The following is a 72089-nucleotide window of genomic DNA, read 5'->3' as shown; positions in this document are numbered from 1 at the left end:
CAGTCTCTTGTGCCACCTGGGTTTCGAGCCCAGGTCATTCGACTACACAAGCCTTTGCGCGCAAGGCTCTGACCAATTGCACTACACATACTTTTCATTATATATTTAAAATATCTAATATATGTAGTATATATTTAATAGCAATTAAAGTTGAATCGAACATCATTTTGATTATTTAAACATTAAAATTAGCAATTTTGATAAACATGAAAATTGTAGCCTTTTGTGTTATTGTTCAAACCCAATTTGAATTACCCCCAATTAGAGTTGATTTATTTAGTATTTCAAACATAACTCTTTACTCATAATTGTGATTAAGGTAATTCAAATTGGGTTTGAACAATAACACAAAAGGCTAACAACTTTCATGCTTATCAAAATTCAAATTGGGTGATATAATTCAAGTATTTTGGACTGAAAAATGACTGGGTCTTCTCGAAACGACGTTGTTTTATGTTATTGTATTTTAATAATTTTCTTTTTGTGATTGTTAATTTCTTCTACTCTTCCGTCCCAATTTAAATGTCTACTATGGATTTTCGTACATTTTCAAATCGAAAAAAAAATATGTATTATTTTTTTGTTTTCTTACACCAAATTCAAGTTAAAATGCACAAAAATTCGTAGGGAACATTTAAATTAGGACGGAGCAATCTATGTATTAATTTCACGGGTTCACTAGATTTTTTAAAATATCTTATCATTACATACTTGATCAGACATAAAATTCCATTCTAATAAAGAATCTACGTCCCGAATGCCTTTCAAAATCGGATAGACCAAAAAATTTACAAGAATGATTAAAATATCAAGCACAACAAAATAAACGATACCGATCATTGTAATTGTGTTGTAGTCGTTTGGGTACTGTACATTAGACTATAGCACAATACCTTGGTTCAGAAACAAATAAATTCAATGTATACATTTTAAAGGTTGTGGTCGGCTATTTTTTTAAATGATCGATCTAAACCTTTAACATTTAACATTTTATCAATTATATCATTCTTGCCAAAATTGGCGATAATTAGATGCCAGCAACTATATGATCGTAACACATTCGGTGGTTCCTGAAGCATTAAAGTCCTACAGTTCGCAACTTGAGGGCCGCTTGAACTATATTTTTTTTAAAATTGGAACAGTCTATCTTATAAGGAAGAAGGATTAAACCATTTCTACTAAGAATGAAGTAAATCTCTTTTCATTACATACTCGATCGGACGTAAAATATCATTCTAATAACGAACCTATGTGCCGATGAAGGGGCTTTCAGAACCCGATAGACCTAAAAATTTACGAGAATGATTAAAACACCAACCACAACAAAATGAACGGTATCGATCTTCGTGATTGTGTTGCAGTCGTTTGGCTACTGTACATTAGACTATAGCATAAGACATTGGTTTAGAAACAACTAAATTGAATGTATAGATTCTAAAGGTAGTTGCTGGCTCATTTTTTCAAATGGTCAATCTAAACCGTTAGGATTTAATGTCTTATCAATTTTATCAGTCTTGCCAAAATCGGTGATAATCTGATCTTAGCAACTTCATGATCGTAACATATTTGGTAGTTCCAAAGGCATTAAAATCCTATAGTGCACAACTCGAGGGCCACTTGAGCTATTTTTTATAATCGGAACCGTTTATCTTTTACATAAGAGGGATCAAATCATTCCTGCCAGAAATGAAGTAAATCTCTTATCGTTACATACTTGATCGAACGTAATATATCATTCTAATAATGAATTTTTGTACCGATGAAAATTTTTATATCCAACGGCGATGCACTTTTGCATTGCCAATTGTGAAGACTGTTGGCGCCAAATATCCTGCCAAAAAATTTTCCCTTTGCCAACGCGATTCGCGTCGCCGAATGTGAAGATTGTTGGCGACATCAAAGTGTGTCGCCAATATATACCCAACGGCGACGCGCCTCACGTCGCCAAATGTGAAGACTTTTGGCGACATCAAAATGTTTTGCCAATACATATCCAGCGGCGACCTATTTTTGTTGTGTCGCCAATCCTTGTCATTGAATGTGAAAATTATTGGCGACATCAAAGTGTGTCGCCAATATATATACCCAATGGCGACGTATTTTTGGTTGTGTTGCCAATTCTTGTCGCCAAAAGCCAGATTTGTTGTAGTATGTTGTAACAAACGCTATGAATGCAAGCTAAGAACGAGAAATTGAAAACTAAACAAGAAATCACAAAAACACAAGATATACGTGGTTCCCCAAGATGGGTACATCCACGAGCGAGGATAGAGAGGATTCACTAACCAACGTGAAGAAGAGATACAAAGAGCCGGCTATAATCCGTAACTCTTAAAAGACCACAATATGAGAGCCTAAAAAGATACTTTAGAAGTTCCCCAAAATTCTTATTTATAATAGGCTACAAAAACAGGAACAACATAATTAACCAATGTGGGACTAACGAATACAAGGCATTTCCAACAATTCTCCACCTTGACTTGAATTCCACTTAACCAAATCACCAAATATAGCTCTCCCCTTCTAACCGTTCACTCACCAAATGCCCCCGACGGGCGATCAACTGCAAATACCAAGCAAGCCCAAGCAATGCTTGAACTTGCCAACCGGAACCAATTTAGTCAACATATCTGTTGGGTTATTTGCTGTACCCACTTTCTTCACCTCAACTTGCTTTTGTGAGATGATATCCCAAATGAAGTGATACCAGACATCAATATGCTTGGTCCTCTCATGATACATTAGATTTTTAGTCAAATGTATAGCACTCTGCGAATCACAAAATACTGAACTCACACCTTGTGCAAGACCAAACTCATAAAGCAAACCTCTCATCCACAATGCCTCCTTCGCAGCTTCAGCAATGGCCATATACTTAGCTTCTATTGTAGACAGCGCGACTGTAGCCTGTAAAGTAGCTTTCCAACTAATGGCACTTCAGGACAGAGTAAAAACATAACCTGTCAAAGACCTCCTCTTATCATGGTCACCGGCAAAATATGAATCAACATAACCAATAGCATGATCACTAGAATTGGCAACCTTAAATAATAGACCAACACCTGCAGTTCCGCATAAATACCGTAGTATCCATTTCACAGCCTCCGAATGTGCCTTTCCTGGACGCCCCATATAACGACTAACGACACTAACTGCATGTGAAATATCAAGACGAGTATATACCATGGCGTACATAAGGCTCCCAACTGCGCACGAATACGAAACTTGAGACATATACTTCTCCTCATCCTCTGACTATGGTGACAACTCAGCTGAAAGTCGAAAGTGTGCTGCCAAAGGGGTACTGACTGGCTTCGAGTTCTGCATGGCAAAGCGCTTAAGCACTTTAAAAACATAAGACTTCTGATTCAAAAATAATATGCGAGCTACTCGATCTCTGCAAATCTCCATACCCAAAATACGTTTCGTCGCACCCAAATCTTTCATCTCAAATTCACCACCTAACTGTTGTTTCAACCTGTTGATTTCTGATACACTCTTGGCAGCAATAAGCATATCATCAACATACAACAATAGATAAACAAATGAACCATCTGGAAGTTTTTAAAAATACACAAAACTGTCATACTCACTTCTAAAATATGATTGGTTTATTATAAATGTATTAAACCGCTTAGACAACTGCCTAGGGGATTGTTTGAGGCCATACAAAGACTTACAAAGTAAACAAACGTGATCCTCCTTACCAGAAACAACAAATCCCTTAGGCTGACACATATAAATCTGCTCCTTAAGCTCACCATGCACAAACGCAGTTTTGACATCAAGCTGCTCGAACTCAAGATTATAACATGCAACAATAGCAAGTAAAGTGCGAATGGAACTATGTTTTACAACTGGTGAAAGTACCTCATTGTAGTCAACACCCTCCTTCTGGCTGTATCCTTTTGCCACTAGCCGAGCTTTGAACCGAGCATCTTCTACCCCTGGAATACCTAGTTTGCGCTTGAAGACCCACTTGCACCCAACAATCCACTTCCCTTTCAGCGGTTCTACTAACTCCCATGTCTAATTCTTCTAAAGAGATTCAATCTTCTCATTCATAGCAACAAACCACTGTGCAGACTCAGCACTCAAAACAACTTTCGTATAGCTTGAAGGTTCCTCATACTTAACTGTTTCAACAACTGATAAAGCATAGGCCACCATCTCATAATAAGCTGAATACCTTTCAGGAGGCCGAATCTCCCTCCTTGGCCTATCTTTAGCAATAGTGCGTGGTTGCTCAATTAACGCATTAACCTCTGTGTCTGAACTCTTGAACTCCTCTTCAATTGGCTTCTCAATGTGCTTCTTCCTTGAGTCGGAAGATTCACTCAAAAACTCCACCTGCTTAGACCTCTTAATCAAATAATTTTCATCAAAAGTCACATCCCTACTGATCAAAAACTTCAAATCATCAGAGCACGATAACCTGTACCCTTTGACACCTGCTGCATAACCCAAGAAAATACACTTCTTGGCTCATGGCTCCAATTTACCCTTATTCACATAAGCATAAGCAGGACACCCAAAAACATGCAACACAGAATAATCAGCTGGATGACCTGACCATACCTCAAATGGAGTCTTACACTCAATCGCAGTCGACGGAGACATGTTCACCAAATAGTAAGTTATGGAAATGGCTTCAGCCCAAAATTCTTTGCCCAATCCAGAATTGGACAACATACAACGTGCCTTCTCCAAAATAGTCTTGTTCATACGTTTAGCCACACCATTCTGCTGAGGGTTTTTCTCACTGTGTGATGCCTCACAATGCCGTCATCACTACAGAACCTATCAAACTCGCCAAGACAAAACTCTATACCATTGTCAGTTCTCAAACATTTTATTTTCTTACCAGTTTGATTCTCAATCAAAATTTTAAACTATTTGAATGTATTAAAGGCGTCACTCTTATGTTTCAACATATACACCCAAACCTTACGAGAGAAATCATCGATAATACTCATAACATAGCGAAAGCCACCTTCAGAAGTTACCTCTGCGGGACCCCAAAGACCCGAGTGAAAATAATCCACCGTGCCTTTGGTGCGATGAATAGCTGTACTGAATTTTACCCTGCAATGCTTGCCATAGACACAGTGCTCACAAAAATCCAGCTTCTTAGTTTTCTCGCCACATAGCAAACCATGTTTGCCCAAAACTGTCATCCCCCTCTCACTCATATGCCCAAGGCGCATATGCCACAAACGAGTCAAGTATGAATCTGAAACCTTGGATGAAGCAACCGTTGCTTCAACACTTATAACTGTACTGTCGTGGAGTGTATAGAGGTTACCACGTTTTTGACCATTCATCAGTACTAATGCACCCCTTGAGACTTTCAAAACTCCACCTTCACTGAGGAATTTGTAACCATGAGAATCAAGAGCACCGAGGGAGATAATATTTTTCTTCAAATCTGGAACATGTCAAACCTCAGATAAAGTCCTAACAATACCATCATGCATTCTAAGCTGAATCATTCCTGAACCAACAGTCTTACAGGCCATGTTGTTGCCCATCAAAACTGTACCACCATTGACCGCCTCATAAGTAGAAAACCACTCTCTATGTAGACACATATGGTATGAACATCCACAATCCATAATCCACTCGGTATTAGAGCAAGAATCGCCCTCTGTAACTGATAACATGTTATCTGACTCATCTGAACTTTTAGCAATTCTAGCAATTACTTTACCCCCTTTCTGGTCTTCTTTTTGCTTATCTTTGAATTTTAAACAGTCACTTTTCCAGTGCCCAGGTTTCTTGCAATAATTGCACTTTCCCTTCTTCTTACCTAATGACCTGGATCTTCCCCTATTACTCAACTCCTCCCTTTCTGTTGTTCTTCCCTAACAAACAAACCCTTCGCATGTGCATCACCCTCACCTGACACTTTTTTTCTCAATTCTTTCGAATATAGGCTAGCCATAACATCCTCCATGGATATCGTGTCTTTGCCATACAATAGGGTTGTAACAAAGTGCTCATACGAAAGTGGTAAAGAACATAGCAAAATTAGGGCTTGGTCCTCATCCTCAATTTTACTATCAATATTTTTCAGATCCATAATAATACGATTGAACTCGTCTAAATGATCCTTAACAGGTATACCTTCTCGCATACGAAAAATATAAAGACGTTGTTTGAGATATAACCTGTTGGTGAGCGACTTCGTCATATATATGCCTTCCAACTTCAGCCAAATTCTTGCTATTGAAGTTTCTTCTTTCACCTAGCGAAGAACGTCATCTGCCAGACTCAACTGAATAGAACTCAGAGCTTTGGCATCCGTATCATCCCAATCTTCCTTTTTGATTCCAGAACTAGTCTTGCCTAACAAAGCCTTGTGCAATCCTTGTTGGGTTAACAGAGCCTTCATCTTTACTCTCCAAAGACTAAAATTGCTGCTCTGCCCATCAAACTTTGCAATCTCAAATTTAGCCGCCATAGCCACAATCGAAAACGAAACCCTAGTTTTTATAACTTAAGGCTTTGATACCGGTTTGTTCTAAGGAACGGTATGAATGCAAGCTAAGAACAAGAAATTGAAAACTAAACAAGAAATCACAAAACACAAGATATATATACATGGTTCCCCAAGATGGGTACGTCCACGGGCGAGGAGAGAGAGGATTCACTAATCAACATGAAGAAGAGATACAAAGAGCCAACTATAATCCGTAACCCTAGAAAGGCCACAATATGAGAGCCCAAAAGATACTTTAGAAGTTCTCCAAAAGCCTTATTTATAATAGGCTACAAAAACGGGAACAACATGATTAACCAATGTGGGACTAAAGAATACAAGGCATTCCCAATAGTGTACCCTCCATCCCAACATGGTGGTGGGAGCATGCATTGAACGAAGCTACTGGATGGGCTACTAGTTATGGAACACATATGCAATTGTGGTACGAAGTAATAGGTACAAGCGTGGCGGGAGCAGAATTTGGAGGAAATATTGATTAAAATTTGTGTTTTTATGTATTTTCATGTATTGACAATATGTTGTAACACCCCGAATTTTGGGAATGTTAAATAAACATTTTCATTGAAATACTAAATAGAGTCTAGCTCATTATTACATCACAACCTCCATAAGAGGACTTTCATTACAAAAGGAAGGGAAACTAGGGTTCCTAACTACAGCTCCGCCAGCTCCTCCATCCTAGCCAGCTCCTTAGCTCCAAAGGCCTCCAAGGTGTACAGCTCACCTTGATCATCTACAAAGTCTGACACATTATACCAGCGTCGCCACCAGTATAATATGTCAGGGTCACCAAAGGTAACACCGTGAGCTCAATAGAATAATCCATACCCACTAACCCTTTAACTTACACACATAAGATCATAATATTAACGATTTCCACGAAGTACATGCATATCTGACAAAAACAGTTAGCAATGACACATCCACAGTCACTATTCAAACTAACGTTGGTGTCCATGATTTTTGAGTTTCTCCTACGCAACATTTCGTAGACCGTGTCACTGGTTTCACCTTTCATTTACCAAATCAATACTTCCAAAATCATTTTAACACACCCAACCTTGGTTTCACCGCGCCGGTCTCCCGAGTATCCTCACAATGGTTCCGTAGCGCTGGGTTCCCATTGGCACACAAAATCTGCATTGGCTCCTCTCCGCAGATAATCAAGCCATATTACCAATGAGGCTACCACGTCCGGCCCCATTGGTAATCTTCACAATGGGCTACCAAGTCCGGCCACATTGTGGTTTTCACAATCCACGCAATGGGCTACCAAGTCCAGCCACATTGCGAGTTTTCCTTCACGCAACGGGCTACCAAGTCCGGCCACGTTGCGGTTTCCACAAATCCACACAATGGGCTACCAAGTCCGGCCACATTGCGGGTTTATCTTACACACAATGGGCTACCACGTCCGGCCACATTGCGGTTTCAAACATACCTTGTCATTAACACACCTTAGGTGCCATGTTTCTACTTCCACGATTTCTGTGTCTCATTTTCATGCAACGACTCCGCGGTAGGACTTTTCACATACATAATCATAAATCATTCATTGTAATCTTGAAACTAAACTAGTAAGATCATCCAACTCTATATTAATCATCATGCTCAAACCACAACTTAAAGCATAATGCCAAATGTACGGACGCCTTTGGAGTAAAAATCACTTATGCTTTACAACAAGACAAGTAATGCAAACAATTCATAACACATGCTCATAACCATCTAAAGATCAAAATACGAATACTTCTATCAACGAAAAAGTCTTATCTTTAAAAAATCGTTCTTTCTTCCTTTGTGGGAAGTTCAAAACAACTTATGTTTAGTAAAAGTTGATTATTCCAACATGCTCATACTTCCATTAGCAAAAACAAGTTTGTTAATTATCATGCATTCCAAACCTTATAGGTGATAGATAACCTTATATACTTAAAGAAAACGGTTACAGACATTCTATGTATACTTAGAGATAGGGGATAAGGATAATCTACCATTCTTCTTGGCGGTAGGGCGGCTACGGAAAGGTAAGTCGGCGGTTGAACGAAGTAACTTCCTACAGTAGCTTCGAAAGAGAAAGGTTTCTCTCGAAACTTGTTCTTGACTAAACTACTTAAACTTTTTGGATCGAAAGGGTGGTCGAGTGGTGGTTTAGTGGCGGCCTAGGATGAGTTTCTTGAAGAACACAAGAAGAACTCAAGAACAACTCAAAAACAAGAAGACAATTGCAAGGATTCTAGAGAGAGAAGTTGAATGGGTGGAGGTGTGTGTTGAATGGCAAAGATGGGGTGCTATTTATAGCCAAACTAACTTCTATTACCCAATGAATAAAATTTTCCCTAGCAAATATTGTCCAATGGTTACAAAGGCAAATCATGCTTGAAAGCCTTCCATGACTTTTCAAATCCAAATCTTTAGGCATAAGGCTATAAAATCAAGTATGATCTTAGGCTTTCTAGGTGAATCCAGGTGATTATAACCTAGGTCTTACAAGTCTAGGGTAGGGTTTGATTAGGCTAAGGTATAGCCTTCCATGTATGGTCAATCCTAGTCTAGGTCTTGTAGTCAAAATCTAGGTTATTAAGAGCTAGGCCTAGGATGATTAAAGGCTAGGATTCTATGCTAGAATTTGACTAGAAATGGGTTGGCAAATAGGAAATAGGCTTATGGCTACATAGGACTAAAGAGGTAGCTTGTACAAGTCAAGGACACACATGCACACACATCTTTCTCTCTCTCTTGGCCTCTCTCTCCTCTCTCCTCTCTCGTCTCTCGGTCTCTCTCTCTCTCTCTCTCTCTCTCTCTCTCTCTCTCTCTCTCTCTCTCTCTCTCTCTCCCCTTTCTCCCATGATACATATATATATATATATATATATATATATATATATATATATATATGTATGTGTAAGACTATGGAGGTTTAGGTCTAAGGTAGGTCATGATTAAAGTGCTACTTTTGGAAGTATCATGATTACTATCTTTGTCCAATGGCTCTTAAATGCTAGGGAAAAGTAACTAAGTCAATTGATACTTAGGTTGGCCTAACTAATGGTTGGAAACAAAACCTTTTACCCAAAGATAAGAATTACCCTAACAACTATCGTTCAATGGGTAAAGAGAAAAGATACCATTGGAAGATGTAATGATGAGGAATGAAGTCAAAAATTGACTAGTCAAGAAAGTGCAATGATTTCCTAGTCTAGGGTTGCATGTATGGCAAGGCTAAGGTTGCTTCTTTTAGAAGCAAAATGATGGCTTCCTTTGGTATGACTTGTCTTGTCAAGTCAATACAGTCATTGGCAATTTCTAATGTCTATTGTCCAAGAGATAAAAATTCCCCTAGCATTTATTAACCAATGGTTAGAGAATTAATGATGGTAAGTAAGGCTTTGAATGACTAGTCATGGGTGAAATGATTACTCTAATGACCTAATGGTCCAATTAGGGTTTATGAGGGTTCATACGGCTCAAAGATGGTCAAAAAGGTCCATCTAGGTTTAGGAAAATGTAACTAGGTGAATTGGTAGTCCGGTCTCTCCGACTAATCGGTTGGAAACTAACTTTACTAGCCATGTAGGGATTTTAATCAAGAAATGAAATTTAAAGGACAAAAATCCAATTATGACGGATTATAGAAATTAAAAAAAGAATTTTAAAAGAAGTCCAAGTAATTAAGAAAAATTCAAATATTTAACGAATTTTTTTATTTACCGAAAATCAGGGTCGTTACATATGTACTCAATTATAATAAAATGAATTTTTTTTAAAATTTATTATTGTTGATTAGAAGTTATTTTTATTATTTATTGTTAAGACAAATTAATTAACTAATTAAAATAATATAAATTTATTAAATATAAATTCAATTTTAATTGAAGATATAATATGAGTTAACCAAGTTAAAATTAAAGTGTGGTGCTTGAATAAATAAAGATATGAAATTAAGTAAATAAATAAAGTAAGTAAACAAATAAAGAATTAAAAAATTAAAATAGAATTCGGGGGTGGGGGGGGTTGTTGCAAAATGGGAAAGGAGGGGTGGTCCGGGGGGAAAAGCAATCTACTTTTTGAATTTAAAATTTTATGAAATCCATCTTGAAATTTGGGTTATCATTTGGGTGTAGGTTAAATTATTTGCCACGTTAAAAAAAATATATTTCAACATGAGTGGTGCATTAATGATGTTTAAATTATTATTGGCTGTTATGGCTTCCAAATTTATAGCTAAGAATAGTGTGATAAAATAAAAAAAAAAACACTCCACCACCTCTAAGAATAGTGTGATAAAAAAATAAGTTATTTAAATATTTTGGTGGATTTAGCGGTCCATCTCTCTCTCTCTCTCTCTCTCTCTCTCTCTGGATTTCCATTTCAAAGTGACTGTCCGAATGAGGAGGAAACCATGAGTATTCGCCACCGTTCATTGTGGGCCCTATCGAGCATTCACTTCAGTAATCTAAACCGTTCATCTTGTAGGGCTTGCAAATTAATATGTCCTAGTAGAAAATCAGCTTGATTGGACTTCAATAACTATATCAAAAATTAAATTGTGGTTTATATAACGGACAGCCTGATTTTGTCACTAGTTTTAAGTTAAACTGTTTTATGACCGTCTATTTTATAAACCAAAATTTAATTTTTGATATAGAAATTGATATCCAATAAAGCTGATTTTTAACGCAGACATACAACTTTACGGGCCCTACAAAATGAATGGTTCAGATTACTACAATTCGGAGTTTTTTTTTTTTTGGTTTGAAAAGGAAGAAAAATAAGAAGAAATGTACTTTCTGGTGTATTAATTTCTGACTTCCAGTGGACTCTAAAGATTCAAAATTGGTTTCATTACAACCAGGAAAATAAAAAGAGCACATAAATGTGAGTGCACAACAATATGCTGGGGTTGTAATTTCATCACTTTATGCTCATCTCAGATTTGACCACTGTTTGTTTGCATTCTCGTTTTTCTTTCTTTAATTTCCACGTGACGTACGTATCCCCACAAGTTGGTTTGGAAAATAGAAATTATTTTCCATGGCTATGGAAAAATTCAGATGAAGTACTCATTCATGCATTGAGAGAAATTAAGAAAGCGTGGTTAGCAAGTGCCGTCCAACTTGAAAAGCATTCAAAGCTTATAGCTCAACTATTTTATTAATTAATTGTACCTGACTACTTGTTTTTGTATGTTGTCCATTTAGGTTGGTGGCAAAGCTAGCTAGATGAAGAAAGGTTTAGAGGCCGTTTGGGAATGAAATTAATAAATCATAATGAAAGGTTTAGGGCCAACGATATGGACTGAGAGGCGCGCAAATGACCTCGGGCTCTCCTACCCATGTTTCAAATTTGTACTTGAATTATGGTAGTAGTTTTTATCCCAAAAGTGTTAAAACAACATATATGTTCACCCTACAAACATTATCAATACACTTGTAATAAAAAGAACCTAGCATGGTAAGCCAAGACATAGTGTGAAGTTACAGTATTGCCCTCGTCAAGATTAAGCTTACAATATGTTTTTGCGTGTCTTGATGTTGGGGTAGTTTAGGTATTTATGTTTTCCTTGCTTTACTCAATTTCTCTATACATCTCCGCCCATTCGTACTTCCTCAGCCGATTTGATTCCTGATTTTCTGACATCTTTTCTGGCTATTTTCCGATACTTTGTCGACAAGACTGAAGGAAAAAGTATGTGCGATTACTGTGTTATCATCAAAGCACTGTTGTAGGCACTGTTCTAGCAGCTGTGGATAAAAGGGTTTCGCCAAGGATAGAGAAGCAGTCGATTGATTTCTCTGGCTTCGTTCTTTGGTTTTCGGTTTTGTGCTACGTGTAATAGACATGAATTCCATTCTCGGATGTTTGCTTGCTTTAATTTGATGGATTTTTCTCCTCCCCACCAGCGTCAAAGCTTCTTTTTGCCTAAACAGATGAGGTTTTTAATTATAACCCTCTTTCCCTTTCGCTGTTCTTCAATCTCGAACCCTAGCCCTCTTTTCCTTTCCTTTTTTTACATGCCCACATGTAAATTGGGCATGAACAGTGCTTTGCATATTAGATGTGGGCATTTAATCAGCATATAATGTTACATAGCTTTCTACTCGAATGACATGCGACGGGATTTTTACATTGCTTCAAATCTGGAAGGTTGCAAACCTGCAAGGCAGAATAAGAAAGGGGATTGCAGGTTATGTCTCTGGAAAAGGTTTGTTTTAATGTCGTCTTTCGAATTAGAATTTCATGGATTTTTTTATTCGTGCTAGGTTGTCTCAATGTTTTGTCAAGACTATGGCTTAATATCGTCTTTTTAACAGGAATTTTGTTGATTCTATTATTCGGGCTTGCCTCAATTCTATTTTGTAATGGATAGCGTCTCACGTATGAACTGAAATAGGGTTTGGCTTTTGCATAGTCTTGTAGAATCCTAAAAGTTTAGAATCATAAAAGTTTATGAACTGAAATAGGGTTTGGCTTTTCCATCCTATGAAGCGCACGTTCTATAAAATGTTGACGTAAGAGTATCAGGAACTGGTGTGGTAGGAGGACGGCTCTGGTATAGCAAAGTAAGTACCCAGTATGCCAAAAATATATTGGGTACATTTTGGTATGCAGGTACGACATGAGTACTTCCTCAGGTATGGCTCATTTTCCATTTTTATGCAAAAGATGCTTGATGTGAACAACTTCCATTTTTCCTTCCCCTTCCCATCCTAATGACGAATTTTTTTATTCCTCCTTACTATATTATTTGCAAAAGAACTAATTTGAAGTACCCACACAAAACAAGAAATTTAGTATTGGTGGGGCATCGATAATGCATATTTGGGAACTGAGTCAATGGATATGGCCGCCAAACGCGCGGCTTAGTTTGGTTGTTTCAGTTAGATCATCCCCAATTTTCTTAAAACTCAGTTGTTCACTTGTTGTTTCAGAATCAGTTCTTTGTTTTCTTGAAACTATCTTTTTAAAGGCAAGCACTCTCATTGTTTACATTTGTATTTGCTTTTTACACAAAGTGGTTTTCGAGTATTTGGATTTTAAGGAAATAAAGTCCCATATTGCGTAGGTGTGGAATGGGTGATCAATTTATAACATGAGGGGCCTCTTCACTCATTGCCTATTGGTTCCAAAATGGATATAAAGTTTCCACATTGGAAGCATCTATTTGGTGTTTACTTAAAAGCGGATTCGGCTTGATAAAATTCCCTACAAACAAGTTTTGAAACCTATCAACTAAGAATTTTCTTTCATTGCTTAGTGCAGTCTTGTCTTGTGCATTGAAATACTAACCTTCCTACATGGAGAGAAGCAAAATGGCCATGAAAATGCACAGATTGCAAAGACTTGACCCAGAATCTTTTAGAAATCAAATTTCTGATTCCAACACTCCCGAAACCTCATGTATCAAGTTATCTGACACTCTCTGTTTCAATTTTTTCTTCGTATATCCTTAGGGAGTTGTGGGAAGGAATACAGTTTACAAACTTTTGTTTTGATTTTTGGCCTCATCCATTCTATTGCAGTTTCCAACTCACAAGTTTCATCAGTTAAATTATCAAGCAATGCAATGCCAGAAGCTGGACAAGCTGATCTGAGTACTTTCCAGCCAAAAGAAAATACTAAACTGCATCAATTTTCAAAGAGCAATAACGGTAATTCAAGTGCAGTTCGCCCTGTGAGGTCACTAGGCGAGGACAATCTTGATTACGATAGCATTGCCAGGTCATCTAGCTGCAAGTTTCACTAAGGAGAAAAAGTCAATGGAAAATCCCTTGACCAGATCAGTGTCATCCAAGTGGAATGGACCGGAGAAATGGATTATGAAGAAGCAAAATGTGCAAAATAGTTATTCCAAGAAATCACATATGCAAAACCAAGTGAACAAGTTACCAGTGACAAATACGGTTAGGGTTGCACCGGAGTCTGGGGGTTATGATCAGAAGTTGGCAATTTAGAGGGTTGATTTCTGTCAACCGACATCTTAATTTGGCATGGAGAAGTTCTCTTTTGTACCCTATGCCAGTCACCCTATTCACGGTCAAGCCAGTGGGGCAAACGTGGGGGTTGATCTCTGTCCCGAAAGCAAGGATTTGAAGAAAGTGGACAATGGGGATTCATCTTGTACAAAGAGTACTTCAACTGAAGATGCCACAGGTGAATCATCTCATTTTTCCTACTATCCCTATCAACTTATTAGTTCAACAAGGTGATCGTATTGATGAATAGATATTTATCCATTTGATTTCCATATGACTATGGGAAATTGAAAACTTAGGTTCATACTTAAAAAAATCTTGTGTCAACATGTGCTCATGGATGGTTGCTTTTCATTTTGGCTACTATGGTACATAATCTTTTGCTTCTTTCTTTAATGACTCTCCCTTGTAAGATATATGCAAGTAGGAGGGATTTACTTGTGGCATATAATTACAAATTGATTATGGTGCAAGTTTGTTGATGGTTGCATTTCCTTTTTTCTTCTTACTAAAAAGTGCAAGTCAATTGCCCCTATTAGGAGGAATGCATCAGAAGATTTTCGACAATCTATGTTCCTTCCAAGCCGCAAAATCTGTTGATGGAGAGAACTGGCTCTTGAAATTTTGTCATAAAAACTGCTATCGAAAATGCTTATAAAGCATCTGGTGGTTTTTTTGTTGGCTTTGTTGGTTATTGCACAAATTCTAAGTTCATCATATAGAGACATCAGTTGATGTCCTTTCTTCTTCAGCTATTTTTGTTCTCGCCATTAGGTTGTCTAAACATTGGAAGTACATATAATCTCATAAAAGGATTCACAACTTATCATACAGGTATTCCTGCCATAAGATCAGTCTACATGAGAGACATGAATCCTGAAGTAGAATTACAGAAGATTACATTGGCCTTTCACAACATATGGAGAACATGTTAGTTCAGAGAACTCTTAGACTGCCCCCTTTTCTTGGATCTATTTTAAAAATTATCGTGTGACTACAACTTCATCTATCACCGAATGGGCATAGGACGCAGATTTACATGACTGGGTGGATTGGCATATGTTTGACACAGAAAGTTTCCAGCTACACAAACACATAATTCCTCAGGAATCTCTCAAAAACAAAACTGTTGTATACGACACCATCATATCCACTGCGGCAACATCACAAACGACACTCTAATTACAACAGTGATTTGGTCTTCAACTCAAGCCTGCCCAAGCAAAGCAAGAGTGTTTCAACCTTGCATAATCTCCGGTTATAAGATTCATCAAGCAATACATTTGGAATTATGGTAGCAGGATCAGTATCAACTGAAACACTTCAAAAAATCAAGTGAGCACACGAAAACATGCGATTACACTAGTTAATTTATGCTTTCTTTGGATTGGAATTTGAAATTTTTTTTGAAAAATAGTAGGGGTAATAAGTGGAGAGAGATAGAGAAATGTTGAAAGTAGGGGGAATCTAGGGGGAATTTTTTGAAAAATTCTTTTTAAGTTGCAAAGAGAACAAAGCATTAAACATTCCAACACCCGCGCCCCACCAAGAGTTTTGGGAAAAAATATATCACTCTTTCATACGTTACAATTTTTTCTAGTGTTCACTATTATTGGTCATAATCCAACGTATTGAACGACTCGAGCCAACCAAGCCAATTTTACATGAAAGAAAATATGACATTTTAATGCAGTACTGAACCGAGATTAGCGCACTTGTAGCAAAATTTGTGTGCACTTTGTTTTCCATTTTACGGTCTCAATCTCTTTCCCTTAACCATGAAAGTTTTTCTAAATGACAAAAAACAATTCCTTATCTCCGATCTCTGAAATTGTTACAAAGACACAATAGGAACAAGGAGAACGGCAAAATAAGAACAATCTTGTACCGAGTTAGCTAGAGACCCAAACTCTTCACTGGTTAGAAACCAACCAAAGACACCCACTAGGACAAATCTCACACCTAAAGGGCCGAAGCCCAAAACACCCATTGGGACAAAGCCCGCACCTAAAGGGCCGAAGCCCACCCAAAGGAAAACCCTAATCCATAGAAGAAAAACCTAGCCCTAACTATAGCCACTGCTGCCTTGAACAAGCTCACCCGCCGCCCCACAAAGCCACTGACAGCAAACGTCGTTAATCATGAACCTATTGCTCCCCAGAGATGCAACCATCTGAAAATCTCGCCATCACAAGCTGAAGAAGCCCCACCACGCCGTTAGACCAAACTGATAACGCCCAAGAATGAGACTGGCGGTAGTGGCGGACCTAGGAATTTGACATAGTGGGGGCACCAATTTTCTTTGTAATGCGGTAATATATGAGTTACAATTAAGCACATTCACACCAAAATAATTTTAGCATTCTTGATAATGTAATAATTTTAAAGTATATATGTATTTTAATAAAAGCTACTTGGGCAAACTGCGCACCTCGACTATATGAGTTAAAAAAAATTATCACATATTCATCATCTATTTTCCTATTATTAACTCTCCAAGTACAAGTTTCGGGGACCAAAATATACAAATACACTGTACGGATTATATTGAGTACTACATAAATGATTGGAGACGTTGGGGGTGGGAGAAACATTGGTTTTGAAAGAGTTCTAGTGTATTTTGAAAAAACCAAAAAAACTTAGATTGGAGATGTTGGGGAGTGGGAGTTCTAGTGTATTTTGAAAAAAAGCAAAAAAGCTTAGAGGAGTGGGGTCTCGAACCCGCGTCCTTTGTTTCCCAAAGAGTGACACTTACCACTGCACTACACACTAAATTCTTGCACATATATTATATATATATATACACACACACACACACACACACATACAAAATCTGGAATTTTTTTTTTAGAAAGGGCGTGGGGGCACGTGACCCCACGTGCCCCAAGGTGGGTCCGCCCCTGACTGGCGGGAGCTCCGAAAACAGAACTGCCGCTGCACGAGACCACTCGAGATCAAAGCCCCTCGTCTAAACCTAAAGGCTCCCACACCCGCTCCAACCGCTACCACACCTTCCGCAAAAAACTGCGACAACTAGAGGATGAGGAAGTAGGTCAAGGCGGCGGCCCAGAGAGAAGGAGGAAAACAAGGCCATCAAGCCTGCGAGTGACGACAAATTCTGCCCACACGATAATGAGACTCGAGGAGGAGAAGCAACCAAAAGGCTTGGAGAAAAACAGGGCTACAGGAAAGGGAAGGATAAAAGAAAGTAAAAAAACAGGAGAGAGAGAGAGAGAGAGAGAGAGAGAGAGAGAGAGAGAGTGCGCTAAAAGGGGGAGGGGAGGGGTGCAAGCAAGAATCACAAATCCAAGAAGACAAGCGGAAAAAAGAAGCAAAAATGGGTTGTGTTAAGAGCTACCGTTGTAGCTGCTGTCGTTGCAGCTGCTGCTTTATCCTTTTCTTATTAAGGAATTAACTGGATTCATCTTAACGAGTGTAACGGCCGTGATTTTCAGTAAATAAAAATTTTGTTAACTATTTAAATTTTATTTTAATTACTTGGATTTCTTTTAAAATTTCATTTTTATTTCTAACAATCCGTCATAATTAGATTTGAGATTTATAAAATTATATATTTTTGTCCCGGACAATTTAGTCCTTTTCTAAAGACAAGTATGCTTGTAGAAACACTTGTATATTTTCGTAGCAAGTTAAATAAAATCCTAAAATTATATTTCTTGGCTTGAAATCCTACATGGCAAGTAGGATTAGCTTCCAACCGATTAGTTGGAGAAACCTAACTAGCAATTCACCTAGTTACATTCTCAAAACCTTAGATGAATCTTTTTGATCATCTTTGAGTCTTATGAACCCCTCCAACCCTAGTTGAACATTTTAGACCTAGAGAGGTAATTATTACAGTTCATTTCTAGTCTTTTCAAGCCTTACTTATCATTATTATTCCTTTACCTGTTGGATAATAATTGTTAAGGAAAATTTTATCCTTGGGGTAATAGAAATAAGTCTTGCCAAAAAAAAAAAATCCAAGAAGTACACCTAGTTTTGACTAGTTAAAAGAAAAAACCAAATCCCATCATATTGCTTCCAAAAGAAGTAAACCTATTTAGTTTTCATTGAGTTGTCACTTGAAAGCCCATACCTTCACACTCAACCTAAGTACAACATGACAACCCATTTCTAGACTTTATTTTGTTCTTTCTTGCAAGCAAGCCATCCTAGGACAAGACAAGACCAAAAACCATTTATGATTTGTCACTTCAAGGCCATACCTATCATAATTGCCCATTTACCCATTGGACAATAATTGTTAGGGAAAAATTTATCCCTTGGATAATAGAAGTTAGTCTTGCCAATGGAAGCCAAGATTTTTTGCTATAAATAGCACCCCTCACTTACCATTCAACTCACACCTTCCATCCTTCAACTTTTCTCTCTAGAATCATTGCATTTGTTCTTTGTTCTTCTTGTTCTTGAGTTCTTCAAGAAACTCATCCTAAACCACCCTCTCGATCCGAAAAGTTTAGTAGTGTAGTCAAGAGATAGTTTCGAGAGAAACCTCTCTCTTTCGAAGCTACCGGAAGCTTACCGCAGGAAGTCACTCCATCCGATAGCCGACTTACTTTTCCATGGCCGCCCTACCGCCAAGAAGAACAGTAGAATATTTCTACTCTCCACTCTAAGTATAATCGGAGTTTGTATATTGTTTGCATAGTTTGAAAAGCATGAATAAAGATAGCTATTATACTTATTTTGCTAAAGGATATATGAGCATGTTGAATAATCGACCTTTACTTCAATAAACATATGTTGTTTTGAACTTCCCACAAAGGAAGAAAGAACGGATTTTGAAAAATAGGAATTTAACGTTTGATTAGAAGTATTTGTATTTTAATCTTTAGGATGATTACGATCATTTGTACATGAATTGTTTGTGTTACTCATTGTGTGATAAAGCATAAGTGATTTTCACTTCAAAGGCGTCCGTACATGTGGCGTTCTGCTTTAAGTGGTGATTTGAGCATGGTTAGTAATATAGAGTTGGATGATCTTGCTAGTTTAGTTTTAAGATTACAATGAATGATTTATGATTACTGATAGGCGCGTGATATCATAGATATGAGCGCCTAAGTAGGGTGAATTAGCGCGTTAGAGGCGCGTTTTATCTCATGTTCCACTTGATGCCGTATTTTGTCTTGTTGTTGGGTTTTTGTTAAGTTTTGCAGGAATAAGGTGGATTTTACGCCAAGATTGGATTGCGAGACCTTGAAGCTGGTAGTTGGAGAGTTTGATAAAAAAAAAGCACAAAGTTAAGAATAATAAATGGTGTTTGAAGCAGACCGTTGGAAGATCATCCGGTGTCAAGAGTTTACTAATTAGTCCACATGTTGCAATTCCATTGACTGGGCCAATGTTAATTAGTTGGTTTGACTACATGGTGGGCCAAGAAAGGAAAAATAGAAGTCGGCTTGAAGTAAAGAAAAAAGAAAATAGGGTTTTCTTTATGTGGGCAATCAGCAACATATTAAAAGGATATATTTCCCACGGCCCACGAGGGTTAGGAATTTTTTAATGGCTACAGAAGGCTATAAAAAGGAGGGGAGCTGCGCACATCAGGGAGTCCTTCTGAATTTTATTTTCGGCAGCTTTTGGGACGGGAGTTCTGGCAGTGGAAAAAATAGAAGAAAAAAGGGACGCAGGTCATGAACAACTGGGGCTGCCGATGCTTCTGTCGTGAGAGTTTTCTTTTGAGTTTTTTTTTCCTTTCAAGTTTTTATGTTTTGTTCAATTACTCGTAATTCAGTAACTTCGTTTTAATTTCTGCTCTTTATAAAAGTTATTTGCTGGTTCTGATTAGTTGTTATTTTTCTGTTTATTTTTCATCTCGTACAATAGAAGCATGTTTCAATTTAGGGTTTCTTTTGTTTATTGTTTAATGATGAATGAGTAGTCATCTAGGTAGGGTCGCGGGGTGATTAGCACGCCGTGATCAGTTCGGATACTGCTCCTGTTTTCAAACAATATAAAAATGATTTAAGATTGGAAAATACTTCCCGCGGACGAATCCGGGCATCATCGGAGCCCATGTGAACGGGGGAATGGGGGTCCAAAACTCATTCTTCACTGTGCATGGGTATACGGCGACCCTAAGGTTTCGCATCTTGCGGGGTATCTTTTCAATCCAAAATTGAATGTTTTTAAGAACACCAAATGGAGCAGATTGATTTGAACTGGTTACGAGTGCTACGAACCCTACGACCATACCTTCTTTTAATTATTTGAAAAGTTCAATCAATTTCTAGGTTTTAATTAATCTCAATCAAACAACAAGGGGTGGCTACCTAAGAGCCCGTTAAATTAGTTAAACCCGAATTTTTAGTTAGCACACATCACCATCTCTGTGGATTCGACTCCGGACTTACCGGATATTATGCTGCGTCGATCTCCGCCCTACGCTTGGGGCAACCCATTATTTTAGGTCTAGGAATCGGTCAAGCAATTACGTATGTGAAAAGTCCTACTGTGGAGTCATTGCATGAAAACGAGACACAAAAATCGAGAAAGTAGAAACATGACACCTAGGGTGTGGTTAATGGAATGATGTGATTTGCAAAAGAGAAATGTTTTAGAAACTACAATGTGGCTGGACTTGGTAGCCCATTGTGAGAGTGTGTGTGTAAACTATTTTCGAAAACCCAATGGGCACACGGAGCGGTGGAACCATTGTGGTATACTCGGGAACCCGGAGCGGCGGAACCGAGGGTTTTGAATTGTGGCTTGGTTACCGCAGAGAGGTGCCAATGGGAACCTGGAGTGGCGGAACCAATGTGCAGATACTCGGGAACCCGGAGCGCGGAACTGAGGTAGGATGTGTGGCTTGGTTACCGCGGAGAGGTGCCAATGCTAATTGTATGCCAATGGGAACCCAGAGTGGTGGAATCCATTGTGCGGATACTCGGGAACCCAAAGCGGCAGAATCGAGGTTAGGTTTGTAAAAATGATTTTGGAAATGTTGATTTGGAAAATGAAAAGTGGAAAATGGAGACACGGTTTACGAGATATCATGTAGGAGAAACTCAAAAATCACGGACACCAACGTTAGTTGAATAGTGAATGTGGATGTGTCATTGTTAATTGTTTTGTTAAATACGCATGTACTATGTGGATCTCATTGATTCTATGCCCTATTATGTGTAAGTTATGGGTAAGCGGGTATGGGATTGTTCTGCTGAGCTTTCGTAGCTCACGGTGTTACTTTTGGTGACCCTCACATATTATACTGGTAGCGACGCTGGTATAATGTGTCAGACTTTGTAGATGAACCGGGAGAACTCTACACCTTTGAGACTTTTGGAGCCGAGGAGCTGGCTAGGATGGACGAGCAGGCGGAGCAGTAGATAGGAACTCTAGTTTCCTCTCCTTTTGTTGAATAAAAGTACTCTTGTGAGAATTATGATGTAATATTGAGCCAGACTCTATTTAAATTTTCAATGAAAATGTTTATTTAACGTTCTTAAAATTCGGAGCGTTACAACTTGGTATCAAAGCTCTAGGTTCAAAACCTCGGCCATGGGTAGAATGGGTAGAACCATAAGATAGTTTGACCGTTGCACAAATGTGAATTGAGTTTAAGTTTACCGTCCCAAATTGGGTGGCATTCTGACAAAACAATCTTCGGATTGAAGCAAGGTGTGGAAATTGGTAGTACCACCGAGCTGGGAATTCCCGAACAATTGGATGATGACTTAAATCAAGGATCGAATGTGGAATTTGGAAATTTTAGGTCTTAATAAATCTTTGCCTTAAGACGGTTCTAATTGAGGTTTAAAATTCTTTTCTTGTAGATGAACCACCTAGTAGACCAGTTAGCCAGAGCTCGCCAACTAAAAAATGCCATGGAAACCATGACAACTCAACTAGTGGAGGACCCCGACTTTATTGTCTCTCTACTCGCAGAAAATCGAGATTTCGTGAGAGTACAACAGAATACCTCTATTCCCGTTGAAGAAGACCCCTGATTTCCTGAAATGTTTCCTATCTTGTATGCCTTCCATGAGTTTTTCAGTGTCCTTCCCCCGATGCAAAACCTTGAGGTTGGAAATGAGGAGGGAGAAGTCGATGGCGATAAGGACACCAATGAGGTGACTAAGGAGGAAAACCTTGCAGATGAAGGGAATCTTGAGGAGGATGAGGCCCTAAAGGACCTGTGAAAGCCAAGGAGACTACTTAGGAGTACTCGAATAAATCTGGTAGCAGTTGTAATCCTTCGGGATGTAGGGCGTTGGAAGTTAGGATCACCGCTGTCTGTTTAGTATTTCTTAGGTCGTACTCTTCCTATGTTGGTAATAAAAACTTTATCTTAAGTCTTTACTTACCATTGTAATAGAATTCTATGCTTATGATTGTATCTCTCTTTTATCTATGGAAAAATTTGTTTTATTGAAAAAGAGTACTGTTGCATACTATGTGATGCACCATTTGCAAAGGAAAATTGTTTAAGTAGACTAAAACTCCCCCTTTTCGATTTCCACTCGTAGATGGTGAACTGGCGTAATGGATTAGGACATGATAACGAGAGACCCTCTAACGCAAACCCCGACCTAGCCCAGGTCATGCAAGCGTTCATAACCGCTTTGAACGCCAACCTCCAAAATCAAAACCACAACGACGGACCCAAGACCCGAACTCAAGTGATAGGCGCATGATATCTTGGATATGAGCACCTAAGTAGGGCGAATTAGCGCGTTAGAGTCGCGTTTTATTCTATTTTCCACTTGGTGCCGTGCTTTCCTTTGTTTTGTGTTTTTGTTATTTTTATAGGTAACAAGGCGGATTTAATTTGCACCAAGATTGGATTGCGAGGCCTTGAGGCCGGTTTGGACGTCGTCATGGGAAGTCAAGGCGGAAGCGTGAGGCGTCGGGTGGCCAAATCCCATGCAAGGCTTGGGGGACGCCATTAGTGTATGCGGTATCCATACTATCATTTCATGTATGGATACAATGAGGCTGAGGCTTAGAATTGGTCCAAGGCTGAACAGACCAACGTGTATGGATACTCCCATTCCCAGTATCTATACCGATGGCCCCAGCAATTGGTCCAAGGCTGAACAGACCAACGTGTATGGATACTCTCATTCCATGTATCTATACCAAGGGCTCCAGCGGGAATTTTCTTACTTCGTGAATTTTATTTAATTCCGGATTTGTGGAGACTTGTATAAATACCTCGGAAAACTACGTTTTTAGGGTTGTACTTTTTACGTAGCAGCTTTTTCTTCCAGAGCTCTTTTCTTTTGAAGTTTTCAAGTTTTGTTCAAGAACACACCTTTCGGTAAACTCGTTTCAACTTTTGTTCTTAATTAAAGTTATTCGTTTGTGCTTGCTTAGTTTAAATCTTTCGTTTATTTTCTCCATCTCAAGAAAAAAGCAAGATTAATTCTAGGGTTTTATTCCTTTTATTTTTAATAGTGAGTGAGTAGTTTTTTTGAGGTTTGGTCGCTGGGTAAAGGCACGCCGCGACCCAATTAGGATTCGTCTCGCAATTTTTCGCACATTAATTTAATTAAATAATTTAGTTGGTGAAAACTACGTCCGTTGGACGAATCCAACTCATTGTCAGGGCTCATGTGAGCAGGAATGGGGGACCAAAACCTGTTTGCTGTTGTGTACGGGGACCGGCAACCTTAGGATTCGCATCTTTCGAAGTTTCCAATTCTCCCTAAATTTAACCATTTTTAGAACTTTGAAAAGCGAGTGGATTCTGATTGGGTAGCAAGCGCCAGATTCCCTACGGTCATGCCTCTCTTTTTAATTATTTGAGCAAGTTATCTGTTAGTATTAGCTAATCAATCAACTAAAAGACAAGGGGTGGCTACTTAAGAGCTAATTTTAATACTACAACCCGAGTTTCCACAGCACACACATCACCGTCCTTAGTGGATTCGACTCCGGTCTTACCGAATATTGTGCTTCATCGGTCTCCGTCCTACGCTTGAGGCAACCCATTAATTTAGGACTAGGAAATCGTCAAGCATCAAGCAATGAATGAGTTCTACAAACGCCAACCCCCGACCTTTCACGAAGACACCAATCCCGTCGTGGCCGAAACATGGCTAAACGAAGTCAAAAAGATCCTTAGAACCCTAGGGATTACCCAGGACGGAGACCGTGTGGCCTCGGCCACATACCAATTGAAGGAAGAAGCCCGCTATTGGTGGGACCTAATGGAAGCAACCCACACCATAGCCACCATGACCTTTGCTAAGTTCGAAACTCTGTTTCTCAACAAATACTTTCCCACGCCCCTTCGCCTAGCCAAGGAATAAAAGTTCTTAAACCTGAAACAAGGAACAATGACCGTCACCCAGTATACGGTCAAGTACGAGGAACTATCCTGTTATGCCCTAACTTCCATACCAACCGAAGATAAGAAGGCAAGGAGATTTGAGTGGGGACTAACGATTGCTTGAAGGGCTGTGGTGGCTCAAGCTTTTACCACCTATGCCGAAGTGGTGAAATGTGCTCTCCGACTAGAAAGTGAGGAGATGGACTTTAAAACCCGATGGAGGAAGGGGACAAGCAGCACTGGCGAACCAATCCGAACCCAACCACCCAACAACCATGGACTCTACCCCGCCAAACCCTCTAACCCGCCTCAAAACCACCAACCCTGGAGGACTGTTATCCCCGGGAGTGGCAAACCAAAGAGAGGTGGTCGAGACATAGCAACAGTTCAGTGCTTCAACTGTCAGGCTATGGATCACTATAAGTGCGACTGCCCCCAACTTTAAAGGGAAAGGAATGGGAGCTTTGGACAGACAGGTTTTGTGAAACAAAACCTTGGAGGCCCGTCGCAGTAGCAAAACAAAGGAAAGCAGCCCATGGGAACCCAGCAAGGCACTGGAGGGCTTATCTTTGCGCTGCAGGCTGGAGAACAAGAGCAGGATCCCTCTGTGATCCAAGGTACGCTACTATTATAGTATCTGCGTACAAACTTTGTTTGACTCGGGAGCATTGCATTCATTTATATCTATTGCCTGCGTAACTGCACTAGCACTAGAAACAAAACCCCTAAGTACGAGTATGAAAGTCACGTCACCATTTTGGGGGGAGGATAGCTATTAGTCTAGTGTGTAAAGGGTGCGAACTAGGAGTAGCCAACCTGCGCTTAAACTGCGATCTTAGAGTGATAAACATGGCGGATTTTGATGTAATCCTGGGAATGGACTAGCTATCAGCACATTAAGCGATTATCGATTGCCATCAGAAGACGGTGACAACTTATACACCAGAAGGGACTCATTTCTATTTTAAGGGGGATAGAGAAATGACGAGTTCGACAATGAAAAGATCGAGGTGGCAGAATCAATTGTTTGGACGGCTAGCTAGACTCCAATTGGAAGAAGCCGATAGATTGGAAGTGAGATTACTACACATCGTTGGCGAGTACACCAATGTTTTCCCTGAAGAACTTCCTGGCTTACTACCTCAAAGAGAAATAGACTTTTCTATAGAACTCCAATTGGGAACAGCATCAATCTCTATAGCACCCTATTGTATGGCCCCTGCCAAGCTACAAGAGCTCAAAGACCCAATTGATAGAGCTATTGGACAAAGGATTCATCAGGCCAAGTACGTCACCATGGGGAGCACCGGCCTTGTTCGTGAAGAAGAAAGAAGGAACACATCGACTGTGTATTGACTATAGGAAGTTAAACCAAGTCACAGTCAAGAACCGATACCCGTTGCCTAGGATTGATGACCAATTTGATCAATTAAGAGGAGCAACCTACTTCTCTAAAAAAATCGATCTCCGATCGGGCTATCATCAACTAAGGATCCGAGACGAGGATATCGCCAAGATAGCCTTTCGCACCAGATACGGGTACTACGAGTTTGTAGTACGGGTACTACGAGTTTGTAGTAATGCCGTTCGGACTAACTAACGCTCCGGCAGTATTCTTGTGTCTCATGAACAAGATTTTTCAACCCTAGCCAAACCAATGACCAGACTGACTCAGAAAGGAGTGAAGCTGGATTGGAATAAAGCTTGTGAGAAATCCTTTAGGGAATTGAAAAAGAGACTGACCAGTGCACCGATACTTATCATTCCTGAGCAGGGTGTTGATTATATGGTCTACGACAAGGCATCAAGAGATGGCTTGGGATGCGTGTTGATGTAGAATGAAAAGTTGTAGCCTATGGATCTCGATAACTTCGACCGCACGAGAAGTATTACCCTCACCTATTCGAATCCAAACGTACACCTAATTTCGAGGACGAAATTATTTTAAGGGGGATAGTTTGTAACGATCCTGATTTTAGGTAAATAAAAATTTTGTTAAATATTTAAATTTTATTTTAATTACTTGGATTTCTTTTAAAATTTCGTTTTTATTTCTCATAATCCGTCATAGTTAGATTTGAGATTTATAAAATTATAGCTTTTTGTCCCGGACAATTTAGTCATTTTCTAAAGACAAGTATGTTTGTAGAAACACTTGTATATTTTCTTAGCAAGTTAATAAAATCCTAAAATTATATTTCTTGGCTAGAAATCCTACATGGCAAGTAGGATTAGCTTCCAACCGATTAGTTGGAGAAAGCTAACTACCAATTTACTTAGTTATATTCTCCTAACCTTAGATGAACCTTTTTGACAATCTTTGAGCCTTGTGAACCCCTCCAACCCTAGTTGAACATTTTAGACCCAGGGAGGTAATTATCACACTTCATTTCTAGTCTTTTCAAGCCTTACTTATCATTATTATTCCTTTACCCGTTGGATAATAATTGTTAGGAAAAATTTTATCCTTTGGGTAATGAAATAAGTCTTGCCAAATAAAAAAAATCCAAGAAGTATACCTAGATTTGACTAGTCAGTCAAAACCAAATCCCATCATATTGTTTCCAAAAGAAGTAAACCTATTTTCTTTTCATTGAGTTGTCACTTGAAAGCCCATAACCCTCACACTCAACCTAAGTACAACATGACAACCCATTTCTAGACTTTATTTTGTTCTTTCTTGCAAGCAAGCCATCCTAGGACAAGACAAGACCAAAAACCCTTTATGATTTGTCACTTCAAAGCCATACCTATCATAATTGCCCATTTACCCATTGGACAATAATTGCTAGGAAAAAAATTTATCACTTGGATAATAGAAGTTAGTCTTACCAATGGAAGCCAAGATTTTTTGCTATAAATAGCACCCGTCACTTACCATTCAACTCGCACCTTCCATCCTTCAACTTCTCTCTCTAGAATCATTGCATTTGTTCTTCGTTCTTCTTGTTCTTGAGTTGTTCAAGAAACTCATCCTAAACTACCCTCTCGATCCAAAAAATTTATTAGTATAGTCAAGAGCTAGTTTCGAGAGAAACCTTTCTTTTTCGAAGCTACCGGAAGCTTACCGTAGGAAGTCACTTCGTCCGATAGCCGACTTACTTTTCCGTAGCCGCCCTACGTACCGCCAAGAAGAAAGGTAGAATATTTCTACTCTCTACTCTAAGTATTACCGGAGTTTGTATATTGTTTGTATAATTTGAAAAGCATGAATAAAGATAGCTATTATACTTATTTTGCTAAAGGATATATGAGCATGCTGAAAAATCGACCTTTACTTCAATAAACATATGTTGTTTTGAATTTTTCACAAAAGAAGAAAGAACGGATTTTGAAAAATAGGAATTTAACGTTTGATTAGAAGTATTCGTATTTTAATCTTTAGGATGATTACGATCATGTGTACATAATTGTTTGTATTACTTATTGTGTGATAAAGCATAAGTGATTTTCACTCCAAAGGCGTCCGTACATGTGGCGTTATGCTTTAAGTGGTGATTTGAGCATGGTTAGTAATATAGAGTTGGATGATCTTGCAAGTTTAATTTCAAGATTACAATAAATGATTTATGATTACGTATGTGAAAAGTCCGACCGTGGAGTCGTTGCATGAAAACGAGACACGGAAATTGAGAAAGTAGAAACATGACACCTAGGGTGTGGTTAATGGAATGATGTGATTTGCAAAAGAGAAATATTTTAGAAACTGCAATTTGGCTGGACTTGATAGCCCATTGTGAGGAGTGCGTGTGTATACTATTTTCGAAAACCCAATGGGAACACAGAGCGGCGAAACCATTGTGGTAACCCGGAGCGGCGGAACCGAGGGTTTTGAATTGTGGCTTAGTTACCGCAAAGAGGTGCCAATGTCAATTGTGTGCCAATGGGAACCCGAAGCGGCAGAATCATTGTGCGGATACTCGAGAACCCAGAGCGGCGGAACCAAGATAGGGTGTGTGGCTTGGCTACCGTAGAGAGGTGCCAATGCCAATTGTGTGCCAATGGGAACCCGGAGTGGCGGAATCCATTGTGCGGATACTCGAAAACCCGAAACGGCGGAACCGAGGTTGGGTGTATAAAAACGATTTTGAAAATGTTGATTTGGAAAATGAAAAGTGGAAAATGGAGACACGGTTTATGAGATATCGCGTAGGAGAAACTCAGAAATTACAGACACCAACGTTAGTTGAATAGTGAATGTGGATGTGTCATTGTTAATTATTTTGTTAAATACGCATGTACTATGTGGATCTCACTGATTCTATGCCCTATTATGTGTAAGTTATGGATTAGCAGATATGAGATTGTTCTGCTGAGCTTTCGTAGCTCACGGTGTTACCTTTAGTGACCCTGACATATTATACTGGTGGCGACGCTGGTATAATGTGTCAGACTTTGTAGATGAACCGGGAGAACTCTACACCTTGGAGACTTTCAGAGCCGAGGAGCTGGCTAGGATGGAGAAGCAAGCGGTGCAATAGATTGGAACGCTAGTTTCCCCTCCTTTTAATGAATAACAGTACTCTTGCAAGAATTATGATGTAATATTGACCCAGACTCTATTTAAATTTTTAATGAAAATGTCTATTTAGCGTTCCCAAAATTCGGGGCGTTACAACAAGACTCAGACGCTATAGTCTTTAGAAAAAATCATCGGCATTGATTAAGAGGGTAATGAGGAGGATATTGTTCGTGGATTCATGGCTATGGAAGCTGAAGATGCGGAGAAGTCCAAGGTTCTTGATACTGTAGGATGATTAATTCTTAGGCGTTTTCTTTGGGTTTTTCTTGTTTTTGCTGCTTTGTTTTGGTTGTGGTTTGTCAGGTTTGGTGTTTTGTAGTTGGGTTTTGCTTTGGATCTTAGGTGTTTGCTGTCTTTTTGGGAGTGGTGTCTTTGTTGGTTTCTTGCCAACTTTGGGATGCTATTCTCTCACATTGGGTCCGTGTTGACTTATGATTGCTGGAGTTGTTGTTTCCCCTTGTGGGTTTTATTGTCTCTAGCTTGAAGCTGTCTGGATCCTGTTAATTTTTTGTAATTTGTTTCCAAAGATAAATAAATTTTTCGCATTTCAAAAAAAAAATGGGGGAGGGGAGGCGGAAGGAGAGAGAACCCCCCACGCGAAGGGGAAACCCTAAAATGCGCCTACGAGGGCAGAGAGAGGCAGTCAAGGAGAGAGAGATGGTCCTCAATTTCAACTCCCTTTAACCATGAAATTAACCAACAGTGCTAGGGGGACCCCGTAAAAAATCAGCTCAAAAGAATACCTGTAAGTGCTTAATCTAATCTTACAATTTTTCATTCAAAATTTCTATGAAAAAAAATTACGACTTCAAGATTTTTTGATGGCTATGGCTGATTTCATGCCAAACCCACTCTAGCAATTGCAGAAATGTAAATCGGGAGGCCCATGCCACTATGCCAAACAATCAGAACGAATGAATAACGATATTTCCATTATCGTGGACAGTTCATACAATTTCTTCAATTTGATGTTGGTGTAATTTACCACAATACTGGCTGGCTAGTATATAATTTATCAAAAGTTACCCAACAGCTATAGTTTGCTAGTTTAGGTCTAATGCAAATATTACTCATTGACGTAGCACGCAAACATTTTCCAATTTATATGTTTCTACTTAACCATGCATGCATCAACTTTTACATGGGCAAGATTTCTTGGAAGGAAGAAACTTGATTCATCTATACAAACACCCTCGGTATGTTGGCGTCCAGTAGTCGGATCCAGTGTTTTCACGACAAGCGTGGGGGGTACAGGAGATTGGAACTAGACAAAGACCTCGGCTCTGTAGATCGAACAGCACTAAATCCCCTCTATCCTTTCTTTCCAACCCTCCCCATGGATCCTGAATTGGACACAAAAAAGATTTTTAGATTCCTGTTGTCGAAATGCAGGAGCATGCATTGTAGTATTTTCGATTAATTCGAGAAAAATCTTTATATTTGCTGAATAAAATTATTTACATGTAAGTTCGACTGCTTAATTACCTTGCATGTGTTAATCTTCATGTAAGGGTTGCTAAGGAGCTGCATGCAAAAAACCAAATGAAAATACGATGTTTAAAATACAAAGCAATACATTAGCCAAGGAAATTATATTGATACAAAGCAATACGATGTTTAAAATACATTTTCCAAATGCACAAAAATTGCCTTCATTGTTTAGCCTCTTTTACTTGTGTTCGTAGATGCAATTCCTACAATTTAATTGAAGCTTTGATAAATATTCTGTTTTTTAAAAATCTCCCATAAAAAAGATTATGAACTCTTTCGATCCTTACTTTGACTTGGTTGGGATAGAGTTTCAACCTGCTGAAAAACCGGATTAAAACTCATAGTTTTTTTTTTTTTTTTTTTTAAATCGGCGAAGAGGAAGATTTTATCATAGTTCCTACCACCCATTTCAGTGTTTCGCAAATAACCATTCACACTTGCACAATCTTTTGTTGGAAATCGTAGGTAATATAAGCAAAAACATTGGTGTATCATTGTTTTAATTATTTGGTGGTGTTTAGACACCACTTGTTATATGGTGTGCCCCAACACTCTTATTCACTGCATATTTTTGTGGAGCCCAATACTAAGTGCATAGACTCTACAAAAATGGGTGTGGGTAACTAAAAGTGTTGGGCACCATGTGGCACTGCCCCAAGACTATTGAGTAATGACTATGCTAGCTATTACCTGCACTTGCTCCTGTAGGAACTTTATATATCCAATTGCCTCCCCCAAAACAGATGCAGTATCTGTCTGAAACAATCATGAATGATATACAAACTTAAAATAAGAATAGAAGCAGCAATGAGAACAATAAAGCTTAATTATTGAAATACTACTACAAAAAGCATTGGACAAGTGTTAGTGCTTTGTGTAATTTATCACCTTTCCAAATGGGGACACAATTTGCTGGAGGGCTGTGATTTTGTCTGTAAGCTTGACTTTTGGAACCTGCATCTATATATTTTTTGAATCAGAGGGAAAGCATATTGCTGTAATCATGCTCTTGAGTTTTTCATATATATATTCACATATATATATATATATATATTTGTATTTATACCTTTGAAGAAGAGACTGTAGAACTATCATGCTTAGGCTTCTTTAATGCTGTCTCTGAATTCTCTTCTGATCTTTTCTTCTTTCCTTCAGTGCTAAGCCCTTGTCCTCTTATGCTACTTCTTGTCACCGTTTGTGTTGTTGATATTGAAGGCTAAAAATCCACAACATGTATATATGAGCAAAACAATATTATAAGTAATATGCATGGAAGGGCGCATACTAGCTAGAATGAACAGGGCAGTGTCGCATTGAATTGAAGGAAAAAGTTTACCGAATAAACCTATGTAATTAATTTATACCAAACATTACAGTTGGTATATGATCAAGTGACGATGATATTTTTTCGAATCATAAGACAGAATGATGGATCTTAATTATCAATTCGGACATGGGAGGACTTCACATGCATCATTCAAGATAAAAATATATTTTGCGTAAAATTTTTATGAGCATGCAAATGTAAATAATTATTTACATCTGTACACACGGCCACCTCTGTGGTTGGTTCTCATACTAGGATCAATTGCTTTAAGTAGAATCCAAACCCTAGCGAAAGAAGTAACTACAAAAGTGGATGAACAAATTACACTATGTTGCAGCAGAAGTAGGGTAGAGAGTGTGTGTTTACAAGGGAAGAACTTTGGACAACCTGCTTCTTGCAATCGGGCAGAGACCTTGGACGTGATTTGGAACCATGAATACCAACCGATGGCTTGCTCAAAAAGCTACTAAAATTCATAACATCTGAGAAACTTCTTGTGCTAGTATTGCATGGCACCTCAGATGTTCCATAGTAGTACTTGTTATCTCCTACAAATGAGTTGCTAAGACCTATTTGATGTTCGTACTTCACTTTTGAATCATGTCCATAACACGAAAACGAACCCAAGTTTCTATTCAAAATCCCGCCGAACGGCGTTGGATTGCTCATTGTTTGCTTCATGTGACTGAGATCAAACTGATGATTGAGTATTCCAGCAGAGTCTGGAGGTGCAATGGACCAGTTGCTGACCAAATTTGACAACTTGGTTAGCCTTTCGCTTTCCATTACGCCATGATTAAACCCATTAAAATGCTTTTGGTCAAAGTTGTTAAATGATGGTGAGTTTGCGAATTCCCAACTGTTGTCCATTTTCTTTAAGTAGTCACTGTAGGCTGGTTCAAACATCCCAGTTGATAAACTCTTGGATGCAAATAGATTGGTTGAGTTCCCTCCAACTTCTTGAGTGTTATTCAATTCTTCCCTGCTCCCAACATCTCTGCAAGCACAATTTACACATTTCCATTGTGTTTATAAAGGTATACAATGTATATTTCACTCAATTTGTAAGATTCCAATAAAAATTTGAAGCAAACATATATAATGTGTGCTAGATATGTTTTTTTTTTTTTTTTTGATCGGCAAAAAGAATTTTACTAAATACCTTGATAGGGTACATCAAGAAAAAGAAAAGAAAAAACCTAACCCATGATATTGATACATGAACTAGGAAAAGAATGTTGGTATCATAGTTTTAAATATCAACCGAAACGCTAAGTATATGAATTTTGGACTTTATTTAATTACCATTATATTAGCAATTATGCTCTGCAAATACATAGTTGTATAACCAAAATGAAACTTATTATATATGTCCACATGATAGTTTACACATAGAGGTCCTTTTAAATAATTCAGTAACTACCACATTTGCGAAATGAAGTTTCTCATGTCTACATGATAATTACTATTGGATGGTGATACACCTTGTTATATTGTACGTACGGTTGGTTTGATTGTTTGTCATCAAATGGAGCCCTTATATATATATATATCTGAATCCGGTGTTTGAACAAGCTTACAGCCTTATGTGAATCACGACTAATTCTCGATGACCTATTCAAACATCCACTTGCAGGGATTCCAATTAGGCTTTGAGCTCTGTATGGATAGGTATCACTATCCCAGTTGAATCTTCATTTTCCTTCGAGTTAGGATTGTTGACTTTGACAACAAAACAACTCAAGAAACCCTAAACTACAGACCACACTTGCACCTACGGGTTAATTAGAAAAAAGAAACCCCTAAATTCCCTCCTTTCCTTTCCCAAAAAGATTGTTTTCCCACCGAGAACATCGACCACAAATTAAGCATCAAATTATAATTAAGAATTAAGGGACCAAAAGATGTCCAATAATGAATGATTTTCCTTCACTTTTGGATAGTGGAAGAACCAAACTTACATTAAAATATGGCTCCAAAGCTGACTATCAGAAGCAGTTTCTCCAATGAAGTCGTTGGCCGAAGAAGAATCAACAAGATGTCTCGATGAATCCACACTTAAACCAGACTGGTTAGAGATGGACATGTCCTCCTCTCCAGAAGAGTTGGAATTAGGGTTTTGATGGGGATGCCACGGATTCGTAGTACTACTCCATGAGGAGAGAGAATTCGTACGTAAATCTGGCCACCAGTTGGGAGTGGCGGAAGAGGTGGCTATTGAGCTTTCTGTGCATTCCCCAGCCATTCTAATGGTGTTGCAAATTTGAAAATGGAGTTGATCAGTTGAGGCTCTCTCTCTCTAGCTAGATATCTCCCTCTCTCTCTCCCTCTCCCTCTCCCTCTCTCTCTCTCTCTCCCTCTCTCCCTCTCCCTCTCTCTCTTTTGTCTTTTAATTTTCTTTGTTGCTTGTGGTGGGGATGGGAATTTAAAGAGGACATATCTTATATATCCGTTGGTGGTGACGTTTCATTGAAGGTTGTACCAATAATAGGGCAGACAATAAAATATGCAGCCTGAATTTTTCCACTAAGGTTTGTGGAGAATTATTATAGTCGGACGGTGGGACCAACAAGAAATATGGTTTTTAGGGTTTCCTGTTGTTGTTGGGTACTGTACCTCTCTCCAACTGATAATTCTTTACATATCCAAAGTTTTTTGTTTTTTTTGGTAAGTACATATCCAAAGTTTCTAGGCTATTTTCTGATTTGAAATGTATTGGTTTTTTTTTTTTCACAAATGAGTAACATTATATTAAATTCTATAGAACATCCTTCCTAGCAATCATATACTAAACATAAAACCCAAGAGCAAAAGGAAAAAAATTCATCCAACAAGGTACTGAATGACTGTGGTGACAAAAATATTATTATTGATAAACTCGATAACGGATTCTTTACGTTATAAAGCATTGTGGTGGCTCCATAGCATGTTATGTGGCCTCCATCTTTGCTTTTCTTTTCTCTCCTCCTTCTCTCTCCCTCAATGTATCTGTTATCAAGTTTATAAATATCAATATTTTTGCCGTTTAAAAAAAAAGTATTGAATGACAAAACAAAGTGAATACCCCCGAAAACTTCTCCACGGTGGTGGATTAATTATATTTCCATTCTCCTAATGCCATCCAAGCTTCTCTCAAAGTCTTCAGTAGAGTATCTTTAATGTTGTACCTCCCCTTATACACATTCTCATTCTAGCTAGTTAACCTTTTTCAGAGAAGATTAGCAAGGTCCCTGTGCAAGGATGACACGCACAAATCAAAAACTCATTCTAGTTAACCTATAATAAATCAATATTCATAGTATTAGAGTGGAACTCATTCCATTCCACATTTAAAAAAAAAAAACTATAACTATATCCAGGCTATCTCACAGCAAACACTACCATCTCCATTAGGGAGTTTATGATTAGGGATAGCCTGAATATCAGTCAAATTCAAGACTAAATTAGTTGTTTTGGTTTGTAACTCTCTGTTGTACTCGCACACACTTCTAATGAGGAACCTCTTTGTGTTTTAAGCTACTCCGTATGATATTCTGAAGTACCATGAAAAAAAGAAAGATAAGTATTGGATGAGTAGTGCTATGTATTGTTGAAGTGGTACTGCATTCAACCTATTACATGATGATGTTAAGTAAATGCTCACGTTCAAATGATTTGTGTTTGAATTTACTGTATTCATCCTTTTTTCAGAGACATTTTCATACAATTTTTTTTTTGGGTGTGATTTTAATCTTTTCCACTCAACGACCAAAGGAAAGAAGATGATCAATGGTACTACTAAGTCTTACCTATTTAATGTTATACAGAAAAAAAAAAAAGGGAAAAGAAGCGCACTGAAGAACTCACACTGAATGATGTGGTTAGATTTTGGACGCGTAGGTATTCTGACCACCCAGAAAAATAAATTTTACCCTACATATATATATCTGTGGCTTCTTTCCAAACATTTACTTATTTTTGAATTTTCTAATACTTTCTCAAATTCTGAGTAATTTTTTTAATTCTTTTAATTTTATCGAATTAGGAAAACATTGAGTAACGAAGAAAATAACCGTGAATTTCTCGGTTATTTTGACTTCTTTGTTTCTGAAATTTGTATCAAATTGCGTCATGTCCTTACTTTTTTACAATTACTCGACACTACGAATCCACTAACCATAAAAAATTGACCAAAGTTAAAATTGTACAACGCACAGGAACATGAGGCAAAAATAATTCAAAATGTAAGGTTAGAAAAGTTAACTAGAGCCATCCCAAACACACCCTAAATATATTGCAGGACCAAATTTCAATAAGACAAGAGAATGAAATAATTCAAACACAAATAATCGCACCAAAAGAAAACGAATATGGATTCTTATACCTAAGAGTTCATGAAAGAAAAACAGAACATGGGAATAAAATGAGGTTATATATTTTGAGTTCTATGGATTGGATGTTAGGTTTACAACTTAGATAGAGCAAAACAAGGCCTTTACAATGGTAAATAGAGCATAAAACAATTTAAACTTCACCTCAAAGAATAGTGTGATAAAAAAAAACAACTAGTGCCTTTCCATATTATGTTAAATTCAACTCCTAAAATCGATGATATTAAAAACTATGTTTACATTGTAGGAATGTTAATCAAAATTGTAACGCCCCGAATTTTGGGTACGTTAAATTGACAATTTCATTGAAAAACTAAATAGAGTCTGCCTCAATATTACATCATAACCCTTAACAAAAGTACATTTATTCAAATAAGGGTGGGAACTAGGGTTCCTATCTACTGTTCCGCCTGTTCCTCTATCCTGACCAGCACATTGGCTCCTCGGCTTCCAAGGTGTAGAGTTTACCCTGTTCGTCTATAAGATCTGACATATTATACCAGTGTCGCCACCAATATAATATATCAGGGTCACCAAAGGTAACACCGTGAGCTACAAAAGCTCAATAGAATAACCCATACCCACTAACCCTTAACTTACGAACAAATGATCGCAAATTCAATGATTTCCACATAGTTCATACATATTCGATAAAACAGGTAACAATGGCACATCCATATTCATTATCTAAACTAACGTTGGTGTCCATTATTTTTCGAGTTTCTCCTACGCGACTCCTCGTAGACCGTGTCATCATTTTTCATTTTTCATATCCATATCACATTTTCAGAATCGTTTTTAACACACCCAACCTCGGTTCTGCCGTTCCAGTCTCCCGAGTATCCTTACAATGGTTCCGCCGCACCAGGTTCTCATTGGCACACATTTGCATTGGCTCCTCTCCACGGATAACCAAGCCATACCTCACCATGGTTCCGCCGCTCCGGGTTCCCATGGGAACGCACACAACCTCACAATGGTTCCGCTGATCCGGATTCCTATTGGAACACACACAAACCTCACAATGGTTCCGCTATTCCGGATTTCCATTGGAACACACACATTTCCACAATGGGCAAGTCCGGCCACATTGTGATTTCAAAACACACCTTGTCATTAACACACCCTAGGTGTCATGTTTCTATCTTCCTTGATTTTTATGTCTCGTCACATGCATAGACTCCGCGGAAGGATTTTTCACATACGTAATCATAAATTATTCATTGTAATCTTGAAACTAAACTAGCAAGATCATCCAATTCTATATTACTAAGCATGCTCAAATCACAACTTAAAGCATAACGCCACATGTACGGACGCCTTTGGAGTGAAAATCACTTATGCTTTACAACAAGACAATTAATGCAAGCAATTCATGTATACATGCTCATAACCATCCTAAAGATCAAAATACGAATACTTCTACCAAATGATAAAGTCTTATCTTTCAAAGATTGTTCTTTCTTCCTTTGTGGAAAATTCAAAACAACATAAGTTTATTAGAGTAAAAGTCGATTATGCCAACATGTTCATACTTCCATTAGCGAAAATAAGTTATTAATTATCATGCATTTCAACATTTTAAGCAATAGATAACCTTATATACGAAGAATTTACTTATACTTCCAACATACGGTTGTACGTTATACTTGAGTTTAGTGGACAAGGAACTCTACGTATACTTAGAGATAGTGTATATGGGACTCTACCTTTCTTCTTGGCGGTAGTGGCGACTACGAAAAGTAAGTTGTCGATCGGGCGGAGTAACTTCCTACGGTTGGCTTCCAGTAGCTTCAAAAGGGAAAGGTTTCTCTCAAAACTTGATCTTGACTAAACTACTTGAACTTTTTGGATCGAAAAGGTGTTTTAGGATGAGTTTCTTGAATAACTTAGGAAGAACTTCAAGAACAAGGAAAAAACTAAGCAAGGAGAAGTAAGAACACAAGCTTTCTTAGAGAGAGAAGTTGGAAGATGAAGGTGTGAGTTGAATGGTGCATGGAGGGTGCTATTTATAGCCAAACTAACTTCTATTACCCAATGAATAAAATTTTTCCATCAAATATTGTCCAATGGTTAAAAGGGCAATTATGATGGGTATGATTTTGTCAAATCAAGCCAAGCCTTCCATGACTTGTCTTGTCTAATATTTTAGACTTAAGGCTATAAAATCAAGTATGATCTTAGGCTTTCTAGGTAAATCTAGGTAATTATAAGCTAGGTTATAAGACTTACAAGTCTAATGGCTAGTCTTCCATGTATGGTCAATCCTAGTCTAGGTTTGTAGTCAAAATCTAGGATGATCAAAGGCTAGTTTGGAAGCAAATCTAGGATGACTAAGGCTAGGATTCTATGCTTGAAATTGACTAGAAATGAGTTGTCTTGTAGTACTAGGGCTGAGTGTGAAGTTGGGTCAATAGGTAGCTTGATGGAGTGTACAAAATCACATGCACACACCCACACATCTCCCTCTCTCTCTCGGCCTCTCCTCCCTCTCTCTCTCTCTCTCTCTCTCTCTCTCTCTCTCCCTTGTATTATGTACAAACGTATATATATATACATATATATATACCTCTAGTAAAGTAAAGCCTAAAATAATTAGGCTAAAACCTAGGTGTGCATGCATGGCATGGCTAGGCTTGCTTCCTTTAGAAGCAAAAATGATGGCTATGACTTGTCTAGTCAAGTTATACACACTTTGACAAGTCAAAAGTTTATTAACCAAGGAATAATAATTTCTCTAGCATTTATTAACCAATGGTTAAAGAAATAAAGAAGGTAGGCATGGGCTTGAATGACTAGTCATGGGGTATAATGATTATCTCTAATGGCCTAATGGTTCAATTAGAGTTTAGGAGGGTTCATAAGGCTCAAAGATGGTCAAAAGGTCCATCTAGGGTTTGGGAAATGTAATTAGGTGAATTGGTAGTTCGATTCCTCCAACTAATCGGTTGAAAACTAATTTTACTTGCCATGTAGGATTTCTAGTCAAGAAATATAATTTTAGAGGACTAAAATCTAATTATGACGGATTATAGAAATTAAAAAAAATAAATTTTAAAAGAAATCCAAGTAATTAAAATAAAATTTAAATATTTAACGAAATTTTTATTTACCGAAAATCACGATCATTACAAAAATAAAGGCCAAATAGAGAAATAAATTCAGTTGTGTGCGAGTCCATGTGCATTACGAATTTTGTGCAATGTCAATTGTGTGCGAGTCGCATTTGCATTGTGAATTTTGTGCAATGTGTTTATTTACTTAATTGTATATGTGTGTCCTTAAATAAATTTCTCCATTAGTTCCCCTTTCAAAATGATGTTGGAGGAGATTGTGGTGATCATGTCGATGGTAGTGAGCGGATGTGAAAAATGAGAAAGATGAAGAGGAAAATAAAAAGTTGTAGCTCGGTTGGCTTCGTGGTCTAGCCCTGACACTAAGGGTTTCGCTCCCTTCTAAAGTTTTATGTTTCTAAATCTCTCAGGTGCTATCAACTCCTTTAAGGTCAGTTCATACGGAGCTTTGCTCCAACTTTAATCGTGCTCTCTGCAAGTGGGCAGTGGAATTGAGCCTCCAAAATAAGTTGAGGTGTACAAAAGCTGGTCCGGACACCAGAGTTAAAAAAAATTGAACAAAAAGTTTGTCTTTAAAAATGAGAATAAAAAAACAAACTTTTTTTAGACTGGTGGTTTCACGATCGGGTTCTCTCAGATCAAATCTCTATTGCTTCCTCCTTTCGACCAACCTACAAAGCGTAGCAAATAGTTAGAGGCCGGCCGAGCACTCCGATGCTTAAGTCAGCCCCAGGAGAGAGAGAGAGAGAGAGAGAGAGAGATTGTATATTAAGGGAATTCAATGTCTGATCTTACCTGCTCTCCACCAAGCCATTGCGTGCCAGGGAAAAGCTTTTTATAGCCCCAGGAAAAAGCTATAAATACAAAAGCTTTTTCCATAGTGTCAGGGCTAGACCACCAAGCCAACCGAGCTACAACTTTTTATTTTCCTCCTCATCTTTCTCATTTTTCACATCCGCTCACTACCATCGACATGATCACCACAATCTCCTCCAACATCATTTTGAAAGGGGAACTAATGGAGAAATTTATTTAAGGACACACATATACAATTAAGTAAATAAACACATTGCACAAAATTCACAATGCAAATGCGACTCGCACACAATTGACATTGCACAAAATTCGTAATGCACATGGACTCACACACAACTGAATTTATTTCTCTATTTGGCCTTTATTTTTGTAATGATCGTGATTTTCGGTAAATAAAAATTTCGTATTTATAAAAAGTTGTAGCTTTTTATAGCCCCAGGAAAAAGCTTTTGTATTTATAGCTTTTTCCATACTTGCTCTCCAAGTCATTGCGTGCCCTCATCCTGACCTCATCGCACATGCCCCTTATGGATAAGGCTCAAACCCTTCTAGAACAATCAAGAAGCCTTTCCAACTGCCTTATCCACTTACCAGTCTGGCTTATGGATCGGGCACCTACGGCCCAAACCAAAACCACCAACATTCATGGACGCTGGGCCTCTCTCTGGTCCTATAGTTAGGGCCCTCGACCGTCGGCCCAATAACATTTGGCCCATTGTAAATATTGGATTCATCCCACCACAATAGCCCCTCAACTTCTCGGTCGTATATCAGTACATCGCGAAGTCGATCTTCTGTGGAACCGAATTCGTAACTCTCAAACCCGACCGCCTAGTCCTTGGAGACTTTCCAACTTCTCATAAAAATAGATCGCCCTCTACTAAAACCGGAGCGGTCCTCAACATTCTCTGTACTGCTGTATAACGAATACCAAGAGCCACGCCCTCTCAAAGAACCGAAAGCAACACCTTATTTCTTTTCGAACTTCTCGCATTCGGTTGTAACATAACCGCTCAACTCCTAGCTTGATCTACTCTAGGCACGAGGATTTGAACCGAGAAGCTTGCCGAAACGAGGAGAAGCCCCAACGCCCGGTCTTTCCACTGACAAACTAGTAAAAAGAGGGGCAAAGCCCCGACTTCCCACCGAGAAACTTGTTAAAATGGAGGCAAAGCCAGTCTCGCCCTCGATTTTCAACATAAACAAATAAACCTTTTCAACAAAAGATCCTTGTCTACGATAATTAATACCCAAAAAAAAGAGAGTTCCCACCTGTTTAATTTACAAAATCAAAGCCCCAAGTTAAGAGATATACAACTTTGGCACACCGGCCTCAAAATAAGCTTAAGTACAAAGACGGACAAGTTATAAGTTACAAGCGATTTAGTCAAAAGAATTTCTAGAATAATTAGTTACAAAGCCATCTTTAATAAAGGGAAGTCATTACAAGATGATTAAGCAACTAAAATAAGGTTAGCTTCCAAAAAGATCTTTCACTTCCAAGCACACGATGCAAGCAAGCTAAAGTCCGGCATTTGAACCTGAATAGAAATATTATGTTGAGTTACACTAGCCCAGTAGGAAAATTTCTACGAAATCTATATGCTAATGGGATGATAAACATGAATATAGTGAATCAAGCTAAATGGCAATTTCAAGAACAACGCATTCCAACACCATTTACTAATATGAAAGCACCCTCAACCACATACCCATACACACTTCTTCCACCAAATTTTCACCCTTGCGATTCTATATTTTCACCCATTGCATTACGGTAAATTCCGCCCCTTACGGTTCCGTATTTCCACCCCTTGCGTAAAGGCAAACTCCACACATTCCAACATACACAAACATGCCACAAACACCTCATGGGTCTTAACAATCAAGACAATAATACAACTTTCACAAAGATATGCAATTCTCAAACCATAAAGTGTTTCATTCGAACCAAGTTTAGCATTCAAACACTAACATCACACGAAATCACCACATAACATGTAGAGAAAGAGAGAAATCCCTACCAAAGTGGGTTTTGAGCAAAACCCTAGGTCTACCAAGAGGAATAAGCCCAAATCTTCCAAGAACAAGCTACTCCCAAGCTTGGGTACAAGATCTAGAGAGGATATTACCAAAAAACATGATAAACAAGCAAAGATCAACAAGTGATTGAGAGGAGAGAGAGAAAAATGAGTTTGAGAGCTGAAAAGTGAAATCAAGAACACAAAACTTACCCCTTATTCACCAAATGTGAGAATCAATTGTTTTTGAGGTAGGAATCCCTTGGATCTTGAAGACTTGAGGTAGAAATCAAGAGGTTTGAGTGAGATTCGAGTGGGGTAGGTGAGAGGGGTGTTTCCAGATTTATTTCGTGGGTTTTGGGTGTGAAAAATGGTAAAGGGGGGTATTTATAGTGGGCTGAAATGCATGCTGAAATTTCAAAAAATCGACAGTGGGTACCGGTATTGGGTGATTCCTAGTACTAGTACTGGAACCCCAAAAATGCCAAACGACATAACTTCTGGACAATGGGTACCGGTATTGGGCAAAATGCAGTACCGATATTGGCTGGGCGAAAAAGTGAAATTTCACCGACGGACACTGTACCGAACCCCACTCACTACCAACACTTTCAAATATCATTACAACATCAAAAAAATAATTTTCTACACTTTAAACAATTAAAGAAAATAGAATAATTCACGGATCCCTACAATCTATCCTCCTTAAAGAAATTTCGTCTCGAAATTTATAACTCAAGCCAACTAAGATCATGCATCAAATAATCATGCTTATGCCACAATACATATAACCAAACAACATGCTAACAACCATAAACTCAACTTAGAACTCATCGTTGACGAATCACTTTTACTTGCTTGGTGGTTCTCTTTTGTGCTTCAAGAAGGCGTTGGCGAATCGCTCTCATGCTCTCGGAGGTTTCTTTGATCAAATCCGGCCCAACCAAAGTAGCCTTGCCCAACTCAGTCCAACAAACGGGTGATCGACACGGTCTTCCATACAAAGCTTCATACAACGCCATCTCGATGCTAGATTGGTAGCTATTGTTGTACGCAAATTCGACCAACTGTAGATGATCTTTCCAACTACCCCGAAAATCCATAACACAAGCTCGAAGCATATCTTCTAGAATTTGGATCGTTCGCTCGGATTGCCCATCCGTTTGAGGATGATACGCTGTGCTAAACAACAAGTTGGTGCCAAGAGCGGCCTGTAGACTCTGCCAGAAGCGCGCGGTAAATCTTGGATCTCGATCCGATACAATTGAAATAGGTATCCCATGAAGACAGATAATCTCGCGGATACATAAACGGCTAAGCATATCAATCGAATTCGTAACCTGAATCGGTAAGAAATGCGCTAACTTGGTCAATCGATCGACTATCACCCAAATGGCATCATGCCCCCTCAACGATCTCGGTAAATCGGTAATGAAATTCATAGTCACGTCTCCCCACTTCCACTCATCCACAATGGTTGTAACTCTCTTGCGGGTCGTTGATGTTCAACTTTCACTTGTTGGCACGTAAGGCATTTGGACACAAAAATGATGACGTCTCTCTTCATTTCCGGCCACCAAAACTGTCTACGCAAATCATGAAACATTTTCGTTCCCCCCGGATGGACGGCTAAAGGTGAATGGTGAAATTCTCTCAAAATTTCCTCTCGACATGAAATGGGTACGAACAATTTTCCTTGGTATCGCAAGCTTTGATCAGCATGAATCATCCACCCCTCTCGAGCATTTCCACTAAGAAACTTGTTACGAAACTCCCCCACTTCTTCATCTTGTTGTTGGACCTCTATCACTTAAGTCGACAAAGTTGATTGCATGGTTAAATTACACAAGGTGACTCCATCTCGAACCTCTTCAAAATGCAATGCATACGAGCCCAAGTCGTTCATCGGCTTCCACTCATGGATGGCTAAACTCGCAAGGTGTGTTGATTTTCTACTCAATGCGTCCGCTACCATGTTCGCCTTTCCCAGGTGATATTGCAACTCAAAATTGTAGTCTTTTAAGTGTTCCATCCAACGGTGTTGTCATTAAGTTAAGCTCCTTTTGAGAAAACAAGTACTTTCGACTCTTGTGATTGGAAAAGACTTCGATCCTTTCCCCGTAAAGATAATGACGCCAACTCTTCAAGGCAAAGACGATGGCCGCAAGTTCCAAGTCATGGGTAGGATAATTCCGCTCGTGAGTTTTCAATTGCCGTGATCCATACTCCACCATTCGTCCCAATTGCATCAAAACACACCCTAACCCCTCTTTCGAAGCATCATAATACACAGAGTAACTGACTCCCCGTTTGGGCACAGTCAAAACTAGCGCGGCCGTCAACCTTCTCTTCTATTCTTCAAAGGCCATCTCACATGCGTCGCTCCAAACAAAACGAGTCCCCTTACGAGTCAATCTAGTCATCGGAGCCGTTAAGCGAGCGAAATCAAATACAAAATGACGACAGTACCCAACCAAGCCTAAGAAACTACGAATCTCAAATACGCTCTTCGATCATTGCCAATTCATTACGAACTCTATCTTCCTTGGATTGACGGACACCCCATCCTTCGATACAACGTGACCCAAAAACTTGACTTCAGATAACCAAAAATCGCACTTACTAAGTTTGACATACAAGCGATGTTCTCTCAAGAGTTCAAGAACGATGGAAAGGTGGGTTTGATGTTCCTCCTCCCAAGGCGAATAGATAAGGATATTGTCGATGAAAACGACCACAAAATGATCAAGATAGGCATGAAAGATACGATTCATCAAGTCCATGAATGTTTCTGGTGTGTTCGTTAATCCAAAGGGCATAACCACAAATTCATAGTGACCATAACGAGTAAAGAAAGCAGTTTTAGGAATGTCCTCCCTCCGAACCCTCAATTGATGGTAATCGGACCTCAAATCGATCTTAAAGAAACAAGTTGCGCCTTGAAGTTGGTCGAACAAATCATCAATTCTAGGCATTGGGTACTTATTCTTAACAGTGACACGGTTCAACTTACGATAATCGATACATAGACGAAGCGACTCATCTTTCTTTTGAGCAAACAAAACCGGTGCTCCCCATGGTGACGTACTCAGACAGATAAACCCCAAATCCTCTAATTCTTGCAATTGAATCTTCAATTCTTTTAACTCGGCAAGCGCGAAATGATAAAGAGGTACGGAGATAGGAGCAATGCTAGGAAGCAAATCGATAGTGAATTCAATTTCTCTCTCGGGTGGTAAACAGGGTAACTCCTTCCGAAACACGTCCGGAAAGTTGCAAACGACAAGAGGTAACTCCCCACATGCAGATACGTCCCCATCTAAGGCCAAACTTGCTACCAAGGCGTACACTGATTCTTGCTCCTTGGACCCACACAAATATGGCTCTAACGGTTCCCGATGCTCCCCAAAGAACTCAAAACAAGTACCCCCGGGTGGACAAATGCGAACTCGACGCTTCAAGCAATCTATGGTAGCGTGAAACGTAGACAACCAATCCATTCCCAAAATAAGGTCGAATCCCGACATACTCAACACGATGAAGTCAAACGTAAAACGATCTCGGATGACAAACTCACAATCCCGGCAAACACGATCTAATGGGGATCTACCCCCTATGGGTGTCTCAACAAACAAAGGAGGACTGATACTTTAAATTTCCAATTCCAAAGCACAAGTAAAAGATGCAGCAATGAATGAATGTGTGTGGGCTACCACAGCCCCAGGTGGATCAAAGCAGCCCCAAAAACATGTTTTTGATTTGAAAAATTGAATTTAAGGACTCCACCCAGATTTAAGGTTCGCCACTCGAGAAACCGTTTTATTGAGAATGATTGATTCAAATTGAAAACCAGAGATTCGTTTGAGGGTTTGGAAGCCATATTACAAGGGGGGAAGAGTTTTATGGCACCTCCCTCGCCCGATTAAAATCGGTCTCTACTAAACATTTGAGGGATTTTCTGAAAATACTTTTTGTTGCATTGTCTATCTAATGAACAGTTAGCAAGTAATGACATACATGTCAAGCAAAGCTATGTATACATGTGCTGGTGTACGATGCATGTCAATGAGATAATGTGTGATACAGAATAGTTCATAAAAAAAAAATGGGAATCTGTTTCTTAAATCACTCCCGAGCGCTCGGGACTGCACTCCTGAGCGCTCAAGAGTACTGCTACCAATTCCTACTAATTTCGGTTAGGCAACATGCGACAATAATTGGAATAGCCTGAACATGAATACTTGCTTAGCAAAAAAATTTGAACAATCAAGAACTATTCCTGATCATTCAACTTTTGCTTCATTGCATTTGGAATTAAAAGAACGGACCTTGAAAACATCTAGATATTTTTTATGTTAATAACAAGGATATTTAAAATAGAATTTTCAAGGAAAATGTGGTTCTTTCCCATACCAGTTTAAAATATTTCACTTTTGAAAATGCAATGTCATTGGAAATGATTGAAAAATTTGTGTTATTCCCCATACAGTTTAAGAAAATGTCCACTGGATCCATGAAAACTTCATCTTTCTTGAACATTCCACAAAAAGAAACATGATAGACATAATCAGTACCACTCCTGAACGCTCTGAAGCACTCCTGAGCGCTCGGGAGTGCTATAGAGTATTTCCAAAAATCTTGCTTGCAACTCCTATGCTATTACTTTCATACAAAAATCATTCAGCCACACTGGATGATTCCCCTCAGAAGAATAACAGCCTACTTGATTAGAAAGATAGAAGAAATTCTACTTTTTTAGTGAAACCTTGCTTCTTGCATGGGCTTTTAACAATAGAATGAGATGTGGAAATATCAGGGACTGAAGCCGAATGTATCTCCTAGGCTTCATGAATTTTTTCAGAAAAGACTTGAAGTCATTTTGATTTTTGACAATGTTTGGGAAGGTGTTTTTTGTTGTAAAGGGAGACTTTTGCTTTTGAAAATGAGAGAGTGAGGGTAGAATTTTGTGGTATTTTTTTCCCCTCCAAATTGCAGCATTGAGGCTGCTATTAATAGGCCAAGGGAAATTGAATTTGAAATTTGAAATTTAATTATGAAAATATTAAAAGAGACATGATTTGATCTTTCTGATTAATTCAGGTCAAAACTACTGTAGCAATGACCAACATGGTGGAAAACATAGCCATGTGATGGCTGAAAAAGCTGAGAAATTCAAATAACCATGGAAAAGTTGCTGACCTGAGCGCTCGAGAGTGGATCTGAGAGCTCTGGAGCGAGGCTTCTGAGCGCTCAGAAATGAGCCAAGGTCTGGAGTTTTTAAGATAAGTCTTGAGTGCTTGGAAATGATCCTGAGTGCTTAGGACTCAATTTCGATTTGAAATTGACTTTTGAAAATTCCAAGAAGCAAAGTTCAATTGTAACCGAGGCTTGTATTAATCCAAATTCATCATGGGGGGGCCAAAAAGCCATAAAATAAGGAGTTTCAATAGGTTCAAATTGGGATGTCTACAGTTGCCCCTCTTTGGCCGGCGCTCGGTATCATGTCTAGATACGAGTGGTGTCCAAAGATTGAGATAGCCCAATTCGAGTCCCACTAAATCCTTAATCCAAAATCGAATACGAAAGATACATTGAGATTCAAAACTTTAGGACGTGCCCTCTCGGACTGCCTACCTACCCTTTTCTGCAGGGATCAGACCAGCGTAGTTCTTTGGGGCAAATGTAAACATATGCAACACAAAACTAACGCAAAGATGGCTCACACTTCAAGGTGATTAAAAACTTCAACATGTAACAGAATTAGATGCTTAAATATCACTCGACCAGAAAAATACATCGACGACCAAAAATCATTATCGACGAACTTAATTTGTAGTAAGTGCTTATCAGGAATGAGATTAATTTTGTAATTTAAAAGAAATGATGCACAATCAATCAAAAATTTGGCACAGGAACCAAAAAAAAATTAGGGTTTGGATGCCAGTCCCGAGCGCTTAGAAGTGGTTCTGCGTGCTCGGGACCATCGGTAGGGCCCAGCATCTTCGTCTTCATTTTTTAGAATAAGGGTTTCATTCTCACTTCTGAGCACTCACAAACCAGAGTACGGAACCCACGATCCTCACACGATCTATTGCTCTTACCCACTCCTCTCTTTCTTAATCAAGTTTGTTCTCTCTGAAATTGACTTACTTCCCCCGAAATCAACCTGAATCTCCTAAAAATGGATCGCATTTGAAACCTAGAGATCTCTACAGTGTTTCAGTGGGCAGTGGTTTGCCAAGAGGTTCGTCGGAGGAGGAGAATGGGCTCGAAGGAAGAAGAAGAACAAGCGGCTGGTGATGGAGAGAAAGGGACAGAATCTGGTCGCTTGGGATTTGCCAAGGATGTCGCAGTGGTCGCAGGAACAACTAGCGGCAACATAAGGGTGACCAGCAGAGATGCTACGGCATCCGGAGGTGGCACTTCGAGTAGTGGGAACATTCCTCACACCCCCACGATGGAGTAGCTGCTTAAAGCCGTGGAGAAAGGAATTTCCGACGACCAAGAAGTCGCGATGGAGAGCGAGGTTGTAATGGTGGGTCGATTTATTACCACACCCATCCTGCGGACATCTGTGGTGGAGCCGATGGGTGGAGACAGTGGGATTAGCACCTCAGAGCCGATTCCCTTTGCAGCGGGGGACTTCTTGGAGTCCGCGGATCCACGAGCTATTTTGGATGCCCTTGGAGTTGATCCGAGAGTTGCAGATGCATTGAGCGAAGTCAAATCTCTAGACGTGAGAGCCGCAGCCACACTGCTGAGGGTGATATTGAGCCAAGGCGACAACGAAGGAGTTAGGATGTCCGAGGGAGGACCCTAGTCAGAGAAGATGGTAGAGGAGCGAGTGACAGCGGTGGATGAAGCGAAGGCTTTCGTGGAGGAAACTCGTCCTACTTTTTCGCCTGAGGCTTACGCCCCGCGATTGCACTGCTTTGAGCCAGTGGGGATAACCAACTATGCCCCAGTCAATGCTGATTATCTGGGTGATTTACTTTTGAGGGATCGAGATCGCCACACCTTGTCGACATGGACCACAGTACGATTTAATTAGACTTGTTACACTTATCGCCTTATTGAGATTACTCTGAAATGTCTCCTGTGTACAACTTATGCTTAAAGTGCTAAAGAGATCATTTTGAAATGCTCTTTATTTGTAAACTATGCTTATGATTCTGAGATGATTTTGCCATTCTGCTTGTAACAGCGTACCACTGACATGTATGGCCACGGGGGCTCCGCCAAGTCTTTGGCATATTTTAAAGCATTGCCAGCACGCGCTTGAGAATTGGAAGAAGCAGCAGGGTTTAGACCTTTCTTTCAGCTGCTGACGATGGTTAGGGAAGGCCATGCGGTCTTGACGATGTTGACAAAGAGGTGGTGGGATACCATAAACACCTTCCATTTTCGATTTGGGGAGATGACAGTAACACCCCTCGACTTCGCAGCAATTACAGGGCTCAGGGTTGGAGTAGAATCGATCCCCTACGACATGGGCGTAGTAAATGACAATGTGGCTTTGAGGTGGTTTCTAGGGCGAGTCCCACTTCATAGCGGTGGGATGGCAACATACGGCCAATTCGCTAATTACTGGGATCACGAACCGGAGAGTGACCAGGAGGCAGCCCAGATGGCCCGAGCTTATTTTTTATATCTGTTTGGGGCTTTTCTATTCCCAAACAGACGGACGAGTGCACCTCAGCTACCTGGCTGCTTTAGTAGATTTGAGACAAGCGGGAAGATATGACTGGGGAGGTGCTGCACTGTGCACCTTGTACTATTGCCTTGGAGCTTCTTCGCGTGCTGTTGGCAATACCGTTGGAGGATACTGGAGGGTAGTTGAGGTACAATTTCAGTTAATTAAAATTGTGCCTTTATTGCTTATGGAATTGATTTGAATTTTGAAGTAACTGAATTTATTTGATCATTGAGATGATCAAAATAATTGAAATGATTTGAATTTTGGAATCAATGCAGCTTTGGGCTTACGAGGTATTGGGGATGTTCCCACTCGAGAACACCAGAAAAGATCCAAGTTTGTTTCCTCGCGGCCTGGCCTAGAACAAGGAATATAGAAAGACAAAAGAACGAAGAGGTGAAGTGATGACATTTGGGCGCTGGCTAGACAACTTGACGGGAGTTTCGGTATGTGAAACACCTTTCCCTTCTTGAATAATAATTAAAGCTTTCTTGATTTAATTATTAACACAAAATTTTTGAATGTAGGTTCATTGGAAATGCTGGGATGGGCTGGAGGCAGAGTGCTTGGTTAAAAGTCGGGAGGTGACGAGGAGCAGGGTGATGTTGGAGTGCCCTTTGGGCTGGCAATGGTACCTAGGGGATCGAGTGACTCGACAATCACTCGGCCTTCCAGCATTTGTGGTGTCGGGGCCACTACCTCCTAGGTTGCAGAGGACTGACGCTTACATGCACGCGGAGCTGGAACAGTTTACGATGCCAAACACGAATTTGGAAGGACTTTTGAGACGAACCATGGATTACGATGCTTATAGAGAGAGATACTTGGCAATGAGCCTAGGAGTGGAGCGAGAGCTGGAAAGGTGGGTGGCCGAAGCTAAGACTAGGAAAGCTGCTTCAAAAGCTAGGGTTGAGGCTGGAACGGAGCAAGGCCGTGGTGACCGCTCTGGGATGGGGGGTAGGGGTGCAAATTCACGAGGTCGAGGAAAAGGTGGTGCAATGGTTTCAAAGAGAGTTGATAGTGGTGGTGCTGGACTTTCAGAACCAGCAGAAAGGGGGGCCGAGGGACTTTCAGAGACAACCGGGATACCCGATTTATGCTAGGAATTCCATGCACTAAACCAGACAGGCGCACGCGTGATCGTGGATATCCCTCGGCTTCCTCGTCCAGAGATGCATTTTCCTAATCAGGTAACTCAATCTGACCATAATTCAACTTTTTAGTGAATTGAAAACATGCTCTTTTGACTTTAAGCAATGCTTTTTAAATATCGCGGGAATGGGCTGATTCAACCATTATGAGAATGCTAGGGATGCGAAAGCTTTTGCGCGACTGTGCCAGAGGGAAGACATTACAGACTCGACCTGCTCCTGAGACAGCTACCACTTCAGTTGTGGAGCCTCCACAAGAATCTCATAACCTGTATTTTATTTTGAGAATTCGACTATTATTGATGCATTTATGACATGCAGGTATAGGTGCAAATGCAAACTCGTCGTATGACCAAAGTACAGTCCCAGGCAGCCACCGGGTCCCCAATGCCTAGAGTTACACAGGCGGAAGCTCATCGGTTTAAGTTGCAGGCATGACCAGAGATCCAGAGGCAGCCTGAGCCTAAAGAGCCAGAGAAGTCAGCTGAGACAGAGGAATCGAAAGAGTCACTGGGGGCTTCTAATTCGGATACTGACTCTGCTTGCCTGATCCTCCTGATGGCGATAGCGATGATGACGATGACGACGGGAGTTCTGAGGAGGAGGATCCACCATAGAAGAAATCACAATGCGTCTGAGCTACTTTTTATTTTGCTAGTTTTTACGTGAGCCTACGCGCCGCGAGTAGTTATAGGTTCCAGGCCTACGTGCCTTGGTTTTTGCTTGGGCCTGTGTGCTCTCGTATGTAGCTTTTGAGCAAGAGTATCCTTCTTTTGATCATTGTACATGCTACTTTTGATTAATGAAAATCGTATTTTCATCTTTTAGACTCCTGCATAGCATTGAGAATGCATCGAACACCTATCATCGACTAGCCTAAAAGAACTTAAAGAACACGCGAATTTATACGGGTGCCCTTAAGATGAATGATAACCCTCATGGGCTTACAAGAAGCAGGCAGTGTGACCAAGTAGACAAAAATACACCAAACGTGGAATTTATAGCATTTAAGCAAGAAAAATGACAAATTCAGTTCTTTGAGAGGCAAAAATTATAATCGGGCCTCTTTACTCAAAGCCAACTACACCATACAGTCATTATAACCCATTACGACTCGTGGGATTTGACAAAATTACTAAAACGCCCTTAGAACGAAACTTAACATAACCCAGTGAATGAAAATTTCTAGAAATGATACGATTTTGAAACAGACTCATGAACTTTAACGGAAACCGTACACGAATACTGTTGTATCCCACTGGGATTGGCTTTGATTATTGAAGTCGTGCAATTGCCATGCTTTAGCAACTTAAACTGCTTAAAACCAATCTGTTAGAAAACAGCAGCACTTCCGAGCGCTCGGGAGTGCATTCCTGAGCGCTCAGGTTCTCACTCCTGAGCGCTCAGGTCTGCTACTGTCTGCAGATCTGAACTAACTTCCAAGGAGGTCTTTTGGCTTATTGCATCTTGTTTTTACTTGCATGCATTACATCTTAGACGTGTATTAGCTTTGGTTTCATCTGTTCCTCACAATAAAAAACCCTTGAAAACAAATCCCATGCATTCTTTATACTTTCTTTAAACTTGCATGTACGATACAAACTAGGAGTGTTGCATGTAGCTCTATAAAACCATGCTAGATCCCTCATGTGCTTTTCCAAATACTGCCTTGCCTGACTAATTACATTCCCTTGCTCATACTTCATAATTTCTCCCTTTCACCATCCGTTCTCCATGGCCATGCTCAATCAAACTTTACTTCGTCCATGGTTTGACAGCCTTGAAGGCATCGATTGGCTAAACTTCCAAGGGCATCGACTCCATGCACTGAAATATCTCTGAGACATTCGCATTCGGCCTGACCTTCTGCATGCGGCGGTGCATTTTTGGGATCCGGAGGTGGACGTCTTTAGGTTTGGTATTCAAGAACTTTGTCCGACCATGGAGGAGTTTCATGCATACCTTGGGAGTCATGACTCTAAAGAACCAATTATCCCAATGATCCGAGTGAGCATGAAGAAACTCCTAAAGACCAAGCAGGGGGTTAGTAGTGGGGCTGTCGATTTTCTTATCCAAGATGGCACTGTTAAGATCCTGCATTTGTTTGAAATGTTCAGCCCGCCTAAAGACTCGACAGACTTCAACTACCAAGGCCACCGCATGACGGCCTGCTACATTTGCCTTTTGGCAGCCTTCATGTTAGTACTTCTGTCGGAGAGCCAAATTCCTTGCTGGTGGGAGTTGTGGCTCAAATTGAGGCACGAAAGGATGTGGCACCTCTAGTTATTGCTAAAACTTTGATGGGACTCGATGCGGTTCATGCTGGCCGAACACAACCTTTTGGGGGTAGGCCACTTTTGCTGCAGGCAAAGGACCTCACTCAGCTCTCCTTTTTCTATTTCTCAGATTCATCTTACCTCGATGCTTGGTTTAAGTTTTATCTGGTTTTTTACTTGTTTTCTCTTTTTTTGTTTTGACAGATGTGGCTTTGTGACTAGTTGAATTTGATGATGCCTCCTCCTAAGAATTAGCTGTATCGACCAAACGAGTGCAACCGTCCTTTTGGAGTAACAAAGGACTGGGACGATTTCTTCGCGTCAATCGGTGAAGAGGATATTTCGTGGCATTGTCCTTGGTTAAATTTTCCTACCATGACCGTGAATAACATGGGTTTTCAAGAAGTGTTCCTGGCTGGGTTAACAGGCTTCACTTTCTATCTGCCGCTCCGTATCCTTCGCCAATTTGGAATTAGTCAAGTCATACCTCCCCTAAGCTTTGATGTGCTTCGTCTCCCTCTGTTCACAGTTTCTGGTCTTCATAGTTATGTCCGAACATGGGAAGACCACAGGACCAAGCCAAATGATCCAGATTTTGCCACTACCTTATTTGGGCGATACAAGAAATGGCTAAGGAGGGATGTGAAAGCACGGATGGGTTGATCACCTACTTTGCCGTTTTTTTAAATAAAAATGTGTTTTGCATTTTCTTGTCTTTCATGCTCAGCATGTAATGAAGCAATGTTCAAAATGAAAGTTAAATGATAAGAGTTTCCCCCTTTTTGGTTCAACTAATAAAGCGCCTTTGTTTCAACTAAAAGATTGGTCAATTTGGAATTTGAATTTGATGATGATTTGTGACCGAATGTCGGAGTGAGGCTGCCTACGTATCTCTCGCAAAAGAGAATCAGGCCAACACGTAGTTCGGGCTAGGGTTCCCTCGGGTATTGACACTCTCCTTTTGCGCTCTAATTTTTGCCTAGAACCGCTCTTCTGGGTTTTCAGTCTAGCGAGCTTTTTTGAATTTTTGCCTTAACTTTTGCCTAGGCTGCCCTTTCGGGTTTTCAACCTAGCAGGCTTCTTGCTCTAATTTTTGCCTGGGACTGCCCGCCCTTGCGGTTTTCGGCCCAGCGAGCTCTCTCAGGGGTAGTAATAGCGTTTAAGTTAGTCCAAATTGACAAGACTGGAAACTTCGTTGCCGTCAAGATCAATTATTGACGCAGCACCTCCGGAAATAATGGTCTTGATGATGTATGGTCCAACCCATTTTGGTCGAAATTTGCCCCACAGATCAAAAACTGGCGCACGTATCTCTTTGACCACCATATCCCCCTCTCGTAGGTCCCTCAATTTTACCTTCTTATCGAATGCCTGGGCAATTCTTCGCTGATAGCCTTGAATATGGCACAATGCTCGCAATCTCCTTTCATTGAACAACATAAGCTCCTCAAACCTTCCACTGATCCATTCCGCTTCGCTCATCCCGCATTCTGCCATGACTCTTAGTGATGGAATTTCTAGCTCGATTGGGAGAATGGCTTCCATACCATACACCAAGGAATAGGGTGTTGCCTCTGTTGGTGTACGGATAGACGTCTGTTATCCCCATAAGGCTAGCGGCAGCTGTTCATGCCAATTCCTAGCTGACTGTGTGGTCCTTTCGAGGATGGTCTTAATGGTTTTGTTTGCTGCTTTGACTGCCCCGTTTGTTTGTGGTTGATAGGTCGTTGAATGGTGGATCTAGATTTTGAACTCCTCAAACAGTTCTAGGACTTTCCCCTTGAAATGAGATCCATTATCTGATACAAAAGCTTGCGGGACTCCATACCGGTAAATGATGGTTTGCCTGATGAAATGTACCACTTGAGCTGTTGTCAGCGTTTTGTAAGATGCGGCTTCAACCCACTTGGTGAAATCATTGACAGCTACCAGGATGAACTTATGACCATTGGAAGTTGCTGGAGTGATCTTTCTGATGACATCAATGCCCCAAGCTGAGAATGGCTAGGGCGTTGCCATTGGATGTAACTCTAATGGAGGAACATGAATAAGATTAGCATGCATTTGACATTTATGGCATCGTTGCACATATTCAATACAATCAGTCTCCATAGTTGACCAATAGTATCCTTGTCTCAAGACTTTCTTTGCAAGCATCATACCATTCATGTGAGGTCCACAAACTCCTTCATGAATTTCTTCCATCACTCTCCTTACATCATTCCTGTGAATGCACAACTTCTGAACTCCGCATGGTGATCCCCGATACAATTGTCCTCCACAAATAATGTACTGAGATGCCAACCGTCGCAATGTAATCTAACCCTTTTTAGTTACTTCAGCAGGAAATTCTCCTTTCTTGACAAAATTCCAAATATCGTGATACCATGGTAACCCACACTACAAGAAAATTTGCATTGGGTGACGACTGAAAATCGTCACAAATTGCATGTTTTTCGTCACAAATAATAAAGGTGACGAAAACTAATTTGTCGACTAAAGGTTGTCGAGGATTCCTACCTGGTGACGAAATCTACTTTTCGTCACCTATATTGCCTTTTGATGACAAAATATTTCGTCACCAAAAAGTGAATAATTTGTGACGAAATTTTTTTCATCACTTATTGTGCTTTTTGACAACGAAATTTTTTGTCATCAATTATTTTTTTTGGTGACGAATTTTGGGTCTCAACAGTGACAAAAAATTTCGTCACTAATATAAGAAATCAGTGACGAAATTTTTCGTTGCAAAAGACGTTTTCATATGGAAAAAAAATCCTTCTTCCTTGCTCCTACTGGGTTTCGAACCCAAGTCACTTAAGTTTTTCGCGCAAGCTCTGACCAACTGCACCACACACACTTTTCAGTAAATATTTGAAATATCTAATATATAACATATATGTTTAACATGAAAATATATTTCGAATGTAATGTTGAACATTTAAACATTAAAATTAGCAATTTTGATAAACATGAAAGTTGTAGGCAATTGAGTTATTGTTCAAACCCAATTTGAATTATTTCAATCAAAATTTTTAGTAAAGAGTTATGTCCGAAATACATTTAGTGACAAAGCGCAATTCATAAATTTCGTCACGAAATGTACCCATTTGCCGACGAAATATATTTTTCGTCGCTAAAAGTGTTATAATGGTGACAAAATTATTTTTCGTCACTAAAGTTAAGCATTTGGTGACGAAAAAAATATTTCGTTACTAAATTGGTCTCATTTGGTGACAAAATATATATTTTGTCACCAAATTATTATCTTTGGCGACGAAAAATAATTTTGTCACCTTTATTAAGCTTTCGGTGACGAAAAATGTATTTCGTTGCCAAATGAGAACCTTTGGTGACAAAAATATTTTTTTCGTTGTTAAACAGGTATAATTGATGATGAAATTATTTTGTCACGGAAGTTGTCAAAACAGTGACGAATTTATTTTTTCGTCGCCAAATATACTCATTTAATGACGAAATTAAATTTCGTCGCCACTTTTTCGTCACCAATTTTCATTTTTCTTGTAGTGCCATCATCCGGTTCGTCAATGTTCATGACATACTCGTACACTCGTCTACCCCTTTGTTCAATCGTGACCGGTCTTAGTTTCACCCCGATTGGTAATTCAATCATGGACGCCAAAGTTGCTAGGGCATCAGCGAAGCGATTCTTTATCCTTGGAAAGTGCGTGAAAGTCACTTTTTCAAATATGAGAATAAGATCATCGAGTTCCTGATGGTATTGCTTCATTTTCTTGTCTCTTACTTTCCAATCCCCATTCGCCTGAGAAACTACCAAGTGTGAGTCGCCAATGACTTCCAATACCTTGACCCCGATTTTTAATGATGCTTCCATCCCTACGATACAAGCCTCGTACTCAGCCTCATTGTTGGTCACTTCGAAATTCAGTTTGAAAGCGAGAGGGATGTGTGATCTTTCCGGCGATACCAAAAGAATACCTATACCAAACCCATTTTGATTAGATGCCCCATCAAAATATAAAATCCATGCTTCATCTTTTGTTTCCATTACATCCTCATCAGGGAATCGAAATTCAGTGCGCTCCAAACCTTCAATCGGACGATCCGCCAAAAATTCAGCAACCGCTCTCCCTTTTACAGACTTTCGAGTGACATATTTGATTTCAAATTCGGCCAATAAGAGCAACCGACGTGCTAACTTGCAAGTAAGTGTTGGCTTCTTGAATAGATATTTGAGTGGATCCATTCGAGAAATCAGTATCACCGAGTAAGATAGCATGTAGTGTCTCAACTTCTTTGTAGCCCAAACAAGTGCCCAACATGTCTTTTCCAATGGCGTGTAACGTTCCTCACAACCCACCATCTTATTGCTGAGGTAATAGATTGATCTTTCAACCCCATCTTCTCCTTCTTGTGCCAACATGCATCCCATTGTTGAGGGCGTGACAGACAAGTAAATGATCAAAGGCTTTCCTGGAATAGGCAGCATCAGGATTGAAGGATTTTGGAGATACTTTCGGACAACTTCAAAGGCTTTTTGGCACTTATCATTCCATTCAAATTTCACATCCTTCTTGAGTAGTCGAAACATTGGTTCACATGTTGAAGTCAACTTAGCGATGAACCGACTAATGAACTGGATTTTTCCCAAGAAACCACGTACCTCCTTTTCAAATTGTGGAAGTTCCATCTCGAGAATTGTTTTGATCTTGGAAGGATCTACCTCAATCCCACGGGCTGTGATCATGAACCCTAACATTTTTCCTGTTGTAACACCAAACATACACTTTAGTGGATTCAGACGCATTATGTACTTCCGAATCCTTTCAAAGAGTCTTCTTAATATTGGGAGATGATCTTCCTGCTTCTTTGCCTTAACAATCATATCATCGACATATACTTCGACCTCCTTGTGGATTATGTCATGTAACAGAGTCGTAGCAGCCCTTTAATACGTTGGCCCTGCATTTTTCAACCCAAAAGGCATGACATGGTAACAATAAGTCCCCCACTCAGTGATGAATGAGGTCTTTTCCCTGTCTTCCGGAGCCAAAAGAATCTGATTGTATCCAGAGAAACCATCCATGAAAGTCAACAAAGCGTGACCTGCAGTATTATCGACAAGTATGTCTATGTGTGGTAATGGATTATCGTCTTTAGGACTTGCCTTGTTCAGATCTCTAAAATCGACACAGACTCTGATTCTTCCGTCCTTCTTTGGAACAGGTACAATGTTTGCAACCCATGTTGGGTATTTAGTTACTATTAGAAAACCGGCGTCAATTTGCTTTGTGAGTTCTTCTTTTATTTTCAGTACCCAATCCGGGTGCATCTTTCTCAATTTCTGCTTAACAGGTTTAGCATCGGGAAATAGGGGAATCCGATGTTCGACAATTTCAGGGTCGATTCCGGGCATGTCCGCATGAGACCAGGCAAAAACGTCTTTGAATTCTTTGAGTAAATCGGAGAGTTGCTAGAGCTCATCTGGATCCAGCCCGGAACCGACTTGAACCATCCGAGGGTTCCCCTCATCACCCAAGTTTATTGAGACCATTTTTTCTTTTAGAGGCTGAGCACGCCTTTCATTTTCCCGTTCGATGAGGGAACAGATCTCTTTAGGGACGTTCCCGTCGAAATCTATTCCTTCATCGTCAGGTTCTACACAATTTATCTCAAAATGCGGCAAGTAAGCAAAAGCACCATTCACTTCGTTTTCATTAAAAGGCTCCTCGGTGGGAGGGAATACAATAATTGACTCAAACTCGAAATAGAAACTATGACGGGGAGGGCCGATAGGCACAAACTCCGACTCACAGCTAAACATAGAATTGATATCCGACTCAGACTCAGCAGCGTGAGCATGCTTTACAAGAGGGATAAAGACACAATTTTCATAATGGCATCCACAATGAGCGCGGAGAGGTCCTTGCAAGCGTCCTCTTTTCCAAGAATCAGTATTGCTGCATCTTTGTCCATACCCCCTGGATTTTCATCCCCGAACATTGATCGGAGACTGCCCTGATCAAAAGCCTAGACCCAGTCAGCGTGCAATTCTCTAACAAGCTCCTCTCTTTTTTCAGCTTCATCTTCAGTATCCCAAGTATCTTCAGCGAAGATTTCGAATCCAGGGTATCCCTTCTTTGTTTCCACATCAAAATAGGGCTTTAGCTGCCCTTGGTATGGAACTTTCTCTTCTTCTGATACAAAACTAACTGTTGATTTCTCCTCAATACCTCTTACGCGAGCACGATTGCGCCACCTTTTCTTAGGGTCACACCTCTTTGGTACATCTCCGAGGCCAAAGCGCTCATTGCTTCCAAAGAACTGGGGGAATTCAGAGACCCCCTGCTGATTGCGGCCCAAACCCATGTCTGGCATGTAATTCATTCTTCGCATAATTTCTAGTGCTGCAGAACTTACTAGGAAACCATCATCTGCTTGAATGGTACAAACTTTTTCCATCATTACTGCAAAGCCACCCATAGCTATGTCTTCTTCCCCATGCATGATTTCCAATAGTGGCGAGTTGTCTTCAGAATGGGGGTGAATTCCGAAATCTCTATGAATGATAAGTGTTCCTGAGTCCAGTCCCAGTATGAGTTTCTGATGGAGAGTGGAAGGTACTTCCATAACATCAGGACGTTGGAGCCACGACCTTCCTAGCAAGAGGTTGAATGATGTTGGGATTTCGAGGACACAGAATTCCACAGCTGTCTTCAACTGTCCCGTTACCAATTCGAGATTGACCGTTCCTATGACATCACGCTGCGTGTTGTCATAAGCGCGGACACCCAAAGTTGACGGCGCAAAGTCTTTATTTTTCGAACCCAAACAATAAGCAGTTCGGAGAGGGCATACATTAATAGCAGAACCATTGTCGATCAAGATAGCCGGAACCCATTTCCCAAGACGCTTCATGGTTATGTGCAAGGGTTTATTGTGATCAGCACCTTCTGGTGGGAGGTCTTTCTCGGTAAAGGCTAGGGTATGCTTGGCAAAGTTTGGAGTGATAAGTGCAACCATGGCTTCTGGGGTTATATCAAGGGTGACTTCAAATTTAGTGAGAGTATTAACGAGCCTACGACGGTGCTCGTGAGAAGATGCCAACACTCCCCAAATCGAAATAGGGGCTGGGGTTTTGTCAAGTTGCTTGATAATGGGATCGGTATCAAGTATAGGGTTTTGGTGTTGGATAGTTTTGGGGTTGGTGGAGGGATTTGGGTTATTTTGGGGAATGGCTGGTATAGTGGAGCTGGATTATTGGGCTGTATCATTATGAGGTGGTGGGGGTGCTTGCGACGAACTCCCCTTTTGCAAGTTGGCAAACTGATAGATTCGGCCGCTTCTAGTGAGGTTACTGATGGTCTTGGGAGAGGGTTCGGCCCAAAAATCTGGCAAATCATCCCACAAGTTTGAGAGATCGGTATTCGCTTTCCTTTTTCCTTTATCCAACCTCATTTTCTCCAATGTTTCATTGAGTAGTTCCATCTCAAGAGTGTTCCACAGGTTTTCCTCCTCTAGGGAATCCCAAAAGTTATCACTTTTAATTAAGCCCCCATCAACCATAGCTTTATTGACAGTAAGTTCTTCTCTATCAACCCAGAAAGTGACCAAATCAGCTTTCCCCCAAAGGTCTTTAAAATTAAGGACATCAACGCGAGGTTCATATGGATCGTCTGGGATCTGCACAACAGGTTGCAGAAGTTTTCCATCAATGATGTAGTACTGAAGGTAATCAATGTTTTGTCTAGCCGATCTAGTCATGTATTTAGAGTAGTCATTCAAACCTTCCGTCACGGTGTCAAGGGTTTCATCACGGAACTGCGCGAAAAGAATTTGCGGATTGAGCAGATCCGATTCTTGCTGCACCTCTTCCCCATGAAAAAGAAGAGGTAAGGTTGTAACATCTTCTTATCAAAAAAAAAAAAAGAGGTTGTAACATCAAGAGGGTCTTCTACTTTTATTCGATGCCACATGACAGGCTCAGCTTCCCATTCCCAGTCATCTTTTTCATCACTGGCTAATTCCAATTCTAAGAATAGAGCGTAAGGGAATATCCATCGAATGGATGTGCCTGTCTTTCTTCCCACTCTTCCCTCCATGCACCATTTCTAATTCCTGAACATTCTGAAGCTCCGGAGCTGGCCACGCACCATCAACTAGAGCTTGATTTTCAATATCTTGGAAGACATTGGTTGCAGATTGCCATCTTTGCTCGAACTCCCAATCTAACGTCTGAATCACGCATATGGCGTCTCCTGCTGGCACCTCAACAATGGGTTTTGGCTGGGCTTCGAGTATGATGTATTGGATTGGGTCAAAAGGTGGTTTGAGATCAGTATTGTTAGCTTGGGGGTTTGAATGCTTCGGTAATAGGTTAAAGACAGTGTTAGGTTTTTGTGGTGGAATTGGGATGGTCTTGTTGTTGATCAGGTCTTGGATGGCATGTCGGAGTCAAAAACAGTTATTGGTGGGATGGCCTACATTTTGATGGTAGGCGCAATAGGCATTAGGGTTATGAGAGGCTGAAAGTTTTTGAGGGAGTGGAGTTGGCTTGAGAGGTTTGAGGATGTCGCTTTCTACCAATTTCTCTAGCACCGCCGAGAGCGGTGCAGAGAACTGGGAGAAAACACAGGGTTAGGATCTTGGCTGGTTGGTTTGAGTAACAATCCGGTTGATAGGTTCGACTTGAGTGGTGTTTACGAAGGTATTAGGGAGGTTGGTGAAGTTGGAGTTACCAAACAGTGTATTGCTATTGCCAAAGTAAACCTTTTTAGCATTGGGCGCGGGCTCAGGTTTGTCAAGGATACCAAGCTGAATTGCTTCTTCGACGGCCAAGCCCGTGTCGAAGAACGTTTTGAAGTCCGAGCATGCCTAAGCCATAACCATACACTTTGCAAGAGTCGGTTGCCAGTTCCATACTATCATTCAAATCTAGTCTTTGTTTGTCGGCCTATCTTTCATTTGCGCCGCCTTTGCTCTCCACCTTTTCACAAAATCAGCGAAAGATTCTTTAGCATCCATCTTAGTTGACTCAAGCTCGCGAGTGGTCACCTCAAGCTGGATATTGTAATCATACTGTGCTATGAAGGCTGCACAAATATCTTTCCAAGACCGCATCTTTCTTTCATCCAACGATGTGAACCAGTGAAGGGCCTGACCCACCAAAGTTTGGGAGAACATTTGAGCCATTGCATCCTTTTCTATGCCCCACATAGAAAGAGCGCCTATGTATCCTGTCAAGTGGGCCTTCAAATCCCCTGTTCCATCAAACTTGGTAAAGTCAATTGGCTTGAATTTCTCGGGAAGCTTAGCATTGGGGAAAAGGAAGAGCTTTTTGATGTCGAAACTGGTGGTGGCAATCTTCTAACTTCTGGCGACAGACTGCTCCAGTTGGTCTATTTTAGCTAGTATGGCGGTCATTTCTAGATTTTGAGGGTTTTTAGCTTCGTGAAGTGGTCGCTCTGGATTGGGATTCGGGTTAGGATTTGGATTGGGGTTTGGGAGTCATCGAGCCACTCCGGTTATCATAAGCATGAGTTGGGCAATTTGATTATCAGTACGTTCTCCCAACCTTCTGATGGCTTCTCGGATTTGCCCTCCTTCATTCAGCTCTTCAAGATTTGGGTTTCCGCCGTTATCCTCACTTGCGCCATTCAAGTTTTCAGGATTCAGGCCATCATTCGAATTCGGATTTCCAACTGGCTGCTCCATTTCCACCCAGAGATCAAAGACGTTGACAGTGTCGGGCTGAGATTCGAGCCAAATCAACCTTTGTCCGAGGAGTCTTGTCCAGGAGTGTATGGTCTTCTCTTGGGGCACAATTGTTCAGATCTTCTAGCAAAGCAAAGATAGAATTCAGATGCGACTCCCTCTTTAAAAATTGATTTAACAAATTTTGAAAACATGTTGCTGTCGTCATGGTCACTGACACCTTAGGGATTGAGTTTGGCCGAAGGCTGCCTTGATTCAATGAAGGTTCGACGAGGTTCGACTTGCCAAAATGAATCTTCAGAGTAAATGACATGATGCCTTTTAACTGGAAGGGTGTAAGTGGTATGGCACTATGACCCAGGCAGTGTTAGTTTCATGGCATTTACTCCCGGTGTTGCTTTGTTTGAAAAGTTGAATTGAAAAATAGTTACCCTGGGAAACTTCATTATCCCAAGGATTTGTCAACTCATTGAATCTTGGCAACCTTCAGCGGGTCGCGCGAGCGAGCACCATGGCGAGCTAAAGATGCAACGCAGCAATTAAACAAGATATATCACATATTCCTATCTTGTAGGCTCCTATCCTAGTTTGGAAGGCTCTATGGCTTGCTAAGCACGTAGAAGGCCAGGTTTTGGCTTAAAAGGGGTTCCCCGAACTAGAGTCAAGATATGCCTCCCATTTATTGGGTGTACACCCAATAACGGTACAAACAGCAGAGATGACTCGACACGGTCGAGGGTTGCCGAGCGTTCTAGGATTTCCTGTCGTCGGCGAGCCGAGCAGGATTGCCAGAACGCAACGACGAGGTTGAACAAGATATATAAAAGGCAGATAGACAACATAGCAAGAGTAGGCAATGCAATAAAGTATTTTGAAAATCCCGCAAATATTTTTCAAGCCTGGCTCACAGGTTTAACTAATACTTAATGAAAGCGAGCATGTGGATAAATAGTCACAAAGTCCCAGGTCGGAATGGCCGGAATAAAATCCAGTTAGAATCGCCATTTCCTTCCTTTGGCAAGCATAGGGCGTTGCCGTTTTTGACAGACTTTCAAGTGATCATTTTGCCAACATACCAACTTTTACTCAAGTATTAATTAAACTTTCTCCCCAGCAGCGTCGCCACTGTGGGCTACCACAGCCCCGGGTGGATCGGGGCGGCCCGAAAAACACATTTTTTATTTGAAAAATTGAATTGAAGAGTCGCCGCCCAGATTTAAGGTTCGCCACCCGATAAACCATTTTATTGAGAATGATTGGTTCGAATTGAAAACCAGAGATTCGTTTGAGGGTTCGAAAGCCATGTTACGAGGGAGGAAGGGTTTTATGGCACCTCCCTCGCCCGATTAAAATCGGTCTCTACTAAACATTTGAGGGATTTTCTAAAAAAACTTTTTGTTGCATTGTCTATCTAATGAACAGTTAGCAAGTAATGAGAAACATGTCAAGCAAAGCTGTGTATACATGTACCGGTGTACGGTGCATGTCAATGAAATAATGCGTGATACAAAATAGATCATAAAAAAAAAAAAGGGGAATCTATTTCTGAAATCACTCCCGAGCGCTCGGGACTGCACTCCTGAGTACTGCTACCAATTCCTGCAAATTTCGGTTAGGCAACATGCTACAATAATTGGAATAGCCTGAACATGAATCCTTGCTTAGCAAAAAAATTTTTGAACAATTAATACTGGTCCTGATCACTCAACTTTTGCTTCATTGCATTTGGAATTAAAAGAAGGATGGACCCTGAAAACATCTACATATTTTTTATGTTAACAAGGACATTTAAAATAGAATTTTCAAGGAAAATGTGGTTCTTTTCCATACCAGTTTAAAATATTTCACTTTTGAAAATGAAATGTCACTGGAAATGATTGAAAATTTTGTGTTATTCCCCATAAAGTTTAAGAAAATATCCACTGGATCCATAAAAACTTCATCTTCCTTGAACATTCCACAAAAAGAAATATGATAGACATAATCAGTACCACTCCTGAGTGCTCTGAAGCACTCCTGAGTGCTCGGGAGTGCTACGGAGTATTTCCAAAAATCTTGCTTGCAACTCCTATGCTATTACTTTCATACAAAAATCATTCAGCCATAATAGATGATTCCCCTCAGAAGAATAACAGCCTGCTTGATTAGAAAGATAGAAGAAATTCTATCTTTTTAGTGAAACCTTGCTTCTTGCATGTGCTTTTAACAGTAGAATGAGATGTGGAAATCTCGGGGACTGAAGCCGAATTCATCTCCAAGGCTTCACGAATTTTTTTCAGAAAAGACTTGAAGTCATTTTGATTTTTGACAAAGTTTGGGAAGGTGTTTTTTGTTGTAAAGGGAGACTTTTGCTTTTGGAAATGAGAGAGTGAGGGTAGAATTTCGTGGTATTTTTTTTCCTCCAAATTGCAGCATTGAGGCTGCTATTTATAGGCCAAGGGAAATTGAATTTGAAATTTAAAATTTAATTATGAAAATATTTAAAGAGACATGATTTGATCTTTCTGATTAATTCAGGTCAAAACTACTGTAGCAATGACCAACATGGTGGAAAACATAGCCTTGTGATGGCTGAAAAAGCTGCGAAATTCAAATTACCATAGAAAAGTTGCTGACCTGAGCGCTTGAAAGTGGATCTGAGTGCTCAGGAGTGAGGCTTCTGAGCGCTTGGAAATGATCCTGAGCGCTTAGGACTCAATTTTGATTTGAAATTGACTTTTGAAAATTCCAAGAAACAAAGTTCAATTGTGCAACGGTCAAGCTATCTTATGGTCTACCCATTCTACCCATGGCCGAGGGTTGAACCTAAAGCTCCGATACCAAGTTGTAACGCCCTGAATTTTGGGAACGTTAAATAGACAATTTTATTGAATATCTAAATAGAGTCTGGCTCATTATTACATCATAACCTCCATAAGATTACTTTCATTACAAAAGGGAGGGAAACTAGGGTTCCTAACTACAACTCCACCTGCGCCTCCATCCTAGCCAGCTCTTCAACTCCAAAGGCCTCTAAAGTGTAGAATTCACCCTGTTCATCTATAAGATCTGACACATTATACCAGCGTCGCCACCAATATAATATGTCAGGGTCACCAAAAGGTAACACTGTGAGCTACGAAGGCTCAATAGAAAACCCATACCCACTAACCCTTAAATTACAAACATTAAATCATAACATTAACAATTAACAATGTCACATCCGCATTTACTATTCAAACTAACATTGGTGTCCATGATTTTTTGAGTTTCTCCTACGCGACTCGTCGTGGACCGTGTCTCCATTTATCAACATTTCCAAAATCGATTTAACACACCCAACCTCGGTTCCGCCGTTCCGGTCTCCTGAGTATCCTCACAATGGTTCCGCCGCACCGGGTTCTCATTGGCACACAAAATTTGCATTGACTCGTCTCCACGGATAACCAAGCCATTCCTCACCATGGTTCCGCTGCTCCAGGTTCCCATGGGAATGCACACAACCTCACAATGGTTCCGCTGATCCGGATTTCCATTGGAACACAAACACATATTCCCACATTGCGGTTTCCAAAAATATTTCACCTTTTCAAAACATGCCTTTTCTTTAACCACACCCTAGGTGTCATGTTTTTATTTTCTCAATTTCCGTGTCTCGTTTTCATGCATCGACTCCGCGGTAGGACTTTTCACATACGTAATCATAAATCATTCATTGTAATCTTGAAACTAAACTAGCAAGATCATCCAACTCAATATTATACCACAAGTAATACAAGCAATTCATGTATGCATGTTCCTAACCATTTTGAAGATCAAAATACGAATGCTTCCGATCAAGTGTTAACATTCCAATTCTTTTTAAAATTCGTCCTTTCTTCCTTTGAGGGAAGTTCAAATAAACATATGTTTATTAAAGTAAAAGTCGTTTATTCAACATGCTCACACTTCCATTAGCACGATAAACTTGTTGACAAACATGCATTCCAACTATTATGAACGATAGATAACCTTATCTACTTAGGGAAAATGGTTAAGGATATTCATATTTTGAACTAAGGATATTCTACTTTCCAACATACGGTTCTATACTATACATAGAGTTAGTGGACTAGGGATGTAGGGGGATGAAAACAATTGACGCTTCGGATCAACTGGATTGCAACGGCTTATTCGTGCCTCTTCACCGGAACCCTAGCTCGACGTCTGAACCCTAATCTGCAAAATAGACAGGGGGTGAGTGCACCTTTGCCTCTCGTGGCAAAGGCCCTCCGATGCCTTTGTTAGTCTCACGTACTAGAAAACTCAGCCCTAATTATCAGTAGGAAAGCAATAATAATGCCACGTATTGCGTACCTTTTACCTCTAGGCTTGCTCTGTTTATATAGACATTCGGATGCTTGGTGCCCAAGCATCCCTATTGCCATAGGATTCCCAACCCGTATAGGAAACCCAGGATATCAAGGAGTCTCGTTTCCTTTATCAGTTTATGGAAAAGAGTCCTTTTAGGATTCTTTTCCATTAAGAGCCGAACATCCCATACTTGTTGGGTATCTTTCTCAGATCCTATATTCTTGGGATCTTTATCCCTATATGGGACATGACTATTCTGGAATCTTCCAGAGTATTCCCTCTGCTCCTACTCTCGATTGGAGCTCCATCTTTGTTCGGCCGTCTCATGGCCGAACAGACGGCTTGGACCAATTACCTCACATGTAACCGGTCCTTGAGCCCGTACTGTCCTGTCTATATTCAAACTATGGTCCCACGTACCATTTATTCGGATATCGATTGCATTGCTTTCAACCCGTGATTACTCGTATTACATGCTAGGTTCTTTACATCATCTGTTCGGCTGTATCATAACCGAACAGTCTATTTATAGCCATGACTTCTCATAACACTGGTCCATATCGCTGTTCACCGAACTGCTCGGCGATAAGTCCAGTCGTATTTACCTCGTGTTCCTAAACATCACGTGTTCGGTAACTAAATGTATCTGCTCGGGAATACCTCCCTACAATTGCTCCCCAGCTTCATGTATTTACCACTGTTCGGGGGTAATATATGTCGCTTAGAAACAGAATTCTATCTAGACCAAACTCTTTGATCCCGTGCAGTCATAATTTCAATACTTCATTGATGCCTTTTGGCGCCTATGTCATTATACCATTTCGGGGTAAACGACTCCACGTGGCACGTTTTCGTATGCCTAGCATTAACTTCGAACTGACGTTCTATGAAACGGCGTCAGATCGGTTTCTGCTTTCCGTTACTTTTTCCTGTAACGGTGTGAGAGGAGACGTTTCGTCTCCGTCTCTCACCCTTAAACCCCTGAAAGGGCTCTTTTTGGTTTTTCATCCAAAACATTCAAACGTTCAGTTTCTCTCTTAAAAGCCTTCTGCCATTGCCGCCGTCTGCAAACTCGATTGCACTTCAGGGAATCGCCACAATATTCTCGTAAGATTCTCGCTCTCAATCCCTTTCTTCATCTTAGGTTTCCATCTGAGATCTCTTTCTCAGATTTTGTGGATCGTTTCTAGGGTTTCAATTCGTACCCATTTCCATCCTTTCCTCTTTTCTAAATATACTCATGGCGGATGGCAACCCTCCTAGACCCAGTAAATTTAGGAAGCTTTGTGATACCCCTGCTGCCATGGCGGTATTTAGAGAAAGATACAGTATTCCTTAAAACGTAGGGCTTGAACTCGCCCCATTAGGAGCGGATAGGGACGCTGGATCGTGGGATAGAATGTGTATCCCAATTGTGTCCATTGTCGAAGGTGGGGTCCGTTTCCCCCTTTCATCCATTACTTCGCCAGATTTTAAGCTGGTACCGCCTTACACCCATGCAAGTTTCGACGAACGTCTTCAGATTGATAATGGGGACTATAGCCTTAAATGGGATTCTAGGGACCAATTTAGGAATCTGGGACATCCAATGGTGGTATAGTATAGTACTAAACCCTGAGTACAATACTTACTACTTCAAAGTTAGGAGAGCAGAGAAGCGCTTCGTGCTCAATCTGCCAGATTCTGCTCGTGACCATGAAATCGACTTCCTCTATGTGACTGGAGCATTCGAGCCTTTAGGGGAAGATGGCCAAGTGCTGGGGCTCCATTGCCCCCACATATGGGGCTATCCACGTATGCTCTTGATTTTACCCTTTTACAATTCTTCATTTACTGCTTTCTCGTAGCCTTTCCATTTACAATTCTTCATTTACTGCTTTCTCGTAGCCTTTCCATGTACTAAATTTATTTTGTTGATTTGAATTTTGCAGCTGAAAACGTTAATCATCGTCCCAGACGCACCCCAAGCAACATCCGAACAGAGGACATTAACAAAGTCCTAAAATATAAAGGCGTGCCTGGTACCCGAACAGCTGGTCGGGGTCGTGACGCTGACGTGCTGCTGGGATACGATCCTGCGTACAGAGGTGTCATCGACAGGCGGCTTGCTCATCCTAGCACCAGTGCTGCCTCTACATCAACTGCTCCTCCGACCAGGAGCACAAGAGCTAGCGCAGGAGTAACTGTAGCTGGTCAACTGGGTGAAATCCCAATTTCTGAAGGAGTTCCGTTACCACGAATAAGCGTTCGAAGATCCTCACGGAGTCAGGCCTCCTCTCAACCATTACCCGTACAGCCAGCTCCCATCTGTGTAACCAGCCAATCCTCATCCTCAGGTTATTCTCTATCTCCTCCAATCTCGAGCACTATGACACGTCAGCCTTTAGACCTCAGCTCTCTCCTCACCGTTTCTTCTCGGGGACGGGGGTCTGGTCGGGTAGCTTCCACAGGGAACGCCCCTCCTGCACCCCGTCGTAACAGAGGAGGTTCGAACCGCTCCACTTCATCTCGTGAAGTGGAGACTACCATAGAGGCCAGTGATGCTCACAGAGACAAACGGCCTAGATCAGAAGACCCTACTGGTACTGCTTCTCAAGCAGACACCGAAACACATCACCCCGTTTCACCAACTACCCAAGTACTTCCTCAAACATGGACTCCTCCATTCACTAGAGGAGACCGTCCCGTTCACGTCGGGGATAGTGCTAGTTCGTCGGAGACAGCACTTGCTCTGGCCCAAGGGTTGCTACTCCCTGTTGACTTACAGAAAGAGTCATTGTCTCCCCCTGATCGGCTTGTGTCCACTGGTCTCGTCAGTGGAATCAAGGTAATAAAAACTTCTCTTCTTTAAAGCTTCATCTTTATAAGTTTTAAGAAAAAAGTTACTCACGTTCTGGTATTTGCTATAGTTTATCCAAAAAATGGTCGTACTGGGCCAAAAATTCCAGGAAGCTGAAGCCGAGAGGATCAGGCTTTTAAATGACAACACCAGGTTGATCCGAACAGTCACGAGATTAGAGAGAGAGAGAGATAAAGCTAAAGCTGACTTGTCTGAGACAAAGGGCAAGCTTGTGACCACGGAGGAGAGTCTGCATCAAGTTTTGGCCGAGATGGACAGCACCAAAAAGGCATCCTTTGAAGATGGTTATCAGAAGGGGTTTGACGCCACAACATCAAGTTATGTCGAGCAGATGCCTGATATTCAAGACCAAATCTGGGTTGCTTGCTGGGAGGCGTGCCTTACAAAGGCAGGAGTTGCTGAGGATTCTCCCTTATGGGTTGAGAATGATCTACCAAGTCGCCAAGTTGCAGCTCCAGCAGACGACGTTGATCAACAGATTGATGATTTTGCAGATGTTGATGAAGAAATACAAGTTGAAGCACAAAATGACGTTGTGCAATCATCTGTTCTGGAAGTGACCACTGAGATCGTTATCCCAGAGGTACAAACTGCTACTGTTGTTGATGAGGCTGATGTCCCTTCTGAGGTTCAGAACCTGGATTAAGATAGTAAACAGGTAGTTGTTAAAAATCATCTGGCTGGTCTTGCATGACCATAGCCTTTTTTACCCTGCGTGGTACCAGTACTATCAATACTTTACTTTTAAAACAGGTATTCGGCCCTTCGTGGCATAACTTTTATGTTTTGCTCGGCGTCCATGTTTGCTGCATCTGTTCGTATGCAATTTTCAATCTAAGTAGTTCGTACTGTTTAAGCATCATTTGATTGCATAAGTATTTCGTACTTTTAGCTAATCTTTCACACAAGATTTGCTGTTCTGAATTCTAAGTTTCACGTACTAAAAAGCGTTCCACCTTGAATGGTTTTTAAGGCATATAAGTGTGCTCTCACTTAATTACACAAGTGTTTCATACTTGTGTTTAAGTGTCACGTACTCAACCGTTTGGAAATCACACAAGTGTTTCATACTTGTGTTTAAGTATCACGTACTTAATGTTTTTAAGTTTCTCGTACTTAAACTAAATGTGGCTTACATATAAGTCAAGCCAATATAGTTTCTCAAGTATCACGTACTTAAAATACCATATAAGTATCTCGTACTTTGAACGTCCATACAAGTATTTCGTACTTGTACTTTTTTTTAAAAGAAAACATACAAGTGTTTTCATACTCGTGTTCAAATGTATACCCAAGTTTCACATACTTGAAATTCTATACAAGTGTTTCGTACTTGTACTTGAAATGCTATACAAGTGTTTCGTACTTGTATTCGTTAAGTGTCACGTACTTAAAAATGTATAATGCTTTTAAGTTTCACATACTCAAAAGGTATACCCTGCTCCCCAATACGAATAAGGAGAACCAAACTCGTAGTTCGTATTTAAATACCACAACAGTTATTCGAAAGAAGTGATTTTATAGAGCGTTACTCGTACCCTTTGCAAAAATAATCAAAACTAGAACAAAGGAATTATATTCGTAATTCCTACATAATCACGTAGTGTAGATCCAAAACAGATTTTAATACTTCTAAACAAAGAACTTTCGTAAATTATGAACATTCCAAGGCC

At 40.1% G+C, this 72089-nt stretch overlaps 2 protein-coding genes and 1 pseudogene across 5 annotated transcripts; 1 reads left to right on the top strand and 2 right to left on the bottom strand.

Moving 5' to 3' along the window:
• Nucleotides 1-30211: 30211 nt before the first annotated feature.
• On the bottom strand, nucleotides 30212-34562 carry LOC131301696 (transcription factor bHLH111). Of its 4 annotated transcripts, none has more exons than XM_058328075.1 (7): nucleotides 34086-34562; nucleotides 32512-33121; nucleotides 31864-32013; nucleotides 31686-31757; nucleotides 31488-31553; nucleotides 30792-30830; nucleotides 30212-30649 (listed from the first exon to the last, which is right to left on the bottom strand). In XM_058328075.1, exons 1-7 carry the CDS (start codon nucleotides 34367-34369, stop codon nucleotides 30482-30484), a joined length of 1389 nt encoding a protein of 462 aa, XP_058184058.1. In that variant the 5' UTR covers nucleotides 34370-34562; the 3' UTR covers nucleotides 30212-30481. The 4 variants fall into 4 exon arrangements, with proteins under 4 accessions (XP_058184058.1, XP_058184059.1, XP_058184060.1 ...); XM_058328076.1 differs by having other exon boundaries at nucleotides 31686-31751; XM_058328077.1 differs by lacking the exon at nucleotides 30212-30649 and having other exon boundaries at nucleotides 31488-31549; nucleotides 34086-34537.
• A 766-nt stretch (nucleotides 34563-35328) lies between these two features.
• On the top strand, nucleotides 35329-35399 carry LOC131302207 (U6 spliceosomal RNA; annotated as a pseudogene).
• Nucleotides 35400-54692: 19293 nt separating this feature from the next.
• LOC131299697 (uncharacterized) lies at nucleotides 54693-59513 on the bottom strand. Its single transcript, XM_058325275.1, has 7 exons — nucleotides 59418-59513; nucleotides 59088-59373; nucleotides 58501-58961; nucleotides 57142-58419; nucleotides 55628-55820; nucleotides 55389-55522; nucleotides 54693-55124 (listed from the first exon to the last, which is right to left on the bottom strand). The coding sequence occupies exons 1-7, from the start codon at nucleotides 59511-59513 to the stop codon at nucleotides 54693-54695; spliced, it is 2880 nt and encodes a 959-aa protein (XP_058181258.1).
• Nucleotides 59514-72089: the final 12576 nt, after the last annotated feature.

This window comes from Rhododendron vialii, chromosome 9a, assembly GCF_030253575.1.
Source record: "Rhododendron vialii isolate Sample 1 chromosome 9a, ASM3025357v1".
Lineage (NCBI taxonomy): Eukaryota > Viridiplantae > Streptophyta > Magnoliopsida > Ericales > Ericaceae > Rhododendron > Rhododendron vialii.
The sequence above is the reverse complement of the archived record's forward strand: the minus strand, read 5'-3'. Positions and strand labels throughout refer to the sequence as shown.

What these genes read in the sequence shown, in the direction of transcription:
- LOC131301696 (XM_058328075.1), bottom strand. Translation starts at nt 34,369, where the DNA reads ATGGCTGGGGAATGCACAGAAAGCTCAATAGCCACCTCTTCCGCCACT. An exon ending in TCCTACAGGAGCAAGTGCAG is followed by an intron (nt 30,831 to 31,487) that starts GTAATAGCTAGC and finishes TTTTGCATGCAG; the next exon opens with CTCCTTAGCAACCCTTACAT. An exon ending in TGAAGATTAACACATGCAAG is followed by an intron (nt 30,650 to 30,791) that starts GTAATTAAGCAG and finishes TGTCCAATTCAG; the next exon opens with GATCCATGGGGAGGGTTGGA.
- LOC131299697 (XM_058325275.1), bottom strand. Translation starts at nt 59,513, where the DNA reads ATGTTCGGGGATGAAAATCCAGGGGGTATGGACAAAGATGCAGCAATA. An exon ending in AGGACCTCTCCGCGCTCATT is followed by an intron (nt 59,374 to 59,417) that starts GTGGATGCCATT and finishes CCTCTTGTAAAG; the next exon opens with CATGCTCACGCTGCTGAGTC. An exon ending in CGAACGGGAAAATGAAAGGC is followed by an intron (nt 58,962 to 59,087) that starts GTGCTCAGCCTC and finishes ATTTACTCAAAG; the next exon opens with AATTCAAAGACGTTTTTGCC.